General features: G+C 45.2%; 2 protein-coding genes across 2 annotated transcripts; both read left to right on the forward strand.

The window, feature by feature from the left end:
- The first annotated feature begins 2,071 nt into the window (after positions 1–2,071).
- Positions 2,072–3,723, forward strand: LOC142768303 (sodium/iodide cotransporter-like). Its single transcript, XM_075870266.1, has 2 exons — positions 2,072–2,407; positions 3,697–3,723. Exons 1-2 carry the CDS (start codon positions 2,072–2,074, stop codon positions 3,721–3,723), a joined length of 363 nt encoding a protein of 120 aa, XP_075726381.1.
- A 7,217-nt stretch (positions 3,724–10,940) lies between these two features.
- Positions 10,941–45,610, forward strand: LOC142768643 (sodium-coupled monocarboxylate transporter 2-like). The gene is made up of 14 exons (XM_075870649.1): positions 10,941–11,002; positions 12,884–12,935; positions 14,140–14,207; positions 17,446–17,603; positions 20,218–20,358; positions 24,448–24,577; positions 28,058–28,146; positions 29,550–29,659; positions 30,357–30,424; positions 33,868–33,954; positions 36,045–36,217; positions 40,394–40,497; positions 42,443–42,549; positions 45,226–45,610. Exons 3-14 carry the CDS (start codon positions 14,193–14,195, stop codon positions 45,310–45,312), a joined length of 1,269 nt encoding a protein of 422 aa, XP_075726764.1. The 5' UTR covers positions 10,941–11,002; positions 12,884–12,935; positions 14,140–14,192; the 3' UTR covers positions 45,313–45,610.
- Positions 45,611–72,089: the final 26,479 nt, after the last annotated feature.

Here is a 72,089-nt window from a genome sequence, read left to right on the forward strand (position 1 = left end):
ACATGAAGTTAGGGACAAAAGTTCAGCGCTATCAATAATAATAATAATAATATTAATAATAATAATGGTGATGATGAGGATGATGTGTGTGCTACGTGCAAAAATGACGATTATATTATACTGCACGTCGCATTGACATCGTCGTGCTGACACTGACATCGAAGAGTATACCGGGGCCTATAGCACTGCGATACTATCAAAATGCGGCCGCGATCAAACCCTCGAACTTCGGGTTGGCACCGTAACCTCCACAATACCGCCGCGGACAAAACGAATCAATCGTCTTTATAAGCTCTCCAGAAACGTAGTGCGCTCGCGACCACGACCTCTCCATCCGAATTCGCATTTGCTGCCCGAGCGATGCACCCCTCCCCTCTCCACCCGCGGCCGTTCATGATCCTTCGACCGACGGAGCCAGCCGGTACATTTCGTTGCTGCACTCTAAAAAATAAAGGAAGAAGGAGAGTAATCGAGGTTACTCGTTAAAGGGAGTAACCAACCTGTCACAGACATTGTTCCCGTTTTTTTTTTTTGGGGGGGGGGGTGTTACTGTGAAGAGATGAAGTGTTACTCACCACCTTGAGGTTACTCTTTTACACTTGCTAGTTCACAATACTCCTCAAAGGAGCATAGTTTTATGCGAACTAACTTACAAAAACAGTTCTCGGTTGACCTATCTCGCATTTCGAGGCTTGCACGGGCATTCGGTTCGATATAAATGCTCCCGATCACCACAACAATCGATATAAAAGCACCACAATCAGAATTGAATGAATGAATTGAACGCTTATTTCAAAGGATAGGACGGCTCTCGGCCGCTGTTAAGGGAATATGAAGAAGAGATTGTTAGGTGTATACTGTAAGCATAATAAACTAACATCAGTTAGTGTTAATCTGTTTTCATTGAGCTTCAATGGAGTCGCTCTCGGTCGAGATGGTCGACCTCTTCTATAAAATTAAGAAAACTTACAGCAAGCAGACGAGATTCGGGCTCAAAACCAAAGCGTCTGCTTGCGCATACACCAACCACTACAGCACGCTGCTCTAAGGCATCGTCTAAAAGGAAAAAATCGTTTTATAGGAACCGGTGGGTCGTCTGCACACAGCGCGTACGTTTCTGCAGTCACTCCGAAAACCAGAAATTACACCAAAGATGGGAAGTGAAATTCGCATCAAAATAGTTGTGCGCTAATGCATTCGGATAATCTAGCAACACAGGTGGTAGAGCGTAAATGTGCGCCACTCTTCGATAAAAGGCACTATCGTGTTACAGGTTCCTGAAGAAATGGAACGAGTTATAACCGAATCTTATATGATGACACAGGCACATGCCGAGAGTACAGCAGCGCACCATGTCTTCATCTTTCCTGAGAAGAAACTGATTTCATAGAAACAACATTTCATAAAAACGATTATATATGCGTCAGCGTTCATAAACTCTTATAAAATCTCCTCTCAAGTACACTCGTCAATGGTGACGAAAGAGTTAAAAAGCTGCACCCACTGCACTCGCTGTAAACTAAACCACGACATGCAACTGGAGCGGGACCAAGCACCAAGAATGAACGACGACCATTTATTCGAAACGTGGGAGGTCAAGCTCGTCCTCGAGGGCCTGGAAGACCAGCGACAACTCGTCGCCAGGGCCAAGAGAGCAGTCGAGGCCAGGGTGTCCCTGGACTAGGGAACCCTCCCACCTTTGAGTGATGAAACTGGGCATCGCTCGAAACACTGCTTCGAAATAAACGTTAATTGCTCTCTCTCTCTCTCTCTCTCTCTCTCGCTGTAAGCAACACGAATGGCTTGCTCAACATCTGCATTCTCAAGGGCGATAACACTCTGTAAAAGTGGAATCCATACAAACTGCGCCAGCTGCGGCATGCACTGACATCAATTAGTGTCTGAGCGCGAAATGGCGTGGCTGCGACAAAACGACTGTTGAACAGGAAGCACACCTTCACCAACAGGCATAGACGACAGTTGCAACAGCATAGACGACAGTTGCGACAGCTCTATGGTACAATCCTATCACGGCGAGAGTGCACATGTAGTGACTCCTCGTGACGCCTAAATGGAAGACATCGCTCTGGAGTACGCGGTTTTCGGCGCCCTCATGGCCCTCAATTTCGGGCTGGGCCTGTACTTCTCGCTACGTCGCAAGGCCCGCCTGGCCAAGACGACCGCCGAGGTGTTTCTGGGCAGCCGGGCACTGCGTGCCCTGCCCCTAGCGGCGTCCGCGGTGGCCACCATCGTCTCATCGGCGGGACTCGTCGGCTTCGCGGGACACTTCTACGCCTATGGGTTCCACCTCATGTGGGCCTCGTTGTCGGCCGTTGCCATGGCGCCGGTAGCAGTGTACATTTTCCTGCCGGTCATGTACGGACTACGCATCACTTCAGTGTTCGAGGTATATTTACGAATTTCTATTTATTGTCTCGGCGAGATATGATTATTACAAAAACTTTGCAAACAAAAACCACGATATGATTCATGTCGAACGAGAATTGTGAAAGACACACACACGAGAAGGAACAAAAACACCGGACAAGCTCTAGATAGGTACCGCTCATGCACCTGGTCTCATGTTTCTTCTTGTGTCTGTATTTGCACTGCTTGTTCAATATGGATTATTAGAAACTCGAGCACACTTGAATTTTTGTAATCTTGATGCATTTTACTTGTCATGTTCCTCTTTATGGCACTGTATTTTTTGCTACACTTGTTCAATATGACTACCTACAATTCCTCATGAGCTTGTTTACAGCGCAACACAGGACAAGGAAGGAGTAAAAGAGAAAGAAGAGATGGCGCTGACTCACAACTATTCTTTAAAGAACAATAAAGAAAAGGTGTGAGTAAGCGCCATCTTACCTGTTTTTTTATTGCTCCTTCCCTGTTTTGCGTTTTTGGTGTTGCGCTGAAAAAAGTTCATGATCCCAACCAACTGGCCCAACTTACCGTCTTAATGATTACTTACAAACTTGACCAAACTTTTCTTAAGACATGGTTATTAAGCATGCCTCATTGAAGAACTACCGAAGTTTCCACCAGCTAGGCATCATCGGCATGCTCTTAAAGGAGTACTGACACAATTTTGAAGTATTACAGCGGTAATTCTAAAACCTTGCTTATTACTTTTCTGTTTCCTTTTACAGCCGCATAACGACTCTCCTCTCACTGAAGTCAGACAGCACGTATATATAAAAAACTCGGCAGATCCCTCGTACCTGAGAATCGGCGTTATGTGAAGTATGTGGAGGGAAGGTGACCGTGTTGCAATTTTTCATTGAGCGACACGTCATGTAAAGACGCTAATTACATGTAAACATTTTGCACGCACAGACATATATTGAAAAGTTGTAGGTGTTCATATAACCAGTTCTTTGCACTGGCGCAACGATGCCAACTGGTAAATGCGTATTAGCAACACCAGAAGCTGATATGAAGCGCTGATGCTCGCGAGGATGCTGGTCCTGGACACTGCTACATAAATCAACCTCAGTGCATGGTAACTAACCACAATTTACGTTAGCCCGACGTGACGGCTGTATCAAAGGAGTACATATGTAATGTTTATAAAATTGGGTGGGCAGCACTGCAACCAATATTGACGTTTCACTGAGATTAGCATCAATTTGAAAAAAAAGTACCGAGACCTGGCGCAGCTCTGTGATAAAATGCTTCATTGCCACGCAGAATGCTACGGTTCAATTCCAGCTATGATCCTGACATGTATTTTTTGCGTTCGGCGGGTCGACGCTACCGATGTCACGTATTTCTTAACCTTCGCGCGTTAAGATTGCCCATGTTTGTTCTCGTCGTTCCTGGGTAGAATGAATGAATGAAACCATGTTTATTCCACTTTGTTCGCGCCGAAGGCGCTGCGGTGGACAGTCAGGGCACTATAGCAGGGGGGGGGGGGTAGAGCTGCCTCCGTTTTATTACCGGACGTCATGGAGGCAGCTAAGTGGGGGCCGCTTGAATGGCTTGAATCTTGTGGCTGTCGCGGAGCCGGTCGCCAACCGGTGGCGCGGCCGGGTCCTGGAGGAACATGATGAGTGCTCGCCAGAACTCGATGGCGCGGTCAGGGGGCGAAGGCTCCGGGCAGGCCCATGTCCGGAGAGAAGAAGGCCAGGGTCCCCGTTTTATGGTGGCCAGGGCACGGAGCCTAGGCGGGTTGTACACAGGGCACTCCCAGCACAAATGGTTGAGATCAGCCCGGCAGTTGCACGTGGAGCAGAGACCTGTCACGGGTGGTGGCGTGTCACCCCTGTGGAAACGGTTCAGCAAGAAAGGGGTAAGGAGTGTTCCTGCCTGAATTCTCCGAAGCAGGACAGACTCTCTCCGTGTGAATACCTTCGAAGGAAGCAATGGTATCGAGAGTGGATTACCCACTGCTGTGAGGTAGGCGGCGCGACGTTGTTTGGTAATGTGCTTATCTGCTATCGGATCTGCTAGCTCGGGTGGGGTAGCCAGAAAAGTGGAAGGAGTATCGGAAGCTCTGGCTAGCGCGGTGAGGAGATGAGCGCGCGCTAATCTGTGAGCCTTCTCGTTTCCGGGGATACCGCAATGCCCGGGGACCCAGTGGATGGTAACGTCATGACCACATTCGCGGAGCAGGCGCGTCTGGTGTCGGATCTTCTGGAGTACAGGATCTGTGTAAAGAACATTAGCGCATGCCCGATGGGCAGCCTGGGAATCAGTGTACACACGATGGTGAACAGGGTCAGTTTGAGGTGACATTTCGAGGGCCCACTCCAAATAATCTAAGATGCCCACTAGCTCTGCTCGAGTGCTATACATCGCATCTGCTGAAGCATGATAACGTCGGCTCTGCTTTCTGTTTGTCTGGTCGTACCACGCAGTGGCATAACAAGTGTTACTGGTACCGTCTGCAGGAAGTGCAGCGTCAGTGTATACGACGCGTTCAGTCATGGGGAGTGAACTCGTGGCCCTAGCATGTCTCTTGGCGTAGTTAAGGCGCCGTGCTCGCTGATTAGGGTCCATATTCAACGGAAGTGGCTTGCCGTCGGTGAGTACCGTGATTTCCCAAGGCGGCGTTTTGTTAGGCAGCATGGGCAGTGTGTTGATGTCATACCCGAGAAGCATAAGCGTGTATCGCCCGGCATTTGTTGCGCGAAGCCTCGTTTCCTGTGTGTGGATGTGCATGTCGATGAGCTCGGTCAGATTATTGAGCTTGCTGCAGCTCTTGAGCGCATCCAGGCGTGTGTACCTTGGTAGTCCGGTAACCATGCGTTTGGCCTCGTTAAGCAGCCGGTCGAGTTTGATTATCTGCGTACGGTTGACCGGATGATACGGCAGTCCATACATGATACGTGAGACGAGAAAAGCTTGAACAAACTGCCGCATTTCGCGTTCGTTTACTCCACGAGTGCGATTAGAGATTCTGCGTAAAGCATGAAGGATTTGTTTGCTAGTCTTCGTAACGCGTTGGAACCAAGTGCTCGCTGTGCAATTCTCGTCTAAGTGCATTCCTAATATTCGGATAGTGGATTTCCTCATTATAGGTTGATTGCCAATGTGAAGTTTAAAACACTTCTTTTCTTCCTGCTTGGCAAACGTGGTTCGGCCACCATGAATGACGACAAACTCTGTTTTGTCTGGAGCGGTGTGTAAACCTGCTTCCATTGCGTAGTCGTGAATAATGTTGAGGGCTCGTTGTAAGACATCCTCCTGCTCACCGACGGATCCTTGATGCGTCCACACGGTTACATCATCTGCATACACCGCGTGTTTCAGGCCCGGTACGTTCGCAAGGCGTCTTGGTAGCTGGTACATGGCTATGTTAAAGAGGGTGGGTGAAATCACCGAGCCCTGGGGAACACCTACGTGGTTGGTTCGTACGGTACTGGCGTCTTGGCCGATTTCGACTTGGTAGCTTCGCCCTTCGAGGAAGCCCGCTATGAAGTTATACATTTTCCCTTTAATCCCAAGGGCACGTGCTTTCGTCATGATGGTACTGTGTGGTACGCCATCGAATGCTTTGCGTATGTCCACTGCTACAACAGCCCGTGGGTGCACCGAGTTAGAGTCGAGGACGTCTTCTTTTAGGCGAAGGAGTACATCTTGAGTTGATAGGCCCGCGCGGAATCCGTACATTGTAGGGGCCAAAAGGTCGCGATCTTCAAGGTACCACATCAAGCGTGTGTTAACCATGCTCTCCATGACTTTGCAGACACACGAGGTTAAAGAGATCGGGCGGAGGTTGGATAAGGTATGGGGTGGTTTACCAGGCTTCGGTATGGGCTTGACTACCGAAAACTTCCATGTGGAGGGCAGTATTCCGGTATCCCAGACTGTATTAAACTCTTTGAGGAGAGCGTGTTTGTACTCGTTCCTGGGTAGACAATGCGTGTGAATCACCTGAGGCACACACCCGCAATCCCGCGGCACATCCGCCTGTGGGTATGTGCTGCTGTCTGACGGGAAGTGTTTGACAACGTGCGCGATGGGATTGCGACAATAATTATGTCTTGACCAGCGCGTCATATTCGTCAAACAGTCTTAGCCTCCCATGCTAATTTTGGTTCCCACCAGGTTAAAGGGGTGACCACGAGAGCACCCAAACCTAAGCGGCTAGATAGATAGATTGATAGATACGCTTAAGTTACCGAAGCTCGCTAAGAAATGCTTCCCATTCAGTATTTAACTGCGAGCCTAAAGTTTTTGCAGCCCAGCACATGCAGGTCAGACACAGCGCAGTAAGCATTATCACGACGAATCAACACTGTTCTTTAAGTTGGCGAAGTTTTCGTTCCCGCATCGTTGTTAAGATGCACCGCGCGCGACTTACAGAAGATGACAGAGCTGCTGCTAGTGCACCACTAGTTCCTGATGGTATCATTCAAGGTGGCACCTACAATTCACCGAGAAGTCTCTCAATATTGAGATTGAATGTGCTTTTCTTTAATGCATACAGCGGTATTAGGGAGCTGTCAAATAAATTCACAGGCACCACATTACTTCTTTTAGGGCTCTCAACATAACTTTTTTTATATTTAGAGCAAAGCTATGAAAGTATACCTTAAACTCGCGTCATTATTTCTTTCAATGAATGCAAGTGGACCTTTAGCATTTGCGCATTACCAAAATAGGACCGTCGCTGTCAGAATTGAATCCGCGTCCTTCGGTTCAGCAGCCTGCACTGTAACTGCCTCGCCATCGCAGTGGCTTCTGTGGTATAAAAACGCCGGTGCTGCTCGTCACTGACACTTTGCAACACTAAGGTTTATCAATTCACTTGTCGTCACCTCTTCTCGACAAATTATTCACCCCTCGTTTGCTGATGGTATATTTACGTTCCTATACGTTAAAAAAAACGAGAGCCGACAGCTGGATAAAATGGAAATAAAAAATGTAGGCACGTTTCACAGGATGTCATGAGCAATAAAACGCTCGCTTTCGTAGCGAAGGGAAAGTACCGCGCAGCATGATGCAAAGTTAACCTTACCGTTAATAAGATATAATATTCCATAAAAAAATGCAAGTGCAGGAGTTTAACATGAACCTACCACAGATAAAGTTTGTCAGAATATAGGAAAAAAACAAAAAAGTCACAGCACATCCACGGAACGAACGATGATGAGTGGGCGAAGCGTCCATCAATCTTTCCATGCTTCCGTACGTGCGTCCGTGTGTGCATCCGTACGTCAGTCCATCCTACGTGCGCCCGTTCGTGCGTTCATTCGTACGTCCGTCTGTGCGTGCGTCCATCCGTCCGTCCATCCGTCCGTCTACTTGTCTGTCTGTCCGCCCATGCGTCCGTCCTTTCATCTAGTGAACAGTTCAAGTACCGCCATCTTGCTTCCTTTTATCATATATTCATCGTTTACAAGTACCGCCATCCAGCGAACAATCCAAGGAGCAAACGAGAGTATGTACCAAAATTCTGCTGTCAGCGCTTTGTTAACACCAAGAGCGTGATAACGACGGCGTGCTACGTTTTTCGTATTATGCTGACATGCGAATATGTGCCCGAGGGCGGGTACGTGCCACAGGTTACACACAAAGACTACGGGGGACGCAGAAGCCATGACATAAGCAGCTTCGCCCCTAAAAACATAGTTGATGGCTCCGTCATGTAAATTGGTAAGGTACGCAAATAAACGTGTCTTCCCGGGCAGGAGTTTGCGCACTCTAAGTTCTGCCTGCCGCCTGAATCACATAAACTTCTGTCGCAGTCGCTGGGGACAACACACATATCGCTGTTTACGTGTGCCATGAGCAGATGGCAGATGTGTCGCTAATGCGTTGTGAACTACTGTGTCCCTGCGACGTCAAACTGTCATGACAAGTCACGGAAAAACAGCGGCCTCGGTGTCAAAACTGAAGGTGTCTCTTTAAGGTAGTGGTAATAAAAACATATACGATGTGTTTCCAGGCACCACAATATGGTTTTCAGTGCTCTCGAAAACCATGTTCTTATTTAGATAAAAGAAACCCAGAATCTTTAAAATTGTTAGTCAGTACTCCTTTCAAACTATCGTACTATCTCGTCTAGAGAGCTAGTATAGTGTGGTTTCTCTTCACCGCAGAAGTGCTGTGGTCACGTCATTTGGCACTGTGACCTCTTGTGTGAGTTTTGCCCTGTAGTTAAATATAATGATAAAAATGATTGGTGATCTCTCCGTAGGAAGAATGGGTAAAACGCGAAAGTAAAACATGTCCTTACAGAAGTAGTTTAATGTTTGCATTGATATGAGAGAGCTTGCGCAATGTCTGTTGGTGTTTGACAGTTCCAACACCACTTAAACATGTTGCATCCATGTTGACGGTTATTCATACTTCACCACGCCAAGAACTAACTTCCATCATCAATAATTAAACAAACCCTTGTGGTCATACATGCTTGTGGTAACTGAAGAAGTTAATGGTGAGAGCGGAACCAGAGAAAGCGATGCGACAGCCAGGAGAGCGTGATTAATTGATTGCCGAACGTGGGCTAAAGTCACCTGCTCTCGGCATGCCGGAGTACAAAGCGCCACTGCCCGACCAAATGCATCGTGTCTTCCCTTTTACCAGCCACGATTACTCGCGGGGCGAGCGCAAGTGAAAAGTCAGGCAAAGCCGGCGGGCGCCACACAGCTGTTTTTGTTATGGATGGATGCTGTGAACGATGGCGACGCTTAGGATAAGGTCACCACCTGTGGGTGGTTGCAAAATATCACCGCTTCTATTAGACACGTGCCGAATACAACGGGCGCTTAGAAACGATGCCTTGTAGGAACTAGTCGCGAATGCCATGGTCATGATGCATTACTGCACCTTATCAAGAACGCTGTGAGAGGACACTGGTAGATATAAAGGCGTAATGTTTAAAGCGTACAGATGTTGTAAACATGGCGCTGATGATAGTGTGCCAGGCATTTTTTATGTGCATCCACAGGTCTCAGGTACGACTCACGTTGACCAACTTTTTTCTTTTGTATTCTGATAATGCTAATTTTTTGACGTCATTTCTGTGATGGCGAAATCACGTCGCTGAAGTCTTGAAGGATCCCGACATAAAACTGTTGTTCAATTACATTCACGATGTAGAGCAAAACATGACAAGATTGACAAAAGGAACCACACACCACAGGGGTTGTTTAATCGACAGCCTTGAAGTTGTTTCGCATCCTGTAAGGTTAATTAGGAACAAAAACTCAAGTTTTCCAGTTTACTACCAGCTTTAGGTAGGAAACATATATTTACTCATACCAGATATATGACCACTAAAAGGTTATTTCAACTTGCTGAACGCTCTGCTTTGAACGTTCTTTCAACGTGTGAACAGCAACAATTACATGTTACTAGACAAAAACTAATTGGTCTTTACATGTATGTATCCTTTCCCAATTGTGTATCATAATTATCTCTGTGAAATGCATAAAGAAGTCACAGCTTTGCCACAAAGTCGAAGCAGAGAACGCGATAGCAACAAACTGGAAGGTCACGCGCAGAATAGCAAGCAGATAGAAACGTGCCCCCCATTTTTCACGCACAAATAACGCACAAAATGTACTCACGGGTACTGATGAACGCGAATAAGCGAGTCACTTGTTACTTCGCTGTGTCTGAAAAGCGCGCTCTTTTCCCAAAACGGAGACTGTGCAACGATTGCACTGACCTTTGTGCGCCTGGTGACTACAGCATTATTGTTCCGGTGAAAGCCTGATTCCAGCCGAGACGTACGATTATCTCCACAACGAGATAAGGGCGCGCGCGTGAGCATCCACCTCCTCCTCTCCGTAGGGCAAAGTACGCGTGGAAGATGAGAGTGCGCGCCACCGCGTCGTGACGATGTGGCGTCACGTGCTGGGCGCGCCATTTTACTGGTAATGCTGAAAACACGATAGCTCCTCCCCGAAGTGCCCGTCACCAACGGTAAGTGGTAGATGTAAATAGCTTGTTGTTTGAACGTTGATGGACGTGCTCCTCCATGGCTGAGTAGTTAATGCTTCGCCCTTTCATTTCAGAGGTCTGAAGTTCGATTCTGTGCACCGAAGCCTTTTTTCTTGATTTTTTTTCTTTCTCGCGTTTTCATATGTATAGATACTTATGCATATACGGTGAGTGACAGCGACGCCGACGCCACCGGCAGAACTCAGCCGAGGGTGTTCGTAGAATTGCTATCGCAATAAAACACTTTAGGATAATGCACAACACAGCGAAGAATTAAATATTTGTTCGTTCCCTGCCTTTGTTACATATTCCTAAAACTTCTTAGAAGCTTGCCGGAGCTTCTCACATCCACAACTGTAATCATGTCTTTTGGAAGCCATTTCTATCGTCATTGAAACCGGCTCGTTATCACTTGTCATCTGTTGGCTAACGTGAAGGGCTGAACCAAATTTGCGATTTGACTGTGCTTTATCGTCAATCACTTGCACCACTTTTTTAATGCTCTTAATGTTTTTGTGTTTTATTCATAAAGTACATACGGAAGCGCTTCAACCCGGCAATCGCGCTGACAGCCGGAACATGCTACCTCTTTCTCACGGTAAGAATACCTCAATTCAAACTATATATATATATATATATATATATATATATATATATATATATATATATATATATATATATATATATATATATATATAATATATATATATATATATATACATATATATATAAATATATATATATATATATATATATATATATATATATATATATATATATATATATATATATATTATTATTATTATAGGAGCGCGGTATAGTTACATTTACAGCGTAAAAGAGGGGGCTGGGGAAGGAGGTAGTTGCGTTTACTGGTTAAGACCGAGGAGAGAGTGAGATATAAAGGTTAATGAAGGGCAGGGAGTTTAACCAGAAGAACATTTATAGTCTGCAAACCTGCACTGGAAAGGGGAAAATGAGTAGAAATGTAACGAGGAAAAGGGAAGTGGGGAATGATTAGAAAGAAAAAAAAAAGTAAACTCGCACACGTTCAAGCACGCGAGCGTCATATTCGTCTCTGCGGTTCACTGGTGAAAACAGTTTAGAAGGTGACAGATTTCATTGAAACAAAAAAAAACACCATACAAGGTATTCTTTTTAATGGATTTCTTTAGTACAGTAATAAAATTGTTCTAGAGGATATAGATGAAAGCAAATATTGCCTCCATACGTGTAACTCATGCACCACAGACTGCTTTATCCATGGACAATGCTGACAGTGAGTTGGTTGTTGGCATAGTTGGTACTTGCTTAATGGTATACTTTGGCCAAAAATAACACAAACACAAAGTAGAGGAACACACAACGACAAACACAAGCAGCTGCTTGTGCTTGTCTTTGTGAGTTCCTTTACTTTTTGTTTGTGTTATATGTGGCCAAAGCTTGTCATTAAATCAGTAAGCTATCATCGCATCCAAGGCTGTGATGATAACTCATCACACCATTGGAGAAATAGTTTAATATCAGGCGCTGTTCTGCGAGGCAGAGAATGGCTGCCACCAGGTATCCACCGGTAAAAAGCAGAAGCGTCCTCCCGGCCAGGTGCTCGGCCGGAAGAAATGCATAGTCGCGTGGGAGGGCACTCCACACTATGGCAAGCAGAGCATGGGAACGTCGCACCTAAAAACGTCGGACTTTGTTAAAACTTCATTCATTGAAATGCACTTTCCATATGTTTTTCAAGGATTATTGCTTTTCTTGTGTGCTAATGGGGACTCTTGAGTAAAAGGAAAAACAAAGTTATCTGATTAGATTAACACACTGCACTGCGATAACTATGATATTAGTCATTTCTCCGTCATAGTTTTACTAACAAAAGAGAAAAGCAATTCAAATCTTAATTTTTAAATGTCGTGCCGAAATCTTCGTGCACGACGTTGTACTTTTTAATTTTTTTTACGTTGTTGGGCAGCGCTTTCTCGAGAAAAAAAGCTCATCAGACTCGGTTCACAGCTGTCTAACGAAAAAACCTACGTCAACTTTACTGATTACTTACTCCGTAGGCCGAAAAAGACGCCGTCGATATCCATCACATCACGGCGTTCGGTGCGAAAGTATCAAAGTGACGTGTCCCCCCGTGTTTTGTTTACGCGCGTTTTCTAGCAAACCCAGCATCTTGTCGCAAAAAGCACTATTTTCTTAGAATTGTACAGGAGTAAATTACTAGCATTAAAATTTTTCCTTTCTTATTGTGAATGGCACTTTGCGCAAAAAAAAACCACGAAGAAGGGAAGAAGACACGGATATTTGCAACGCTCAACGCTCGGTTCTTTTAAGCTTTTTTTTTATTTTCACTGTCCATTTAAATGTTCTGTACACGCCATTAAATTGCCATTTGTGCAGCAATAGCGGTACAAATAAATTTTCATTATGAAATATTCAACGCTTCAAAATCAAACGCTATCCTTCATTGTTTCAGCAAAGCCTTGGAGCGCTAGCGATCTTCGCAGCCGGCCTTACTATTGTTACAGGTGAGTACATAAAGATCCACAAAGTACTGCAACATCAGGTTGAAATATTCTTCTAAGGCATTCCATCAATTCTTCACGAAGAGGCTCAAGTTCATCACCGTCATTTTCACTGTGTATGTGTATATCGGTGAACATCGATTGCGTAATATGCCGATTAGAAAGGATGAGTGCGTTCAGTGCATTTAGTGCATTTTTTAAAATGAAAAAACACCAATGAATTGTCACCACATCTTTACGACAGGTATTCGTCGCCAATTGGTGAAAAGGAAAAAAAATATATGAAATTCTGCTCTGGGTATAATTTATTTCGGAAGTTTTGATTTAAAAAAAGGTCGGCGAATATCTTGCGCTGCCAACGACAAAGCACGGCCTCGTTTAATTTCTCTCAATAGTAACGAGAAAGGCCAGTGTTTTTAGAGAAGCATTGGAAGGTGTCGGACAATTTTCGAAGGACTGTAGATGACTGTGGGCCTAATTCACTTCTTTATTTAGTTCCTTGAACACACTTCACACCTCATCAACTATTACAGGACTAGGTGTAGAGGTGGAGTGAGATAAAGAGTGATTATTGCGACGCCGAAGCTTGAAAGTTGGCCTGAATCAATTTTTGACCCTGATACTTCGCGTAATAAATTGAGAAGGGTAGATAAGGAGGGGAGAGAAAGAAAGTGTTAATGATGATTAAGAGGAAGGTGGCCATGAAGTAAATCTTTGCAAAAAACGGAACTGGACAAGTGACTGTAAATAGTTGTAGGACATTACAGGTGCATTGACAAAACATATTGACAATATGATTTATAAACAAACGAATCAACTCTTTCGACTATAAAATAATCTGAAAAAGAAACTCAAGGGAATACACTGATGAAGACCTGACAATAAATGTCACTGTTTCCTTACAAAATTAAAAAAAATGTCTACTTATATATTTCTGTACAATATGATTTTTGAACAAATTAAACAAATTTTTCGACTATAAAATAATCTGAAAAAGAAACTGAAGGGAAGAGACTGGTGAGCACCAGACAATCAATGTCACTGTTTCCTTACAAAATTAAAAAGCATGTCTACTTATATGTTTCTGTAAAGGTAAAATAAGTCACGGTGTTTAGTTTCTAAATAATGCTGAATTTTATTTTGATTTTTTCTTTATGACAATATTGAACGTAACCTTTCTGTGCATTTTTTTTTCATGGCTTCGCAGTCTTCGGAGCTCCTTTGATTTTGTGCAATATAGCGATTGGGCTCTGCGGAACTATGTACACTGCACTGGTGAGCTATATTAGCATCATACATCTAAATTTGCGAATAACATACAGCGACTTTCGTGAGAGAGCGTCGATATCTTTTTTTGCATGAGTTTCTTTTAATCAGCTGTTGATGAAACCCTTTAAGAGAAGGCGCAGCGAAAAAGACACCTTACTGCTGTATGGTCTTGGGTCATATAAAAAGCGCACTGAATTCGTGTTGAAATATTGTTTGCTACTATTGTACTGCCATGAAAATGACATTTGGAGTTGCAAAATACACTTATCCGCTTGCGTATTTTGGGTTCTGAATCCTTCTTGCGCTAACCGAATTAGTTTATAGATGGTGTCGCTACTGGTCTCTGGCTGCACTGTGCGCTCAGAGAAAACGTGCCCGTCGGCACCTGCCTTCTTTACATCGGTTTTGCGTGGTTTTACCCTTTGTTGCTGGTCGCGGCTGCTTGTGTTTCGACGTTTCATGCGGATAGAATTATTAAGATGAAGCGCTCGCAACCAGGATGCAGCATTCAAGCCTGAACTAACTTTATATGCTAGTCAAAACGTTCTGTTTTGCGACCGGTGGAGATAGAAAGAGCGCCTGCATCGCAGAAATCACGGGGGAAAACTGCATTCCCACTAAGAGCACACAGGGTTGTTCTGCTCATTTCATTAAAGGCAATGTAAAGCTCAGTTTAAACCTATATGGTCCAGGCGTTAGATTAGTCGAAAGCTCCCAGTTAGAGCAAACACATCGGACGCCGTCGTCTTGCACCCATGACAGAAAAGTGCGCTTACAACCGATGTGGGTAGCAAAACATGAAAGCTAACGCTGAAAATATATCAATAAGGTGTCTTTCATGTAGACGGAGCCACATCAATTATGTGTACTGCTTGGAACAAGATGGCACACAAAGAATCAGCGCTCAACATCGATCACCGGACAGTGAACGTCGTGGTGTCCACGCTTTAATGCAGTTGCACATTTTTAAGCGACGCCAGCGAGTGGGTTCGCATCCGTGCGAACAAATGACTCAACGCCCGTCTTGCCGCCGCAAATGAACATGGCCGCATTCTGACTAGTTTATATTTCGGTATGAACTTGGACTGTAGGTTTAGGTGGGTTTAAAGTGAACGTTTCATTCATTATTGGTTTACTCGTGAGTTACCCATAATAGTTTGTGTGACTGAGGCACAGTTGACGTTATCGCACAATGAGTACATTATATAATTTTTCATCTGCAGATGACACTTCGAATCGCGACTGTTCGCGATTGCCGCTGGTCTCTATAAAATGTGCCCGGTTTGACAAAGGCGTAGAAATGACGCCGGGTCTTGCGAAACGGGTTGAGAATCGTCGAGGCAGAGTAAGCTTCACCACGGGACGTCACGTCACCGCACTTAAGCCCGGCTGTCCCCTCTTTATAAACCGCTGGGTGGTCGGCCGACACCAGGGATCGAATTCCGCACCACCCGAGGCTGAAGCGGACGCGTGCTCGAAATGCGGCAGCTACGATAAGGCGAAGAAAGGAGCGTGTTATCTTGAGGTTGTGTACTTAGACGAAAACACAACTATATTCGAGGCTTGATTGATTGATATGTGGCGTTTAACGTCCCAAAACCACCATTTGATTATGACAGACGCCGTAGTGGAGGGCTCTGGAAATTTCGACCACCTGGGGTTCTTTAACGTGCACCCAAATCTGAGCACACGGGCCTACAACATTTCCGCCTCTATCGGAAATGCAGCCGCCGCAGGGGAGGCGGGATTCAGCTCTACGTAGAAAAGCTGATTTGTACAGCTTCATCGTGAATCAGACAGCCCTTCTCCTGAGTGTCGACGACGTGGGTGCGCTATGAGGACGCAGACATGGAAAATGCAGGCGTGTACTGCAGGTAAGGCAGTGGTACAAAGTTGAGAACAGAAAAAAAGAACTGTGCCACACAGACAAAGCGCATCCAACAACTGAACTTATTGAAACAAAGAAAAAAATAACACAGTAGGAGTGGCATACTAAGCAGCGGGTACTGAAGGCAAACAGAGCACGATCCTCCAGGGGTGCTATTTGTGCATTAAAACACGTGCATCCATCAAACTCAATAGTAACAATTTTCCTGCTTCATACACCTGTGTCAAACATAGCACACGTGATCCAATAAATTTGTATTTGTTTCGCTAAACGTGTCACGTTTCTATATGAGAGTGCTATTGAAGGTAGGTGAGCTAACGAACGCGTCATACTTCCCTGACATTACACTGTAAGCTTCAACGATTCTTCTTGTGATTTCGTCTTTGCTGTTGGCCATTTCTCTTTATGTTTCATTCACATTTACTATTAAAGCAGTCTTGAGGAAGATTGCCCTTGATTACAAGCCTACTACACAAACTCTTGTGTACTTAAGTAAAACTTCTTTTGGGCCTAGTTGGTTCATAGCCATAGAATATACTTTTACAGCGCAAACATAAAACGATCCACAAAGAAAGCGACGACACACACCAGCGCTGACTAACAACTCGCTGAGTTGTTAGTCAGCGCTGGTGTGTGTCGTCGCTTTCTTTGTGGATCGTTTTATGTTTGCGCTGTAAAAGTATATTCTATGGTCTTGTGTACTTGAAGCCTTTATTTTGGCATGACCACTGTGGCCTTCATTGCCGACATCGAGGGTGCGTCCCTGAGTTTTGTTTGTTTGCGGTTGTGAAGGGTCATCGGGACCTTCAGTATTTCCTGGAGGCCCTGACAATAGCTAGGTTAGGTGACTTACGCCTGAACAGGCCTTCAGTTGCCTTGTCAGTAGTAAGGTTGTTTTTCTATCAGGATGACTGAACGTGCAATGAGCATGCTTCTTTAGTGATGATCCTCATATTACATTTATATTTGACTTGTAATTTTTGTGTCATCTTTTTTTTCTAACGGCGCATGAGTATATTGCGTGGTTCCACAAATAAACATTGCTTGTAAGACAGGCACTGTTGCAAGTGTCCTTCTTTGCCTGGTATTTCGCCTTTCGCGCTGTTTCCTTCCAATATGTCGTATCAACGTGTCCAAGCAACCTCTTTAGAATAATTTTTTTTTCGTCATTGACGTCTAGCTATCAATGATATACGCGAAATCAAAAGTAAAATAAGTTCACACACGTTTTCACTAAATTCAGTGTGCTTTGAACCAGTATGGCTGCAACTACTTTACTAAAAACTAAAAATAGTTTCAAAAGAAGCCTTAATTTTATCCGCTTTTTGGTACATGTCAGTTTTTATTTGTTTCTAGGGTGGTCTACGAGGCGTTGTATGGACAGACTGCGCTCAGTTAATATTCATGGTCTTGGCGCCGGTCACTGTCGTCGCCAATGTTTACATCGACATGAAAGCGTCTCGCTGGAATGTACAACCTCTCACGGACTTCGACGTTCGCACGTTCATGGGAAAGTAAGTAGGGTGCCATTCTGTAACTTTTATTAAACTATTGAGAACCTTGAACGTGTTGTTGCTGATAATCTTACTTAAACCACGAGGGTGCCATCACTTGTAACTAACGCTACTCTACTCGACTTTATTCTACTCTACTAAATATTCTAATCTACTTTAATAATGTTGAGCTTAGAATGTATATTGAGACGGGACCGAACAAAGTCGTAACACGTACTATGCGCCAAGCGAACCATTTTGAGGAGTTTGCGGCTACAGTAGCAGTGTTTGTTCAAAACAAGGATCTCTAACTCACCTCAGTGAGAGGCCCACAGTCAGACAATCGATTTTCGCAAGTGGCCGGGACAGTGCGTAAACATTGTCAGCAATCGTTGTCGTTTAGAGGCAACCATTTCCCACTTCTTACATGTCTGAAAATTTGGTGCAAGAATTCCGAAAACGAGTCAATATACCGATCTCCCAAACGACTAAAATCGGCAAGGCAGTTCGTGAATATAGGTGTCGTTTCTCGGCAACGTTTCAACGCATGGTCACATGGGGTGCCTCACGGCTCACGGAGCAATGCTTACGACCAGCGAGACCTGTGAAACGCAGCGACCCACTTATTAAGAAAATGAAACGATATAGTGGGATAAAGACAGAACAGGGCGGGCCACGGGCCATGTGTTTGTAACTGCCGATGCACATGTTGAACATACAAAGCGGCACAGCTGCAGCCCAATCTGCTGGCACATAAACACAGCAGTAAAGTTTTTGGTAACAGCTTTTTTTTTATCGCACACTGTGTACTGCTACTTATATTGAAATACACGACGTAGAAACAGGAGTGAGAATCAGGAAAAAATAGAAATCCGGCGTTTTGAGAAGTATTTGAACAGGGGATCTTGTTGGATCTAATGTTCACATAAGACATCAAAAGCATGCATATAAAAAGCGACAGCTGTGGTTAGTTGAAAGACCCACGCATTACAAAGCAAACGGATCATTGCCAGCAACCACACCAACGGCTTTGCGGGTGCACGCGTTCGTGTTGCCTTTGGGTACTGCGCCAATATTTTCAAAAGAAGGTTAAAGTCGTAGTGGGACCTCCATAAAACTGCACTTAAGGCCTTCTAGGGCAGTTTCAACCTCGACCCTTCACATTATGTAAGTCCTCTTTCCACAAGGGAAACAAGACACTATCGCCCTGACACACTAACACCCATTTATGCCAGAAAGAAACACCTACAAGTTTTCCTTCTTTCCACGGACCATTTCAGAATGAAATCCTCTGCTGGTGCCTCAAAACAATCTGCTTGACATGTACTTCTCTGCATATTTCTTATGAATGCTGTGTTTACTACGTTACATTCCTTTAAATATGTATATAAACATATGTATGTGTATACCATATTCGTTTGTTTGTTTTGTATCTGTGTATGTTTAGCCGAGTGTATAATTATGTATGCCCGCCCTGCAAGGACCACTGTCTGGTATGCAGTATGCACTAAAAATGGCCAAATTTAGGCGCACAGACTTATGTGGCACCGAGATGCGAATTCAGTCTAGCCATTGAAAAAGTGATGCCGATGGATGTCCTTTGAGCTCGAGAGTCCTCGAAGTTCATTATTGCTTACAACTAACAATACCTCCAAAGAAGCGTTGAATTACATTCATGGCTTTCTGATGTACTTCTGATAGTCATGTGTCATCAAGGATTGTTTTCCGCCATAACACAGTTTACGGATCTATTTCGTATACACAGAACAATTTTCAAAAAGTCAAATCGTGCAAGTTGCTTTCCTTATACAGTGCTTGGTGGCGATAAAGTCGAAATCATCGAGCGTTTTAGCCGGAGATGTATTGCCTATTTCCCTATTTTCAGTCAACCGCGCTGAAGACGGACCTCACAGAATGTTTCATCATCTTGCTATAATACTTATGTGGTGAAGGCAGGGCATTCTTTAAAAACAGTATATTTCTTTTTATGTTGTCCCACCCAACTAGACTCAACTGTAAAATCTCGTCATTAATATGACCAAACTTTTTCGCCTATATATGGGCGCCAACCAAAAAAAATGGGCCTAGAACGGTCACTTTACGGAGGGCAAAAAATCGATGGTCAGTTAAAGTGGCGTAGTGAACAACAAGTTAATGGAAAAGAATCCGTTGATGGCAGCGAGCTAAATAGAGTTACAAAACTTAAAAAATATTGAAGTTTGAAGGGAGACAAAGAACTCAGTTCACACGAGGCAAGAATAATTGCAGGTCATTTCGTGATGCTTCAGTTTTGCTGTAGACGTAAAACACAGGCTGAGTATTACAAAATATGGCATAATAATCTCCTTCGCAAAAATTAAATAAATAATTCACGTTTACCAACCTATCCTTAGCCAACGGCCCCGTCGTTTCCGCTGCCGGGACTTCGCACTTTATGCGTGATCCTGACTTGTGTGTCGCGTGGACTAAAGCGTTAATTTACCGTGCGGTATAAGGAACAATAGCGATTAAATAGTAGCAGAAGGAAAACAGTTTTTCTGTTTTCGCTTGTACCGTTTCGTGGTTGCCGCTAATCTGTTCAAAAGGGGCTCCCTGTATCAGGACTGAACATCCCTACTTGTTTCTTCGCGAACAGCTTTGCCCTGGACTTGGCGCACGACGAAGGCGTGTGGGCGACATTTCTCGGGAGCGCCGCTGTATCCCTATACAGGATCGGCCTCGACCAGGCTGTGGTACAACGTTGTATGGCATCCCGTACGCTGGCACAAGCTCAGAGGTAAGTTTTCATGTGCCGCCCCGCCACGGTGTTCTTGTGGCTAAGGAACTCGGCTGGTGACCCGTAGGTCGCGAGATTGAATTCCGGCTGCGCGCGGCTGCATTTCCGATGGAGGCGGAAATGTTGTAGGCCCGTGTGCTCAGATTTGGGTGCACGTTAAAGAACCCCGGGTGGTCGAAATTTCCGGAGTCCTTCACTACGGCGTCTCTCATAATCATATGGTGGTTTTGGGACGTTAAATCCCACATATCAATCAAGTTTCATATGCCACATGCTTGCGATGCTTTATGAGTGTGTAAATTAGTACTTGAGATCGACACGTGGTAGGTGAATTTTCGTGCGAGACTAAGCCTGCTGTGTGCGCTCGTAGGGTTGGCTTACACCGTGTTCAGACTTGTGCAATAAATTGCAGTCGTTAGATAGCGCTAGTTTCGTGTACTTCTTTTTCCTTCCTTTTTATGTAGTTTTCTGCAACTTGACATTTTCATTTTTTAGAGGTAGGTATACGGCGATTGTATTTTTTCCAGCCATTCCTGAACATATTCCGTAGGAAACCCAGAAGACAACAATAAAACTCATGGAGGAGCCACCTGGCACGGTTGAATGGACGGAAAAGGGACAGGTGTAATGCTAAAATATAGCGACGCAGTGCATGCGAATAAGTGAAAAATGGCAGGAGCGATGCATGCAGAAAAGGCTGTGTCCATAGAGTGTCTTAAAGTTAACTAGAGGCGACTCTGGCGCGGCGATCGTTCAGCGAGCATGGCAATGAAGGGTAGTAGACATAATTTCCTATACTTCGTACTTGCAGGTGCCGAATTATTTTTGCTGCTTCGATTATTGCTGGTTTTGGTTTCATTTTGAAGGAAAGGACAAACCCTTTTTAACGTCGTGACCCGATGCGAAATGGATTCGCAGCCTAATAAGACAGAATAAGGTGGTGAAGCGCAACCGCTGAACATTTGCTGATTTTTTTTTTCGTGAGAAAACAGCTCGAAGTCACAAGAACGCACACGGAGCCAGAAGCAGACCAGAAGTACGAAGATTAGACAAATATGTGTACTAGCCATCATTCTCATGCTCGCTGAAACGCCGTGCATGGCAGCTGCCATAGACACTAGCGCCAGAGCTCCCTCTAGTGTGTATATAGAAACTCTATCGCTGCTTCAGTTCCCCTGACCTGAAACCTGGGAAGGGGTGAAGAACGCAGTATTTTGATTTCGTTTCTGTGATGACGCATTGGTGGTTCCAATCCTGGCACCGGCCTTGAAGAAAAGGGTCTTTCACTTGCACTAATGTCTTCGGAGTTTTCTTGGGCTAAGTGTAGCCTTTATCATTTTATTGGCTAGGAATATTGGCTAGAAAGGAAAATTGTCTACAAAAAGACTCCGGCACGTGGAATCGAACGTCTGACCTCTGAAGTTTGTGCGAGGTGTTAGACACTGAGCCACGAAGGAGCACCTGCTGCAACGTCGAAATGACAAGCTATTCATATTTAACTTACCGCTGGCGATGGGCATCTCGGAGGGGGGAAGGGGGGGACTATTGTGTTTTCAGTATTACCAGCAAGGTGGCGCGATGAGGCGCGCGTCGCCCGATCGTCACGACGCGGCGGCGCGCGCTATCATCTCTCACACGCACTTTGCCCAACGGAGAAGAGAGGCTCACGCGTGCGCTCGTTTATCTTGCGGTGGGTACAGTCGTATGCCTTGGGCTTTCCCCAAATTGTACGCCTTGGGCTTTCACCGGAACGATTCTGTTGTATTCACCAGGCCCACAAAAGCCACTGCACTCGTTGAACAGTCTCCGTTTGCAAAAAGTGCGAGCTTTTCAGACGCAGCGAAGTAACAACTCACATGCTTATACGAAATCATCTGTACCTGCGACTACGTTTCGTGCGTTATTTGTGCATGAGAAACACGGGGCACGTTTTGATCTGCTTGCCATTCTGCGTGTGATGTTCGAATTTGTTTCTGTCGCGTTCATTGCTTCGCCATTGCGGCAAAGCTGTGGTGTTTTTCTTTATTTGCGCCAGCAATGTTTGTATATATATGGTTGTTATCATATTTTGTAAAATGTGCTTCCAAGCATTTTTATTTTCTCTCTTGTATGTGTATCGCTGCTGTTCATCTCTGTTTTATTTATTTGAAACCATCTCCGAGCGTCCCGTTGCAGTTTCATACTTTGGGACCCCCATCTGAATATTTTACATTCTGTAAGAATCATTTCTACAAAAACATAATCAGTATAAATTATTCATTGAATAAATAATTGATTGATCAAATGATTGCACAGCTTTTATGTCAAGTAGTGGGGCAGACGATGGGCAGGTTGTCATTGATTTATAATTACAAAATGGGCCACAAGATCGCGGATGAATCCACGACACACAAGCGCCAAACTATCAACTGAACTGCTATTCCCATGCACACAATTTAAATATATACCCACACGTGGCTACACACATAATACCAGCTCCCAACTAAAAAGCAACAACCATAAAGGTATCTCTCTACTTATTCGCTACTTATTCGGGCACAATAATTCTTTGTGCTAGGAAACTTAATCAGCACAGGGTTATTTTTATTTTTGTTGTTTTTATGTGTATGTAGCCACTTGCAGGTATATATTGATGTTCTGCGCCAGTAAACAAAACTTCAGTTTGGAGTTCAGACCTTGTGGGATGCGTGTTGCTACGTGTCCTTGTCATCGACAGTGGTAAGTTACCATCTGTTACTCGGTAATTTATCATACTGACTCTTTCATCGCACTATCAAAGGACGGAATTACCAGCATTTGCAATTTGGATTCATTCAACTATATAAACAGTTAACGCACCAATATCAGTTCTGTTACATTGTCTGACAGTGTTTATCACATTATTTTTGCTTCCAGAGGTCCATCACCGGCGGTATGTATGACTAAACATGTGAAAAAGAATTAAAAAAAGTAAGGATGAAATTCTGGTCTGACCGAATCCCGACTGGTCGGGAGGAAGCACTGCAAAAAGAAACTTACCATAACAAAAAAAAAACCTTTAAAAGACAACAAGATGCTTCGGCTTCTACACGGGAGCCTTTTTGACAATGAAGTTCAAAAGTATGATGAGCTAAGTACAGTTAGAAACGTGCTATGGTTATCATACTTTTTAACTTCATTGTGAACAAGGCTCCAGTGTGGGAGCTGAAGTGTTTTATTTTGTTTTGAAATGTCTTAGTGTGGTTGGTGTCTCTTCTTTTTTTTACTGAATAAAGATACATTATGAAGTCATCAGAGCTCTGAAGCGTGGAAACTTGGGCAAGTTGGTAGGACATAACTTCTTTCTATCTTTGCTTTTTTGCTTCCGTAGCGACACTGGAACTACGTCTAGGTTGCGCTGTTCGTATATTCAGTCATCAGAGCTCGTTTGGTCATTGAGCTGCATTTGCTATACGTCGAAGCACCGTGGCTTGATCTGTGGCAGTGATGACTAACCGAATAAACTTTTGACCCTTAAGGTGAGGACACGGAAAATGCACACAAAAAAAGTAGGAGAGGTACGCATGTTTGTGCGTTCATAGCCCTTTCTGTGTGCTTGTCTGGCGTACTGAAGGCTTCGCTCATGCTTGACCATCATCGTCATCGCCAACAATTGACAACATCATGATCTGCCTGAGTATGCCAACTTCTGGTCAATGACCACTTACAAGTTTGTCAAATTTAACCCCCTCTTCGGCTTTCTACGCCTCATCAAGTATCCCCAGATCATAAATGACAGTTGATCAATATTTGAGAAAAGAAAAGCTATGTAAGAGCTACATATTTGTTTGTTGGGACATTATTATTCATGGAAGGGGCGTTACGAGAAACCGACACTTAAAGGTACTTACCCAAGGGGCATAACACTGGAGACATACGAAAAGGATTCAACCTAGAGTTGGGACGAAGCAGCTGGCTATGGAAAGTGATAGGAGTAACCTCGAAGACCAAGTAAAGAGCACGTCTAACGTACACATTTTTTTGGCAATCGCCTCAGTGAGTAGTTTATATAACTTAAGAAAACTACTGAAAATATGAGCGACTAAGCTCCTTTTTTTTTTCTCCTTGCAGGACGGTTACAGTGGGAACACTTTTGTTGGTTACGTCATACGTAGTGCAGCTTTCCATGTCTCTGGCGTTGATCTTTTGGTTCAGGGGTTGCGATCCACTTCTGAGCGGCGCCATCGCTAGCTATGACCAGGTGAGTCAAATACAAGGCAGACGGCAAAGGCAAGTCTGCGCGAATGTCACAACGAATGACCTTCACCCCGCCCCCTCCCGGCTTTCCGCAGGGGTAACTATACGAAACGAATGTGCTATTAGGCACGCACTCCGCAGCAACGAGAGAGACAGAGAGAGAATAATTAACAATAAATAGTTAAACTGGCAGAGTAGTTAGCCTAGTCTGTTGCCTGGCTTGCTGTTCCAGGTGTCGGGTGATGACTATGATATATGCGACAATCACATATACACACAAAAATCACTATTACACAAACTGAAACGTGACTTCGCGAAAGTCATGCTCATTGTGAAATGATACCTGAGAGCGTGTACAATGTCTATTGGTGTGTGACAGCTAAGCACCGTTTGAAGTCGATACACTCATTTCGACAACTATAGTGCCACATCTCCATTGCACTACGAACGCTAATGATCGTGATTTAATCGCTGTGGTAGCTGAAGATAACGTATACCTCCACGCCACGTATCGTGAATACAGCGCAAAGGTGACACCAACAAACACTTAACAAACACGAACGCTCGAAATTTCCTTCTTCAATGCGTTGTCAATTAAGGAGGGAAAGGACAGTTTGCGCAGTAAACAAGTTCACGATGAATCCCAACCAACTGGCCCAACTTACCGTTTTACAGTAAAGATAGAAAGTACTCTGTGTGTGCTCAAAAGTAACCTACGAGTTTGTTACTTCATACACTACGAAACTCCATTTCGAAAACACGGGAGGCACCAGTTCGTAGCTTGAGTCGCGAACGCTCGCAAGTGTTCCACGTCCCGCTGGCCTCCGCCTCGTTCCAGCAAGGCACGACATTTGGCCGTCGACATTATTGCCTTTGTGCAGCGCCTATTGCGGTATTTTCATTAATTATTGCCATCGCACTTGAAGCAGTCGGTGGCGGAGAAAAGCCGTTCGTGCATGTGAGGACTGCACTACTCCGACAACGAGCCATCACACGCTTAGCACGAAGTGAAAGGCGAACAACGGAGACGCTCAGCGTATTTCGTGGCTGATGGTTGTCTATACCGCAATCTCCACCCTTTGACGACCACTCGCCGATCGGGGCCCCATCTACGGACGTCTATAACCATCTCACATTTTTTTTAGTTTTCTCTCTCAATCTTTACTTCTCTATATGTATATATCCTTTGATACCTCCTTATCTGTTTTCTTGGGTGCCGCTGCTGAGGTGTCTCATGCAGACAGTTGCGGGGCTCACTTTTCATATTTATTTACCAATCACTACCCACCCCCACTCCCACTGAGGCGAACGACGTAATTGCGTCTAGGGCAATTCCGTGATGCTAGCGGCCGCATTTTGCGCTGGTGTACTGACCTGTCGAGCAAGCAGAACATCAGCACGCACATGTTGGCGCCTCTTTGTGCCGCTGGGGGTCTTCTCGCTGCGGTTTTGGCGCTGCCACTTACCCTAACGACGATGCACCTCCGTAGTCGTCTGCTCGAGTCTAGTCGAGATGCTTGCGTCGGCATGCAGTCTGTAAAACGAAAGCAAAATTATGAAACATTGGCGTTTATTGAGTAAGATCTACAATACAAGCAAACTTTAGAGCTCCTATGGTCGTGTGTGCTTGACAAAATGATTAAGGTAGTTTTTCTAAAGGTGCTCCTTATTTAATTGTTTTTTTATCTTGCCCATTTAAGAACGTTGTCACACCAATATACATGTTGTGAAACTAATGGCATCAACTCGTATATTTAATTTGGCTCAGTAGCTTCAAGAGCTTGTTCACGGACAGGTAGGGTCGTTGCTCATTTCCGTAACGTAACAAAAGAAACAAGAAGGAAGGAACAGGAGGGAAAGAAAGGTCAGGAATGTAACCAGCCCAGAACGACTGGTATGCCACCCTACACTGGGAAGATGGATGAAGGAGTTTGGAAGATGGAAAAATGACGAGTCGAAACAAAAAAAAATAGGTGAATACCAATGGTCCAGTGTTTCACCAGGGGAGTGAAGTAAATTATTTTATATAGAGGTCGTGAAAACTTTGACCTAGATACCATGAATTTATTCTTGCTATCAAGAAAATTGGTGTAATTCACAAATCTTATGAAACTCATTAGATCTGCGGAGAAACAATCTAAAAAGAGCAGCCGTACAGCACGCGCTTTTCGGCACCCATGCATTCGCCAAAGCTCAGGTGGGGTAACTCGAGTGTCCCCTGAGCGGTATAATGTCTCAAACGAGAGCGCACGCAGGCAGCTACGTTGAATGTCGCTAGCGGGGCTGGTCAGGAGTACTTCAGCCCGTGCTCTCAATTTGGAGTGGTCAAGTTACGTGCATGCTTGTAAATCCAGGGCTAGCACGTCACTTGTGACGCTCCCCATCCATGGTGTTGCTGTGCGCAAGTCTGTAATTTTGACGCGTAGCTGGTGTACTCCAGCTAACTAAACGAACCCAGACACTTGCATGACTATCACCTAGTTGTTCGTTTTAGGCTACATTTCACGGTCTGACGCAGGGACTGGTATTATGCTAACTGTTATCAACTGATTCGGTTTGCGGCGCCAAGAAAATAACTGCTTCACGGTCGAACGTGTCTATCTATCTATCTATCTATCTATCTATCTATCTATCTATCTATCTATCTATCTATCTATCTATCTATCTATCTATCTGTCTGTCTGTCTGTCTGTCTGTCTGTCTGTCTGTCTGTCTGTCTGTCTGTCTGTCTGTCTGTCTGTCTGTCTGTCTATCTATCTATCTACCTATCTATCTATCTATCTATCTATCTATCTATCTATCTATCTATCTGTCTGTCTGTCTGTCTGTCTGTCTGTCTGTCTGTCTGTCTGTCTGTCTATCTGTCTGTCTGTCTGTCTGTCTGTCTGTCTGTCTGTCTGTCTGTCTGTCTGTCTGTCTGTCTGTCTGTCTGTCTATCTATCTATCTATCTATCTATCTATCTATCTATCTATCTATCTATCTATCTATCTATCTATCTATCGTGAGATGGAACAAATGTTGTCCTTATTTCCGTGCTAACACACTCGGCTGCTGACCCACAGGTCGCGAGATCGTCGAATGCCGGCCGCGGCGGCCCCGTTTTAAAGGGAGGTGAAAGTGCTTGAAGCTCGGTTGCTTAAATTTAGGTGCACGGTAAAGAACCACAGGTGGTCGAAATTTCCAGAGCCCTCTACTACGGCGGCTCTCATAATCATATTGCGTTTCGGGATGTTAAACCCCTACAATTATTATTATTATTATCTTCTAATTAAAATATTAGTATTTTTGTTCAAAAAGAAGAGCTGCACTCCTGGTAGAGCTTCTGTTCCGTTTCTCTACAATTTCTGCAACCAAAACCAAATTTTATTGGGGGGGGGGGGAATTATGTTGACTACATTTTGCTTGAACTCTGACTCCTCCACAAGCCAACCCAACGGCAACCTTGCGTTGAAGCATGACTGTGTCGCCATTTTACCTGAACAGATCCTACCATACTATGTGAAAACCTACTTGATAAAATTCAGAGGATTCACTGGAATCTTTCTTACTTCGATCGTCAGCGCCGCGTTAAGGTAAGTTTCAATCAAAGTGAATTGCTGATATTTAACCTTTTGAAAAAAATAAATCTCAGAGAGCTCCTAACGTTTATTTAGTAGTTTCAATGTTAACGCCGACCCTGGTCGATGCATTCCTCATAGGTCATAGTAGCGAAACAGGTTGCAACACAGCTCCGAAAGAATAGGGAGCCTCGGGACATTATTAGGAAACTCCAGTGTATAACAAGGCAGTTTTTTTACTAGATGACAAAAACAACTTTATTGAAACTGCGAGTTCCTGGTACAATATATTAAGAAGGTCGATTATTAGGAATTATAAAAGAATTTCTTTGTCTCTCAATTGCATTAGACGCAGGATAATAAAATGATTGGAATTATAAATGTTTGGACCTGAACCGTTGAAAAACCTAAATGGTTATTGTTATTTTTCGTGCTCATTTTGTAGCTGTTCTACCTGTAAGTGAATCACCAAGCGGGCTTGTACATCCTAATGCTTTCTCTATTAATTTGAAGTGTAGGCACTCGTACGGTGGCGTGATTCCGTACCTGTATGTTGCAAACGATTTCAAAGTGTAGTCGTTGGCAGCGTAGGGGAGTGGAGTTGTTTGTGAATTTACATATGTTGTAGTTCATTCCAGCTTACGTAACGCTTACTTACATTTTTAAAAATCTTGTTCTTATATGTGCACAGCCTAATTAAAATGTTCAGATTTTCATACCAGCTGTAGGCTGCAGAATAATATCGCGTTTATCTCATTGAACATTTAGTAACGCTCCTGACCTTTTGTTTTATGTTTACGAATATAACTCGGTGTGCTATGTTATAACTACATTGCTGTTTGTTTAATGTGTGAATTATTATTGATACACTTATTATGTGGTGGGTGATCGGGCTCTGAAAGGCTTTAATATTACTTCCGAACATGACCGTCTGCTTTAACTGCTCCAAATTATGGATATTTGTGGAAGTGTTATGTAAAGTATATCATTATAACGTTGATACTTGAATGATGTTCTGCAGTGAAAGCTGCTTTCTCTTCATAATAATGTGGGAGACAATTCATGACAATTGTTGCAAAACTATTCGCTTTTGGACGTACTAGACGTGAACATAAATGAGTATGTCGTTTGGTCTTTCGCACAATTGCCCCGAAAAGTGGATATATAGAGGATTTAGGCAATAATTTCATTTCCAAATATTCTCGAAGCCAAAAAAAAAAGTAGAAAGTGTTGGCTCAAGTCGACACGTGAGCTAGGACACGTATTCAGGTACTTGCAAAGTGATATTTATAGGAAGTGGTGTATAAATACCGATACGTAAATAAAAACACCATTCCAGCTTGTTTCGTGCAAACCACCTCCTTCTAATAGCGTCTTCAAATTTCTTGATATTTGTGCTTGTTTTGTGTTTTTTATAGCACAACATCGTCTATCATCAACTCGCAGGCTGCCGTCCTCTACGTAGACATACTCTCTCCACACTTCAAGACTCTCGAATCTAATGTCCGTTGGACAACCCGTGGCATCGGTATGGGCACAGACTAGAAACCGCATTGCAACCTTCATGAGAAAAAAAAAGAAATTTAATTTTTTTTTACAACGCTTGAATTTATTGTGCGTTTCGTCAAATCAAAGAGCGCATTTCAGAAGCGTTTCTAGTCTTCGCTACCGTATATAAATAATTTTCCATCAGTATTATGTGGAAAGATATTGACGCACTCTTTATCTCTTTAACGGATACAGCTCACGCTATGCATGTTTCTTAAAGAAACACAAACAGCACCAGAACTGGGTGGTTAAGAACGATCAGGCAGCATTGGAAGTTTAAAAACAACACACAAAAGCACATGTAAAAAATGACGTTACAACAGTAACATCAAAACAGAAACGGCACGTTGCACATACAATACCAAGTTTAAGTAGCACCGTCATAGAGTTAAAAAATGTTCGGAATGCTAATAATGATATCTCAAATCGTCATGGCCAGCGTGACAAACGATTTCGAAAGGAAAACTCTTTTTTTGTGTGTGCGCAAACTGTTTTAGGAAAAAACTGAGAACAATGCCGACCAGCTCAAACAACCACTCTGTTGCAGTTTATGGCGAACGAGACTTCATAACTGTACGTCCTATCATAATGTTGTACACCAGCACGAAAACAAGAAGTGCGAAGGTGTGACTGCGTAAAGTTGGTTTAAAACATATGTCTGAACCTTCTGTGCGCAGCATTTCTTCTGGGAGTCCTTATGACGACCTACAGCTGTGTCTGCGTCTACATGGGGTCCCTCACGAAAGTAAGCACCTCATTTGTATATTTTGATGCAACATCAGCCGCCACGCTTGCTTAAACTTCTTATTCAAAGCATGGAAAGTACAACAATGTGAATCGTTTTCATTTAGGCCCATTTGGGCCTCGTGTCCACCGCAGTGGTGTAGCAGTTAGGCTGCTTGGCTGCCAAAGTGAAGATCGCGGGTTCGATGCCGGCCCAGGCGGTCCCATTTTGATGGAAATAAAATTCTAGAGGCCCGTACACTGTGCCCGTAAAAACAACCACGAGATGATTAAAATTTCTGGAGTGGTCCAATACGGCGTCTCTCACAAGCATGGATATCGTGGTTTTGGGACGTTACACCGTAGATGTTATTATATTTTGACCTTAAGTTCTCATTTATTTATAAGTTCACAAAAAACCAGTATGTACTTAGCCAGACATACGCACACAGTTCGGAAAACACCCGCAGCGATCATCAAGTAGTTATTGCACTCAAGGAATGAAATGGCCGAATGCTTGCTCAATCAGTCGCATTTCGGCAGAAGCGAAGTGGTAAAGGTCCATGTGCTCAGACTTTGGGGCGCATTAAGGAACCACAGGATGTCCAAATATCAAGAGCCCTCCACTAAGGCCTCTGCCATAGTGAAATTTTAGTTTTGGGCGTTCCAAGAACTATTTTTAAATTTTGTTCGCATTACAAATCTGGAATTATGCCCCAAGGACTGAAACCGTAAACATTGTTGCTTACGATAATGCGGTTCGTTGTTTTGCCGCGGCTGTTGCAAATGAGTGTGTATATGAAGGGCAAAAAAATTATGTTCTCCACCTTGTTTATTGTTCCTCAACTTTTTTTTATTTCGTGCTCTGCATGGCACTAGTCCGAGCAGAGGAAAGTCTACATAAAAAAAAACACGAAAAGGAAACAAAACAAACATTAGCGCTTAGCAAGGGTGAGCTAGGTGGTTATGACTACTTCTCTGAGATTTTTCGAGGGGGGATGAATATATATATACATTTATTTATTTATTTATACTTAGGTACATCAATACTCGCACAAATATGTGTGATACAAAGGAAGGCAAATAAACGAAGCAAAATGGTAGAGCAAACATGATGACGAAGCAAAATATACATTGGCCAACAAAAGTAAGACGCAAAATAGAAATTCACGCTTTTCAGGATTACAACTGAACTTCTTCCATTCATTTATCCTGTCCATCTCCACGAAATGACTGATCACGAGTGGACGAATCTAGGCTCTAAAGCCCATGGTCTGCGCATTCTTCTTTATTCATCAAGAATATAGAATAAACGTGCTCCTCCGACTTTTCGATTCGATTGATTGTCGCACAGTGGCATGTGTGAGACCTGTCACGACAAAAGCTCGTTGAGCCTTGGTAACTAAATGGCGACTCCATAGAATATGATCGCTGGCCAGGTGATACAAATAACAGGTTAAACAGCCAGATTAAACAGACAGAAAGAAATGGCCAGTGCTGATTTTAAACAGCTCCGGCTTATTGTGGTAACGCTTTGATATACGTTGAAACGGGGCACACCGGGGAAGAGGAAAGTGTCAAAAACTTCAGTGGCGCATGCGTCGAATAACGAAACTCGTTTAGACGAAAATGCCTGGCTGAAGTAAAAAAACCGTGAAGTAACCGACCAAATACTGCAGTAGTTTGAATAGCCACTCTTCAAACTAGCCACTTTTCAAACAGCTGGCTACTAATTTCTCGAATGTTTCAGGCATATGCATGTAAAGAGCAGAATTGGCGTTATGTACGTGAAGGCTTCGTAATCATTTGCGCACAACCTGCAAGTACTAGCGTGAATACGATAAATCAAGCTGAGATGAAGCTCATCTACGTACCACTGGAACTAACATTTTAGATGCGAAGCAGGTTACGGCGAAGTTTAATCTTGTGTGTGGCGTGACCACCGTTAGTGCGCATGCTCCAACTCCTCCCCTTTTCTTGCGTGAGCGCGATGTGCTTGGAGGACCCTCTCCGAAAAGGAGGAGAGTTGGCGCATACGCAGTGGGTGAGCGGACAGTTGCCAAGGGCTCATCTCTCCGCCACAGCTGGGCGCTCGTATATAATGCTGCGCGTGGTCACACCGTTGTACTCTCCTAGCAGCACTAGGTGTTGACGTTTTTTTTAAATATAAATATATTCAATACAATAGTACAATGCTATACAATGAAAACAAATGCGTACAATACAGAAGAATGTTCAAAAATAAAAACTGTTAGAACAAGTACAAATAACGTTAGCAAAGATTGACGCACGGTAATACACACAAAACAGAGGGTGAGATAACGTAATTGGAACACAATATATGCACATCATTATAAGGTATTATTATAACAATATTTTACAGTATTTATATCATTATATGTGGACAACTTCACACACCTATCAACGTTGACACCGATGAAACATACACGGAAACATACAAATGGCAACAACAATTAGAAACAGAAGAGAACACCAGCGTTGTTTCGCATCCCCACATGATTGGTGTCAGTGGGAGATGTCAATTTTTATCTCAAAAGAAATTTTTTCCTTGGCGCATGCACCTCTTAGTAGTGTTGATAATTTCTCTCTCCCCCGTGTGCCCACTCTCAACATAGATTAGGTCGTTTACACAATTAACCATATCAGCCCGTGGGCAGCACAGCTACTGTATTTATACGCTCGTGTTTCATTTTGCGCTGTTGAGCTATGGCTAAACGGTGTCTGCGTATGAACAGCAGGCATGAACAACTTCTCGAAAAAAGAATGCGCCCCGCATTGCGTTTTCAGATAAGAATTATGTAGCACCCACTTCGCTTGCCATTCAATGAGCGATGCATTTTATATACGTGTAGGGAGTACTCAAAAATGACTCAATTGCTTTGGCGAGGTACCATATTTAACCAGTTGTTGGACGCAGTGCATTTCAGTAGGACTTTCAAAATATTTTCATACTTTTCCAGGACTGCTCACGCTCAGTAATCTCACGTGTAATATGCGTGGTTGACAAATTTTGTCGTGAAATAAATATAGAGTGACTTACTGCACAATAACTAAATAACAATGGACGTCGTGTTTGCAATTGTCTCGTGTAAAAAGCACTATATTTAATTATAACACTTGGAATTGCTTGAAGTTTGGCCTCCAGATTCTCGGCAGAAAGTTAGTCAATGTTGTTGTTTTCATACATGATCAATCATAACGCATGTCGCAAATAGTTATAATTACGCTATGACAGTTATCATGCCCATGTTTCAGCCAAACCGTACGTTAATTACGCCCAAGTGACACGAGCGGACTACCGACGCCCAGGAACGCTTGCCAGTTCACCGTAATCAGCTGCTCCGGTTCAACATACCTAGATATTCAGTACAAGATAAATTGTCATTGTTCTTGCACTGGGACCCTGTCAAGTGAGTAATTGGTGATATTTTCATATCCCTGCAGCTTCTCATGATAGCGTACGGAGCTGCCACTGGTCCCTTCGTAGGACTTTTTATTCTTGCCATCATGTTCCCGTTCGTGCATTCGAAGGTGAGAGGTATTCACAACTGACATTGTCGTGGGTATGACTTTAGGCATTTTATGCCCTACCAGAAGGGTTAAATGCTTCCAATGAACTGATCAAGATAATAACTACAGCGAAGTCATTTCGAATTCGCATGCTTCATTATGAGCAAGGAGCACCCGGAACGGGGGCAGGATCTGTTATCATACTTTACCAGTTCGGAATAGCGTAAAACTACAAATTTAAAATAATAGGAAATGAAAAAGTAATCACACAAAACATACAATGTAATGAACAAAAATATTGTATGCTCGTAAATCTATCAGGGTATTATGAATTGTTGGTAATTCGTTGAAATGGTATCTTCTGCTGCCGCTTTACAACAGAACCTGAATAATATAACCATATACGCCATGCGCGTTTCACGTGTACTCAGCTGCTGACCCGCAGGTCGCGGGATCAAATCCCGGCTGCGGCGGCTGCATTTCCGATGGAAGCGGAAATGTTGTAGGCCCGTGTGCTCAGATTTGGGTGCACGTTAAAGAACCCCAGGTGGTCAAAATTTCCGGAGCCCTCCACTACGGCGTCTCTCATAATCATATGGTGGTTTTGGGACGTTAAACCCCATAAATCAATCAATCAATCAATGCGCGTTTCACTTAGATTTGTCGCCGGTATTATCAGGGTAAACATATCTCCCTTAAGTATTGGCCACATTCAAGCAAGTGCGTTGAAATGTTTGACGTTTTTTTTTTATTTAGCTACTACGATTTAACCACACCTGCTCCACACAGAGCCTACTGCGCCGTCTATAAAGCCTGCAAAGCATCACCATTTGATCGCGCAGTCGACAGATGGCGTGAGATCGCTATTCTGCGTCGTGCTTACCATATGCAGCACAAATCTGGATGATAGAAAAATTGAGAACCTAAGTGTCACCCAGGGTGTAATGTATCAAAACTAACTCGCGATTTCCCAACAATGGCGACGTCAGAAATGCTATTACAACAAAATAAAAGTGTATACTAAGTAGTCAACCAGCTAACTTTTCATGATTCAATCTCGCATAACTCTACAAACATTGCAATAAATAAAACGGCCGCTCCGGAAAATGACCACATATTTTAAGATAAACTGCTGTACGCAAAAAAGACACAGGTGGGACATGGACAAGGATAAAGTTACAACTGAAACTAGTTATTTCTCACCCTTCAAATATATAGTCACGAAAAAACGTAGTCACGTGGTCACATGGTCAAAACCAAACGATGTGACTATGTTTTTTCGCCAGTATATATTTCAGGGGTGACGATTAATAAAATTCAGTTGTGAGTTCACCCTTGTCCATGTCCCATCTGTGTCCTTTTTGCGCACACCAGTTCACCTTGAAAAAAAAAAACACCAACTCGCTTAGCTGAAAGTTTCACAGAAGCACATTCTAGCAAATAGAGATGGTAGGAAACGGGAAGATCACGTCATTAGAAAGTCATGTAACTGATGGTTAAAATAAATGCAATCATGAGATGCGGAAACCGGCCGAGCGTGGCAAAGGGTTAGGTGGGATGACAAAATAATAAAATTTGGAAACGTAAAATGAAATAAACTAGCTCGCTCATGACGCGGTATGGTTTGAAGATAATTAGGGAAAACACTCACTCTGGACAGTACTGGTTGGAGATCGTTAGGGGAAAACCTTGGACTCTCTTGCCGGATTCCATGCTGAACGGGTCCAGCGTAGCTCCCGCCAATCGGCCCTCCATGCGCGATCTCCTGACGCCATGTAGCTCTCGCCGAGTGGTGCCCCGTCCTCGGAATTCTTCGACCATGTCCCCCATCTTTGCTCTCTTTTTCTGTTTTCTACCACTCCTGTACAGCGAGTGCTCTCTCCTATTTATCATTCTACCATTCTTTTTTTTTTTTTTGTCCTTCTTCCGTTCCCCTGCAAGGCACTACGCCATGTCACCCATTAGATAGGCGAAAATTGGGTGCATTTTTCCTTTCTCAAAAACCACTAATTCAAATCGTCATCCCGTAGAAAAAAAACAGGCTGATAATGACTTAATGATTCCAAGTGGCTTCACCATTCAACAACTCGCAATATTCGGTCTCTTCCCAGGGAGCTGGAGCATCTACACTGCTCATGATCGTCGGAGAACTTGTCGCCATGTGGTGGTACCTCAGCAGTGGTACGAAAGCGCCGCCCATGCCGGTATCGCTCGACTATTGCCCTGGCAACGCTTCCTCTACGTCTCTCGTCACAAACTTCACGGCGCCGTTTTCATCGAACAGGTATATGCGTCATTAGGTCATGTCACGCTATTAGTGAACGTCTAAGCAGCGCCATAGACGAGAAAAACCAGATCATCAACGAAGAAGTCGTGACTTTAAGCTATTGTTTATGGGGCGTTACTCACGTCCTGTAACGTAAGCAACAAAAAGATATGTACAGCTTACGCTAGTGTTGCACGGCTGGAATAACAGTGAATTTTGTGGCCAAGCTACATTATCAGGAGGGTCTCAATTAACAATGTCTTCGTTATCACTGTAAAAATAGCTTGGCGTTAACTATTAGGACTTTAGCATGGTTTTCGTAAGCCCAGTTTTCATTATCACCCTAAATGTCACGTATGGCCTTAATTATCGTGGTTAAAAATAGTCTTGTATCTGCCCCACGCTTCCAAATAGTGTAATAATAATTATTTTACTTAGCACGCTTTTGTTTCGCATATGCCTAACTGGTAAGATCTTAAGAAGCACGGTTTTATCTAGGTGGTCCTTATGAACAAAAATCGCGACGTCCTAATTATGAAGAATATGATTACCAATGTTTTCATTCAAATGATGTAATTAGCAAGAGCAATGAGTGCGCGCTCTTCAAGTTGCTCCGTTGAACGTGTTAGGCACAGCTGAGGCAGGTCCTAAGCAACGTGAAATGTGATGTGGGTTAGAGGCCGTTCTTAACGTTATTGTTTAATTTTGGGTGATGCAAAGCGGTTGATTGAAGAGCTTAAATGCACCCTTAAAAGCAAGAAAAACAAGGAATGGGCATCCCGGCAGCAAAATTGCACGTACCTAGGTACAATTATTAAAGTAAATGACTACTCTCGCGACATAAAATCGAAACTGCAACATTTTGTACACAAATATATCCTGCGTCAAATTTACTTAATGAAATTGCACCCGTGGCTCTCACATCTTGCACACCACACCTTTTTTTTTTTAATACAGGTTGCTGCATGCACAACAGAGCATAGAAATAAGTTTCAGGCAACATCCGCTCCTTACTACTATAAAATTTAGTTGTAATTGAGGAAAATCCTAGTGATCTGTTAGCTATTGGAGCTATCCTTGCGTCTAACAGCGTGTGTATTTGCTTTACCACTAGTACTATTTTCTATCTGTTATGTTTTGTTGTTTTATAGCATGATATAACGTCCTCATTCTTGCTCTAGACATTAATAGGGCTGTAGTATTTATATACATGTTGATAAAAAGTCACCGAGGCTTACGAATACTAAACGGAGGTTCACGTTGGGGCAATACCAACTGTTCTTGAAGTGTTGGCTTTCTGAAAGGTACCGAATAATAAATATGGTTCATGTGACGTGTTTCAGCAGCTACTGTGCCATTATCCGTCTTTCTGTTGATAAGCGAGGTACCCGCTACACACCACCTGCGATGCTACATGTGGCTGTTGGCGGTGAAGAATTATGACTGGGCAGTTTGCAGTGGGTGGGAAGCATTAAACCACACAATCGTTGCAGAAATTAGCATTGTGTGCCGGCAGGTTGTTACTTTCCTGTTCCACCATGCTATATTGTATACCTGTAGGAAGCTATGGCATTGTAACTCAGCAATTTGTTGTTTTCGGCGGAAACTAGAAGTAGAACTGTTATACCTATGCTGATACAAAAACGCGGGCCGTAAAAGAATATTTCAGCGCGAAACAGGCGCTTGAAGTCGCCGCTCGCAAAGCGTGCCTACCGCCTTCAGCCCCCATATTGCCATGGCACCTGTGACGTCACGGGCAGCAACGACCGGTGGCTGTCGTCTATTGCCGCACCGTCAACCGCTGTAAATTATTCAGTATATGTGCCAGGCACAAGAGACTTCAAATATCTTAATTGCATGCGCTGCTAACCCCGTAACAACATGATTGATTAATTTGTGGGGTTTAACGTCCCAAAACCACAATATGATTATGAGAGACGCCGTAGTGGAGGGCTCCGGAAATTTAGACCACCTGGGGTTCTTTAACGTGCACCCAAATCTGAGCACACGGGCCTAAAACATTTCCGCCTCCATCGGAAATGCAGCCGCCGCAGCCGGGATTCGAACCCGTGCCCTGCGGGTCAGCAGCCGAGTACCTTAGCCACTAGACCACCGCGGTAAGGCATAACAACATGATACACCGACATCCAAACGCTCGCACAGCTAGTTGCTTGTTACGTCACTGCTCGTAAGTTTACCAGTGTTGTCCGACACTCAGGCTGCTCGTGAGTTCAATTCAATCATAATGAAAGTGCGTCATCAAGTGTGATAAATTTCCGCCAGCTTATTAACAATTGGTCAAAGATTTACCCCTCTAATTCATATTATGATAGAAAATTTGGTTTCATGGCGTATTTGACGTCTTTTCTCGCCAGGCATGACGCCTGTATAGAACGATATTGTAAATGACTTTCGAGCCGCAGCGTGGCTCTGCTGTAGAATACTCGGCTACCACGCAGATGGCCCGGCTTGAACACTAGCCAGTTCTGGGCAAAAGAATAAATACCAATTCAATGTGCATTTGGTGCGCATTAAATTTATGGCCCACCAGAAGGCTCTCGCGTGTGCAGCCGAGGCAGGCCGGAAATCGCACACGCTGACGAAATGGGAAAAATTGCAGGCATTTCTCTTCGATCAAGACAGGATACAATAACTAAGTTTGGGAGACGCCTTCTTCAGGCAGTGGACATAAATACAGAATGTGCTCGAAGAAGATTTATTTTCGGTGCGTACTCTCGAACGTTTATGTTGTATATGATTTGGCTGCGTTATATTGAGTGATGACGACAGCATACCGTCAGAACCAGCTACTGCCCGGCATCTTAAAGTTCTCTAAATTTGGGACTTCTCGCCTTTTGTACACCATAGCACCTCTTCAACAAGAATTTTAAACTACTTCATGTGGAGTTATCAGTTGTACTCAGCACCCCCTTGTCGCTTTCCTGTAACGCCTCATTTCACTTGAGGAGTAGTCGACGGTTGCCTTCCGAAGCTCGACTCCAGACATTCAGGAAGTCATCCTGGTAATGGAGATGATATGCGGGGTTTAACGTCCCAAAACCACCATACGATTATGAGAGACGCCGTAATGAAAGGCTCCTGAGTTTTTGACCAGCTGGGGTTTTTAACGTGCGCCCAAATCTGAGCACACGGGCCTACAGTATTTTCGCCCTCAATCAAAAATGTATTCGCCGCAGCCGGAATTCGATCCCACGACCTACGGGTCAGCATTCGAGTACCTCCGCCACTAGACCATCGTGGCGGGGCCGGAAGTCATCCTGGTGTGGGCTGAGAAGGTAGAGAAGGATCAAGTATTTCCTCTCCACCCCCATCCGTCCTTCTGCCACTTTAAATAGGGTCAAATAAAGTTGTTCATTTATTCATTATTTAAAATATTTCAAAAATAATATGCTTTGGTCACTATGCCACCACTCAAGTAGAAGCGTATGAGCAATCCTAGTTTAATTTATGAGTTAATGTAAAACTTGAAAGGCAATTAGCTATTACAGACAGGAGGGATGTTGCCATCTCACAGGAAGTTATTATTACGACAGACAACACGCTTAATGCGACAAAAATATATGACATGCAACAAACAATCGATAAGGACCTCTGCGATAGTTCATCGAAGCATACTTCTAGCACAAACATATAGTACTAGTCACGCAGCAACATCTGCGATTGCGCATGCACAAAAATATCGTTAAATTATGATGCTCTTATATGGAAGTATCCTTGCTGTAGGCAATCTTAGCAATGTTGGTTGTTGTTGGAGAAGCAACGCATAAATAACTGAAAACTGCAGAAGAACAAAAAAAAAATAATTGAAGCCATGCTACAGACATCATTAAAGCAGAATAAACGCACTTTGATGGTCACTAAACTACAAAACCGTTGCACGCGCAAGTATCGCAAGCATGCCCTAATTACATTGACTTAAACTCTTGTATCTGGCATTTTGTTGGGCGACCATTTTTGTAGCAAAATAATAAGTGAAGTGCCGTAATGAGAGCGTCCTTGCTTTGTTGAATCTCTTAACAATTTCCGCTGCTTCATAAGTCTGTTACAACCAGCACTTATATGTACAGGGGATTATTTCGCCAAAATTAGCTATTGCGAATCCACTTGCCACCCTGGCGTAACATTAGACGTGATTGTGTTTCCAGTGGAGAATTAAATTGTGTTCATCTGCAGGTCACAAACAGGTGCATCGCCGTTTGTAATTTCATCGTTATGGAGTTCCCTCTTCGGAATGTTGGCTACAGTCATGCTCGGGATACTAATAAGTGTGATAACAGGTATGTCTATTAATGCTTTTTTTTACTTTAGGTGCTGTTAGCGAGTGAGCAACTGGCCGCTGCGTCAATGAGTTATTATTGCTTAAATACTTGTACGAGTACGCTCAACGGGGTTTTTGCCGTCCCCGTCCTGCTCCATATATATCGAGGCTGTGACCTCTCACACTGATGCAGCGCACCGCGTTAAAGAACTTGACCAGAGGCGTAGCCAGGAGATGGCACACCGTGCCCCCGCCCAAATTTTTTTTTTCCATGGTAGAGAGAGCGAAAAAGTACCATTTCAAGGTAGCGCCCTGCCTGAAATCAAGGAGGTAGAGCCCTGCCCAAAACAACAATCGGCAAAAGTTAGTTGCACTTAACCACCTCAATCTTTTAGGCGTACCACTTCAAATCAGGTTATGAAGTTCAAAAGAATTCGTTGTCTCCTTCGAAAGAAAACCGAAACACAGAAATGAATGAAGCCATAAGGTGCGATTCACCGCCCGCACGTATGAAGACTAGGGGAAACTGTGCACTACCAATCATTCCCACAGCTTCTGAAAGATCGCAGTGCCAGAGTCCCCTAGAGTTAATATTAGGAAACAGTGAGATAGATAGATAGATAGATAGATAGATAGATAGATAGATAGATAGATAGATAGATAGATAGATAGATAGATAGATAGATAGATAGATAGATAGATAGATAGATAGATAGATAGATAGATAGATAGATAGATAGATAGATAGATAGATAGACAGACAGATAGATAGATAGATAGATAGATAGATAGATAGATAGATAGATAGATAGATAGATAGATAGATAGATAGATAGATAGATAGATAGATAGATATACGACCGTTAGGTTATGCATGGCCAAAGCTCACACCACTCAAAACAAGCAACAAATATGAAAGTTATTCGCAATCGCCCTGCATATTCCTGTGCGTTCTTTTCAGGTGGCCTACTTAGTATATGAGGAGCGTGCTGCAAGTGCCCAACTGGATTAATGGCTCGTTCATGCCCGTGCTGTCTGTTCTTTTTTTTTGCGTGCTCTGTGTTTGAGTGGTGCGGTGCAAGTTTCGCGCTGCACGTTGTTCTTTGCGCTGTATTCCACTTTGTTGCAATCACACTCAATACTTTGCCCTTGCAGCAAAACCTACTTTTTCTAGGAGCTGCGTGAATTGGGTAGGTGTAATATTGTTATGAACCCAGCTGGAGCATTCTTTCTGCTTTCGTAAGTATTATATTTTCACGGTGTTGCACAAAAACCTGCGTCACAGTGAGAAAAAGAAAAGTACAGATGCGATGCAGCGCTTTGAACACTGTTTACTGATCAAGCCTCCTTATTCCCAGGAGTAGGAGTAACTGTATTGATACTGTCATTTTCTTGAACACCTGAAGTTGTTTATGCCACGCCATAGTATATTTTTAAGGTATAGATGCAGTTTTTCGATGCAAAGCAGCTCTTTGACTTACGTGCGTACGTACGAACGCACCTCAAAGCGTTCGCCTCACTGCAGGTGTTGGAGCGGCGCCAAGTAGGTCATGCTGCAGCTGCACGTTGACGTCATGCTCCTCTCGCACACTGCCCTCGCAGGCGCGCGCTGACGTCACCCTCTCCCTCACCTGCAATACGCTTGCCGCAGCTCCCGCAGCTCCCGGCTGTTCCGCCCGCTAGCAATTATTCTCTCTCACTTCACCCGCTTCACCGCCCGTAACGTTCGACCGCACGTCGAGTGGAAACGCTCTTTCGGCTCGTTTAACTGAACGCAACTTACATGAACCCCCCCCCCCCCCCACCCTGTTCTTGTGTTTCAAACAAGCGTTTCAAAGCGTTCTTCCAGCATACGCGTCGATGTCCCCTTCATCCTGGTCAACGAAGTGCGCACGGCTGCTGCTCCGCATCTAATCAGAGTTCCCTTCGGGGAGGTGGTCAACAATTTTTTATCTAATTTACAGGTGAGCATCGGCAACCTCATGCCGACGTCACACTATTGAACAAGCAATGTGTACAGCTCTGGCGCCGACTGGGCGTTATGCAAAGCGACGAAAGTTTCTCGATAAAGGTAAGTACTTTTACACACGCTGATAATATTGTCTGGCGTTTAACGTCCTGAAACCACGCTATGATTATGAGAGACGCCGCAGTTAAGGGCTCCGGAAATTTCGACCACCTGGGGTTCTTAAACGTGCACCTATATCTAAGTACATGGTCCTCGAACTTAATCGTGTCAATCGAAAATGCAGCCACCGCCGCCGGGTAACTCCCGGCCTCGGCGGCTGCATCTTGCACTTAAGAAACTAACACTAAGAAAAAACAAGACACCATTAAACCAAAACACTAAAGGAAAGCAATGGGATTCGAATCCAGGTCCCCTGCTTGTCAGCGGAGTATTCTACCGCTGCACCACATCGGTGCTTCGAAAACTTATGTAAACTGGCCTTCGGCAGGTTGATGTCAGGAAAGGAATCGCGTTAACAGGAGTAATAAAGCGTTTTATAACAGCAATAAAACATCCAGTTGCGACATAACGCAAATTACGCAACGAGTAGCTAGTCAAATGCTCCAACAAAAGCTTGAGCTTGTGGGTGTTGTGGGGATTACAAAATCTTCTGCCTAATCCTTCGTCGTCGTCACCCACAGCACATAAAAAATTGCCCAATGTTTCTTGAAAGTTTGCAGCGGGTACCACGCTTTTCCGGAGAATGACGAAGAATGACATAGTGAAAGACTGCCTACTACACAATGACTTATGGCGTAACGGGTACCCTGCATGTGTGCCTGCAGGAGCTACCCAAATTGTGGTAAAAAAGCTCTTAAGGCCACTCTTCTGGCTTTTGCTGTGACAGTGCTGCGCGTTCCGCGCAGGCTTGGCGGTTTTGCAGGGAGAGCTGTTATGAGATCATACCTTGGGTCATGCACAGCGCTGTAGTTGTCCACCACCGCCGCCACAGGTGTCCGTAACCATATCGGACGAAATTATAAAAAAAAACAGTGCCAATAACACAGTTGAGCTCGAGCTCGGATCCGCTGCTAGCCAACCCAGCATTCTACCACTGACCTGCACCGTTTTTTTTTCTTTATTTCAGGTTAAACTTCACGCATGGGTTGCTAAGATAATTATACTTCAATACACAATAAACATGACAAAAATAACAAACCACTGTCAAGCATCACTATAACACATAACGTTTTAAAATTACTTCATGGTCAGTAGGGCTTCTCCGCTTTCTAACCATGAAGGTAAACATGCCAAGGTTTCTCGAGGTAGTGAGAACAGATGACTTAGCCACGCCGGTGCATGGGACTTGTTGGGAAACGTGCCTTAGGCAGGCTTGATGTCGGAAAAGCAATCGCGTTAATACGACTTACAAAGTGTATTAAAACGGCGGGAAAAAAAACCAGCCGTCGCACATTGCGAATAGCGTAACGAGTGGGTCGTCCAATGCTCCAACCCATTACAAAAGCTTGTACTTGTTCGCCAAGCACCTGTGGGCTAGGTGAACAAGGGTATCGCCACAGGCTCATACCCAATTCAGGCATAATTCCTCATCGTCGTCAGCCACTGCATGAACAATTGTCACAAACTTCCTTGCAAGTGTTTAGCGGATAACACGCTTCTCAGAAGAATGACTAAAAATAGCATAGCGAATACTGGCCTACTGCCCAAATATTTTCAATATCAACGCTGTAGTGGGTACCCAGCTAGTGTGCCCTTGCAGCAGTCACTAAATGAGTTTTTATAAAATTGTCTGAAAGGCAGCTCTTCTAGCTTCCGCGGAGACATTGTTGCGCCTTCCGCGCAGGCCTGGCGTTTTTTTATTCTTGTCTATGTTGGTCTCCATTTTTTGTTTCACTCTATCCCCCTCTATTTTTTATTGTTCGTTTTCTCTCTCTCTATTTCTTTCTCTTTCTATCTATTTATCTATCTATCTTTCTTTCCATCTGTTATTCTTGCTCACCATTTTCCTGATTCTCTTTCTTTCTCTCTTCTTCTTCCTGCCTTTTTGCTCTCTTTTTTCCAATTTTTTCTATTCTATGCTGAACATCAAGGTCGAACTTTCATCTCTAAATTTCACGCCGAAACAACCATGTGTGATATTTCTGGTATTGAAATGTATTTTTCGTACTTTCGCGACATGGGGTCGACAATATTTTCTAAAACTTGGTATGTTAGGTAAAGGCACCCACTGACGACAATTTACTTCATTTTTTACCGATAAGAAACTACATAAGAGCCAGCAGACGTAGTAAATAGAAATGAATATCGTCATGATGTCAGGTGGAATCTCAACGTAACGTCTTCACCTGTATTTTTTTCATAATTCGTTTTTCGATAATGAAGCGTGGTCTCTCGATAAGAGTGGTGTTTACGGGACTGCGAAACCGTACTTTAAAAATACACTCAAAATCCTTTTTTCTATTTTGTGTTCCTCCGGCAATCATATTCGAAATATTCATAACAATAATTGTTTGGGTTTTACGTATGAAAACCACAATATTGTCGTGTGGGTGCCAGGAAACCTTGTCTGGCTAACAACGGGAGAGGAACACCCGATGGTCAAGATCAATATGTTAGCGTGGAGCATATTCTCATCGTTAACTATTCCTATTGACATATTATATTGTTGACAATTGCTTGTACTATACGAGTCACAGAAAGAAAGACGTGAGAGTCTACTATAGTTAAAGATTTGTTGTGTTCTCATGTAACAGTCTTCTTCCTTTCTTTTTTTTTCAGGTGACGGAAGGCAGCAAAGAAGAACAGCAAGCAACGAAAACACTTCTATCTTCTCAGTCTGAAGAAAAGCAGGAATCGAATGCCTGATCTTTCAGAACCGAACGTTCTATAGTTCGTACTATACTGACTCATAGTTCATCGATCAATCGACGTATGCGTCCTGCTGAACGAAAAATCGTCATAGATGGCCAATTTTCACTAAATTGATTTCTAGTGACAGCAGTCATGCAAGACTTCAGCAATCGTACGAGAAAACTGAAAAAAAAAGTACTGACTACTTTTTATAGAGAATTGAACTTTTTTTAGAGATAAGAGAACGAGAGCGATAGGTTTATTTACACAAAGGCAGAGAGTGCTAGTAGACACTAACCTGCTGCTGAACACCTTCGGAAGGAAAAGACAATAAAAAAGTAATGAATGACAATGAGAAAGCAAGTACGTGAGTGTGTACAGCCCCGTCAGGTTGGCGCAGTGCTTACACAAACGCGCGTGCAGTCCAGTGACTTTTAGAAAAGTTCTGACCGCTATCACGGCCCCCGTTGCACTGTTGGCGTGATGCTGACACGACTGCGCGTAGGGCTATTTCGATGGACGCTCTAGTGGGGGATGTCTTCTCCAATACGAAGCAGCCGTACTTTATGTTCTCCCACTGTACGTGCCCCACGTCGTGCACGTGCCTCACGCGAAAAATCTTCGTGAAAAACACTCCTGCGGATGTTCCCTCCTTTCCCCATAACATTCCTTAACGTGCATTTTGAAACGTCCTTGTTGTTACCAAGGAGGTTTGGTTCTTGTACATGGCCAGACTGTACCATTGAAAATAGCTTGCTCTCCCGTAATCGTGAGTCAATGCAAGAGCGAAATAACTACTGGCACAATAGATTTGTTGAAGATGATACCAGGCCCAATACTACACCGGCACAATAGATTTGTTAAATATGGTACTAGCCCCAATCTTAGGTAACATGTGCAGATGTGCGCTGCAGGAACCAGCTGGCCGTGGACGCCGCGAAACCTTTGCCTACGCCGTTTTCTATCTGCGCGCCACCACTGTCAGCAATAAGAGCACTGTCGTGGCGTTAGCGTTCGACATAGTGTATGTATGGGGCCCTACACCGGCCATTGGAATGTCGCTATTTGAAAATGAGAGTAAAATTTCAACGAGCGCGAAGAAACAACTTGTTCATTCATATACCCTCCATACTCTGAAGAGGCATTACAAAGGGGGATGGTTAGCGGGCGAAGTAACCACAGGGGACGTTACAGTGAAACTCATGTATACACCCATCAACGAGAGCATAACTGAAGCAGACAATGAATAACACTACCGCAGACAAAATATATTACAACAGTTGATGCATGCAGGTTGAAACCGAATTACTAGGCGAAATCAAGCGAACTATTCAGTATATGTACAAATACCTCGTTATTTATTATAAACACAACATCGCGTTGTCGATTATTCCAATGATGAATGGCACATAATAATAGCGACTTAGTTAATCGGTTAGTACAAGCATACAGAACGCAAAGTCTAAAAGGCTTACCTAGGTGCGTGAAAATGTGATGTGCCGCTAATATTTATTAGGTTACAAACGACGAATAATCATAATATTTTGTCAAAACTTGATACTGTAAACTGAAAGGACATATTTTTTTTTTGTAATTTATCTTGGACCAAAGCTAGCATATGTGGTGCTGTACTGCACAAAGTGGTTTCGGCCAGAGACAGCCTCTCTCTTTAGCTCTTTAGCTTCTGGCTGGGTGGCTGAATTTCTACGTTTTTATAATGCAACGGTGACTGAATGACTTGCTTTAGTGCCCGAATGATGGCGCTGGTTCTTGTCTTAAGACTACTTGAAAGCCCATAACAGCGGGAGCACAAAGCACTTGATGCCTAAATATTTTTGGCTTGGGTAGTCTTTATTCAACATGCGCTTAAGAGACTGTACTGCCATGAGCTTGCCTATAGAGAGTGGCAGCGCTAAGACCTACTGTGTGCGCGCTGATGCGGAGGTTGTTCAGGGCATTTTTTTACGCCACCCGGATTCTGCCTGTATGATGAGTCAGAATTGACAAATCGTACATTTAACCTTCCATTTGGGGTTCAACTGAGTAGTTGGGTGCCCCGCCGGTTTCCAGCACGCTGGATGCTTTGTGGGTTTGAAGAAACGTGAGTGTGAAAAGTGTCTTGCATTGAACTACCCAGTGCCATTGGTCACCGTAATGGGCAAGGAGTCACTGCACTTGCAGTGCATTGTCCACAGTGACTGCAACTAAGATGTTCGCTTGACGGCAAATATATTGACATATCGGCACTGTACAAACTTGCAGCGGAATTCACACTTATTTTCCGCTCGCGTGCCACAGTTGAGGTCGCAATATGCAAACATATAGGCTGCAAATGCAAACTCTATATGATGTAAAAAAAAATGCCAAGTCGACCTTCAGATAGGATTTGACAAGAGGAATAGATGGGCTCTCACGTTGTATTGGGGACCACATAATACCGCCTCGAAGACCGCAAGCGGCCCGCGGGCTGGAGATAGCCGACCCCTGAACCACAGTATCAACAAGCTGCCCCGCCGCGGTGGTCTAGTGGCTAAGGTACTCGGCTGCTAACCCACAGGTCGCGGGATCAAATCCCGGCTGTGGCGGCTGCATTTCCGATGGAGGCGGAAATGTTGTATGCTCGTGTGCTCAGATGTGGGTGCAGGTTAAAGAAGCCCAGGTGTTCGGAATTTCCTGAGTCCTCCACTACAGCGCTTCTCATAATCATATGGTGGTTTTAGGACGTTAAACCTAACAAATCAATCATCAAGTATCAACAAGCTGTTCAGCTACGTAGGGTGCACATGTTCTCTTAGAGAGAGACAGAAACGAGAAAAAAAGGAAGGCAGGGAGGTTAACCAGATGCTAGTGTCCGGTATGCTACCCTACACTGGGTTTGGAAAATAGGGGTTGAAAGAGAAAAGGAGAGTTAAAAAATAAATAAGAGAAAAACACCGACACACACGCCCACACAAAATCAGTCCACTCAGAGGCGTTCCGACAGGCCAGCAGTTCGTAAGAAGCCCAGTAGCGCTTGCACGGCTTTCTTCTGTGACAATGAGTCATGACGATGGCGCAGTATACTTTCTTCTGACAGCGGCTGGTCATCTAACCTGTTTAGTTTATTAGAAAGGTGTTGTCTTTCCAGGTTGTATTTCGGGCAGTCACACAGGATATGTCGAATTGTTTCTTCATCTCTGCAGTGCGCACAGTCGGCGGTGTCGGCCATACCTATGCGGAACGCGTACGCACGGGTATACGTGACTCCCAACCATAGTCTGCACAGAGCAGTAGCGTCGCCTCGTCGAATTTTTGTTGGAAGCTGCATGCTTAACGTTGGATCAAGGGATCGTAATCTTGCATGCGTAAAAAAGAGGCCCATTCCAAAGAGCCATGGAGCGTTGGCGAGCTAGAAGGCGGAGCCTCCTAGCAGCGTCCGTCCTTGAGAGAGGTATTGACTGGTCGTTGTCTTCTGTAGGGGCTGAACGGGCAGCTTGATCAGCTCGTTCGTTACCGATAATTTCACAGTGGCTTGGCAACCACTGAAATATAACGTGGTGCCCTTTCTCTGTTATATGGTGTAGCATTTCTGCTCTTTCAAATACCAACTGCTCGTGTGGACCACGGCGTAGATTTGACAGAAGTGACTGCAGTGCCGCCTTGCAGTCGCAGAAAGTCGTCCACCGTTGCGTGCTTTGGTCGTTAATGAAACGCAGCGCAGCGCGAAACGCTGCAAGCTCTGCTGCCACTGTTGTGGTGGCATGAGCTGTCCTGAATTTGATAGTTGTGGCGTGCGTTGGAATAACGACCGCCGATGTTGAGCTGTTTGGCAGGACGGAGTCATCGGTGTAGACGTGGGTGCAGACTTGGTACTTCTCGTACAGCAGAAGTAAGGCGAGCTGCTTGAGGGCTGGTATTGAGAAATCTCGTTTTTTCTGGATGCCTGGTATTATCAGGTTAATGACTGGCTGTTTGAGGCACCATGGAGGAATTGAAGGTTTCGCCGCGGGCGTAAAACCAGTTGGTAGGGAGTCACCATGTGTAGTTATTGCTCGACAAAAGGAAGTATGAGGTCTATCCACTGGTAGAGAGGCTAGGTGGTGATGGGGAGTCCGGCGCACATGCCTTATGTGTGTCCTCAAAGCTTCAATTTCACTATGGTCTTTGGCTATAGCTATAGTCGCCATTGTTGAGGCACCCTGAGCAGACCTAGACACATTCGAAGCGCCTGTGCCTCAACGCTTTGTATCATGCATTGACTTGTTTTGCTGGCGTTGGATAATACAGACAGATTGTATCGTAAAAAGCCAAGGAAAAGCACCCTTACAGTCGTAACATAGCATTAGGCTGCATTCCCTAAGTCTTTCCCGCGAGAAACTTGAAAAGATGGCATATGCCTGTCAATCGCTTTTTCAAATACGACCCATGAGGGCTCCATGATATGTCTCTGTTGACTATGACACCCAGAAATTTGTGAGATCGATGATATGGTATATTTTGACCATTAATTGACACTCTGTAATTCGACATGGGTTTGCGCGTAAATGCCAGAAGAGCGCAATTTCTGGAGGAAATTTCGAGGCCTCGATTGCGTAGATGCAAAGTAGTTGCAGTAGCAGCTCTCTGTATTCTCGCTCCAACTGCAGGCGAGTTACCACAGATGTCCAGATGCAGATGTCATCAGCGTATGTTTATAGATAAATATTGTTTGGTAGGTGCGTATTGAGAGCGATTAGTGTTATATTGAATAGTACGGGGCTCAGTACACCACCCTGAGGGACGCCACGACAACTGAAATGCGTAGACGTGTTCCCGGTCTCTGTACTCACAAAATAGGATCGCATTTGGAGATAACTGCGTTTTCACTTAAACATTCGGCCACCCACTCCAACCTGTTCTAGTGCGGTAAGGACGACTTCATGTGTAACGTTATCATAGGCTCCTTTGACGTCAAGGAACAGAGAGGCGCAAAGACGCTTATGGCCTTTCTCGTGTTCAACGTACGTGATTAGGTCGATGACGCTATCGATCGATGATCGACCACGTTGAAAGCCAGCCATGGCATTTGGGTAGATCTCATGATACTCCAAGTACCACTCGAGTCGGCCGAGAATTATTCTCTCCATCACTTTACCCACGCAACTAGCCAATGCGATCGGGCGATAGGAGGAGAGTTCCAATGGTGATTTGCCAGGTTTAATAATGGTACTAGACGAGTAGTTTTCCAACTTAAGGGAACAGTGCCCTCTAGCCAACAATCATTATATAGCTGAAGTAGAGCTATTCTCGCGCGCTCACCCAGATGACACAGGGCTCTGTAGGAGATTCCGTCAGATCCTGGTGCGGAGGTCCATTTGCATGAAGCGAGTGCTGCTTTGAGCTCCTGAATGGTAAACGGGCAGTACATACAGGAGTCACGTGGTGGCGGACAACTGCTCGAAAGTGGTGAGCTGCTGATGGCTGGAGTTTGGCCTGATAATCCGGCACAGAACTCTTCAGCAACGTCCACATCTGGTCGATTTTGGTGAAGGGTTAAGGCCTTGAATGGTGACTTCTGAATGGGCGATCACCGCAAACCTCTAACCGTCCTCCATATCTGCGATAAAGGCTTACGAGGGTCGAGTGACTCGCAGAAAGTAATCCAGCGTTGGAATTCTAGCTTGTCCAACCGACGTTTGATCTTCTTCTGTATACGTATGACGTTTGATCTTCGTCTGCATACGTCTAGCAGTCCGTAAATCTTCTATATCTTCTATGTCCTTCGTGCGCCGGTACCTTCTTTCAGCTCATCATCGCAAGGATCGAAGCAGCTCCAGCTCTTTGTCGATGTCCGTGATTCTTACAGGGACTGGGATTGGACACACAGTCTCTTTTACAGTAGTCTTGATGGCCTCTTGTAAATCGGATATGTGTTCTTGGCATTGGTCTTCCATGCGGGACTGAAATTTTTTCCAGTCCACTCTTTTAACCATGTCGCACACTTTAGGAGGCGACAATACTCTGATCTTGACGTATGTTGGAATGTGATCACTCCCGTGCGTTTCTATATCCGCGAACCATTCATTATGTTTCACTAGGCTTCGCGAAACAAAAGCCAAATCGAGACAGCTACTGTATGTGGAGCCATGTAAAAATGTAGGACTGCCATCGTTCAGTAACCAAAGTTGGTTGTCGGAGGCAAAAGACACCAAGCTTCTGCCCTTCATGTTGGTATTCTGACTTCCCCATAATGTATGATGAGCGTTAAAATCCCCATAGATAACACACGGGTCAGGAGTTAACGCTATGATGTCTCGTAGTCTTTTTTGATCGAAACGGCTTGATGGTGATAGGTATGCGCCAACCACAGTGATGTTGAGCCTCCTCTTTTTCACTCTTTATTAAGCATACGTATTGGTTTCCGTCATGAGGTGGTACAGATTGAAGGATGTAAGTGAGGTCTCGGCGAATGTACACCAGAACCTTGCTGCTTTAAGTAACAGTAGACGACATAAAAGGTTCGTATCCCGAGAGTCGTATTGCACTCGATAAGTTCGGCTCACAAATGACGATTACGGGAAACATATTGACGTACATGCTGTGTTGGGGGCTGGCTGGTTCCAACGAAGCAGAAGAAAAAGAAGAAGACGGCCGACGGAGACGTACGCGGCCGGCGGGGACACCGACCAGCCCGAACACGCGGGTTGGCGCGAAGCGCCAAAAGCAAGCACAACAACCGCACTCCACGGTTACCCAACACACACTGTTTATTTTACAGTCGTCTTGAAATCCTCGATGCCAGAGCGGCGCCCCCTGGCATCCTCACATGTCAATTCGAAACCGAAACCGAAAACCCAGAACACAACAATCATCCCCTTCTCGAAAAAAGCACACCTATACACTGTTTATATATATATACATGCTTGATACCAACATACTTTACAAGGTATGTACATTAAACACATGAAAATTCAGAGCACGGCACACCGAAATCACACACTACAAGTCCTGAAAATGCACTGACAAACAAAAAAGTGTACACAACTGTTCGGAACAAGAGTTCTACATCACATAGTCTTCGAACCGACGGGGCTTCTGCCGCTTCCGCTTAGGGCGGGCCCTTTTGGGTGTAGAATCAGGTGGCTCTGCACCTTGGTCACTTCTGCTCTGATGTGACACATCAAGAGCAGTGGAAGATTGTGAAGGCTCTGAACGAGCGTTAAAATTTGCGGTCTCATCAGAGCTGGCAGCATGAGCTTCGGAAGAATTTTGCGGACCGAAGTCCGGTTCAACGGTCTCAGCCGTATTTGAAGGTTCGAAGTGAACCGTATGACTTGGTGTACTTGAACCAGCGACACCGCCTGGTAACTCCTCCCCCCTTGAAGAAGAAATGCCTGTACATGGAGGCCACATGTAACAGTCTGATGCGTAGTTGAAAGGCATGGACGGAACGTGATGACGAAGACTTTTAGGTGTTGAAGGCGAATCCGTATGAAAAATAACAAGGCGTGAAGCATTCCAGATGTTACCATCACTCAAGCGAAAAGAAGTGGGGCTAACGTGGCCCATAACTTTGTAAGGACCCCGATACTTGAGGCGCTTGCCTGGCACAGGAACCTTGACTAGATCGCCAGTGCGAACTTTGGACTGCTTTGCACCTCGACGGGTGTTGACATACTTTTTCATTGCTCGTTGACGAGAAAAAACCCTGGTACGAATTTGATCAGGAGAAGACAGTGCTATGTTACGAGGCGAAGAGCCTATGTCGAGAGCAACTCGCGGTTGCCTACCGTGGAGAAGTTGAGCAGGCGACACTCCAGTGGTGCCTTATGGTGTGAACCTGTACGAAGCTAAACATTCAGTCAAGACTTGCTTGAGCGGACGGTGCTCTAATTGGGCGATCTGAATATGTTCCTTCAGAACGCGGTTAAAGCACTCGATTTGGCCATTTGATTGGGGGTAGAAAACTGACGACCTCAAGTGCTGAATTCCTCGTTGTGAAAGAAAAGCCTCGAAATGTTGGGACTGAAACTGTGGACCATTGTCCGTAACTATGGCATCAGGAAACCCTTCCTGCCTGAAGATTGAAGACAGAAACTCAATGATGACCTCAGAAGTAACCGTATGTGTGAAACAAAGCTCTGGCCATTTTGAATAGTAGTAAATGAGAGAAACAATGAACCGGGCATTTTGCGGAACATTATTCAAAGGACCGATGATGTCCATGCCGAGTTTCTGCCAAGGCTGATCCGGCCACTCGACTGACTGCAACGGAGAAAACGCAGATTTGGCAGACTTGTCAGCTGCCTGACACATATGGCAGTTGTAAACTGCATGCTCGACCTGCTTGTCTAAGGCTGGCCACCAGTACCTGTCTCTGAGATTCTGTTTGGTGTGGACAATGCCTGGATGGGTCTCATGGGCAAGCTTTGTTAGCTTGTTACGGAAAGAAGCAGGGGGAATCACGCGTTTATCGCGGAAAAGCAAGTCCTCGACACAAGACAGCTCCTGTCGGCCTGCGAAGTAAGGCAAGAATTCAGAAGCAAAAGCACCTTTGGAAGGCCATCCATCACGTAAATATTTGAGAACTTGAGACAAAGTGGAATCTGCAGCTGTAGCTGCCTGAAGCTCAGCTTTACTAATGCAGGAAGTAACTAATGAAACAACTTCCTCATCCCGCTCTTCAGTAACCGGTATCTGAAGAGGAAGGCGCAACAGTGCATCAGCAACCACGTTATTAGAACCTTTACAATACTGAACACTGAAATTATAATACATGAGTTTGGCACACCAACGGGAAATGCGAATGGGGCGGCGGCCTTCGGATCCTGCAGAAAGAAGAGCAACTAGTGCTTGGTGATCTGTACGTAATGTGAAGTGCCGGCCCCAAAAGTAAACATGCCATTTCTCACAGGCAAAAAGACAAGCGAGAGCTTCACGCTCGCCTACTGAATATCTGCGTTCAGCAGGGGTCAATGTACGAGATGCAAAAGCAATGTTGATCAGCTGATCATCTCTGAGTTGTTGCAACACTGCTCCCAGTCCAACATCGGACGCATCCGTCGTGATGACGATGGGAAGCTTCTCATTGAAAATACTAACAGCTGGCTTTGAGGTCAGTATTGACTTAACTTGAATGAAGCTCTGCTCAGCTTCAGCTGACCAGTTAAAAGGCTGTGCTTGACGAAGTAGAGTACGCAGTGGTTCAACAACATCAGCATAGTGAGGAACAAACTTGGCATAATCACCAACAAGACCTAAAAAAGATTGCAAGGTTTTAACATCAGTAGGCCTTGGCACATCGACAATGGCCTGAACATTAGATTCAACAGGTGTCAAGCTGCTGGAACTTACATTATGTCCTAGAAATTGTAACTCATTCACAGAAAAAATGCACTTGTTATTAAGTTTTATACCACATTCACTGATGCGGTTGAGAACAGTATGCAAGTTAGCATCGTGCTCTTCGCGAGTACGTCCCCACACCAAAATGTCATCCAAGTAACAAAGGGCGCCATTACAACCCTTAAGAATAATTGACATCATTTTCTGAAACACTCCAGGGGCAGATGCAAGCCCGAAACACACGCGGTGAAACCGAAACAAGGCTTCGTGCGATACAAATGTGGTCAAGTCTCTACTGCACTCAGAAAGTTCAACTTGGTGATAAGCGGATGCAAGGTCCAGCTTGGAAAAACATACCGCTACGGAGAGCTGATGAAGCAGTTCTTCAATGTGAGGAAGTGGAAAACCATCTACAACGATTGCCTTGTTTGGTTCTCGTAAGTCGACGCATACTCGAAGGGATCCATCTTTTTTCTTGACGACGACCAGTGGAGAAACCCAGTCGGAAGCAGAGACAGGCTCGATGATTCCGCTGGCTTGAAGGCGAGACAGTTCCGCAGAAACTAGCTCATGGAGAAGAAGAGGAATGCGGCGCAGCTTCGCACGCACAGGGCACACACCTGGTCGACGCATCACCTTATGCACAAAACCGCGCACACAACCCAGTTCACGGGTGAACAGGTGTTGGAATTCAGAAGGCGCGTTGGCCGGAAGATAATCTTGGACGTCGACTTGAGCACACGTCATAGACGCACCGTCGATATTGATGGACAAAGCCCTGATGGCATCACGTCCCAAAAGCGAGCTGCCATTGGCAGTTACATAAAAAGTAATGGAAGCAGTGCGACTGCAATAGGAGATCTGAGCTGTAAATTGACCTAAATTATCAATCGTTCCCTTAGAATATGTTTGTAGAACGACGTGTGAAGGCAAAAGCCGAATGTTGGGAAAATGACTGTGAAAGTCAGCGGCACTGATTAAAGAGACTGAGGCACCAGTGTCCACGAGAAATGACAAGGGCACATGGCCCACTGAAACTACGATGCTGGGCTCAGACGTAGTGTGGAGGCCATCCACATTTAAAACAGTGACCGTATTGGTTTGTGCAGTGCTCGAAGGAGCGGACGAAGAAACTGGTTCTGGAAGATTTGCTGGACGGGAATTGCATACGGACTGAAAATGTCCGATTTTTCCGCACGCAAGACAAGTGCGGTTTCTCGCGGGACACTGCGCAAAATTGGCTAAATGTCGAGCCGATCCACAACGAAAGCAATGCGCGGTTGCGCTTGGAGAAGAAAATTGCGAACGCGAATTAGGAGCTCGGTGCTGTTCCTGAAAACCAGAATTTGGCGGAATGGGGTCGCCATATTGTCGGCTTCCTCGCCCCCGTGACGCAGAGGGGCCGCCATGTTAGCCGCCGCGCCGAGACGAAGATGAAGGGCCGCCATGTTGACGCGTCCCGTGAAACGAAGAGCCGTGGCCTTGGCCCCTCGCAGCAGAAAGTTGCTGCACTGAATGCGGAGCGAATTGCTCCAACTGGGAGCGAATAAGCTCGTCCTCTCGCGCAATCGAGAAGGCTTCGGATAATGAAATCGAGGAGCCCTTTTGAAGCATGCGGCAGCGGACGTTTTGCGAGGTTACCCCGGTGAAAAGCTGATGGCGAATCATATCGTCCTCGAGCGCGCCGAAGCCGCACGACGCGGCGAGCGTTCGAAGAGAAGTAATGAACTCGGCGACTGGCTTACCAGGCAATTGTGCCTTTCTTGGAATTTCAAGCATGCGAGATAATCACACGAAACATCTTTAAAATGCTCATCGAAAAGAGCGACAGCATTCTTGAAGGCATCGCCCGACGCTGGCGTCGGCGACGCGTTGGTGGCTTCCAAAGTATAGAAGAGCTTTAACCCGGCAGGGCCCAACGCGTTGAGCAGCAGGGCCTTGCGACGCTCGGGCTTGCTGGAGTCCTCCCCGACCGCGTCTGCGTAGGTCTGAAACACCAATTTCCAGTCCGCCAACGGAAGTGGCGGGTCTCCGGGCGAATGAAGAAACAGGAGAGGTGGAATAGGAGACGCCATTTCAAGTAAGAAGAATGGAGAGGTGCAGTCGAGAAGAAAATGACGCCAGTGCACTGTTTGAAGACGAAGGCAGAGGCGGCGTAGCTGAATGAAGAAATGAAGCGACGCAGCACGCAGTAGCCACCTTGCTGAGAACAAAGAGCGTCTAGGGTTAGCACGAACACGGAGAACGAAATGGCTTCTTACAGGTCCTCGTCACCATTGCTGAATTGGGGCTGGCTGATCCCAACGAAGCAGAAGAAGAAGAAGACGGCCGACGGAGACGTACGCGGCCGGCGGGGACACTGACCAGCCCGAACACGCGGGTTGGCGCGAAGCGCCGAAAGCAAGCACAACAACCGCACTCCACGGTTACCCAACACACACTGTTTATTTTACAGTTGTCTTGAAATCCTCGATGCCAAAGCGGCGCCCTCTGGCATTCTCACATGTCAATCCGAAACCGAAAACCCAGAACACAACAGTACAGAAATCGACAAAAGTCATCAATGCGCGATCTCAGTCCCCTGGCATTCCACTGCAGTATTGCTGCATGCTTTACGAACCTCATCCCTGAAAGAACGGGGGGGGGGGTTAGCCCTGGTCTACTCTAGGGCTGCTAGTACTGGACTAAGCGCGTCCAGTACTTGAAGGGCTCTTTTGGCTGACGGTGTATTCATGTCGCTTAACAACATGCGAATGGTGTCCACTAATTATCTTAGCATCACCATCACGCGATGATCTGGCTTCCCGGCCGTTGCAGCATTTTGTGCTTGTTCTTGAGGCGGCTTCTGTTGAGGCTCAACAGGTCAAGTAGGCGGCTTCTGTTGAGGCTCAACAGATCGCCTAGGCTGAAGAGGTGGCCATTTCTTAGGAGAGAGAGAGAGAAATCTTCCAGCATCTTCTCTTTCAGCGCAGATGTTTGCCGTGCTAGGAGCCGCGCTTGTCAATTTCACTTCAGTTTCTGACTTTCTTGTCAGATTTTGCACTGTCCTTCGTGAGGACCTTCGACGATGACGGCGCCTTCACCTTACTTTTTGTGCAGCTTCTCTGTGAGTCGAGTTGTCTCGCACCATTTGCCTCAGAATATAAATCTCTTTCTTAATCTGAGGACAGTCCTTGGAGGAAGCACTGTGAGCTCCTTGGCAGTTGGAGCATTTCAACGTAGTTGCATTACAGTCGTCTTCTGAGTGGTGTTCAGCGCATCGGGGGCACACTTCGGAATTTATGCAAACGCCCTTCACGTGGCCAATCTTCTGGCACTTGAAACACTGCATAGGCTTCGGAATAAATGGGCGAACCTGGTGACGGAAATGACCAACCTTCACGTAAGAGGGAAGACAGTCACCCTTGAATGTTAGTCGCACACAATGAGAGTTGCCTAGGTGACCAGCATGCACAATGACGTTGTTTTCACTCACTGGTTTTATCAGTACAGGAACATCTTCATTGGCGATTTCAGTGTCTATGTCATAGGTAACTCCTGTTACGTGTCACCATTCGCTGGTATAATGGATCGGACTTTGATGTTTCCCAGCTCTGACACATGCTGTAGCGTGTTCACTGCACTCGGGTTCCTCACGTCGATTGCCAAAATATTCTTCCTCGTGTTTATTCTGATGTCCTTAATCTCGTTAGGCACAATGTTTTCAAGGTGCAAGAACAGTGCTTGCCTGTTGAGGAAGCGTAGATTGGCAGTAGTAGTCCGCGGCACAAACAGAATGGAGTGAGGCCATCGCTGAGGCGCTGTCCTCACAGTGGCTGCAGGTGATGCCGATGATGCGTTCATGATTCTTCGTTTGGCCTTGCGGTAGAGCACAGGTTCGAAGTCGTCTTCTGAGGACTCGTAGTCTGATGCAGAGTACAGCTCGGTGTCCTCGCTCTCACTAGATGGATTACCACGCTTTCTTGAAGCAATGCCCGTGGATGAACTGGTACTGGGTGGGATCTCCGGGGATTGTACATCCATGACCGCGATGTAGGGGGCTGGAGACCCCGCTGTTGCGCTGTGGAACGCCGAAAAAACAGTGCAGACCGCAAGATGTGTTCCACAAGAGAATCACTTCGTCTTCCTCCATGCTTTCTTAAACACACATAGTGGGCAGTAGGCGACTTCTAAATATGACAAAATATATCTCGGACGACAGTTCGCAACTCTGTTGGCAGCATGTTCTCTAATTAGCGCAGCTTTGGCTCTGTGTGCAGGCTAGAAGACGAAACCGTTTGGGAGGTGAAACAGTCCGCGAGATGGGAACGTGGCGGTAGACGAAGAAAGTGCTTAACAGCGCAAACGACAGGAGGAGACGAAAACAGAGCGCTGAACTAACAACCAAAGTTTATTGCAATGCAACTTCAATATATAGGAAAAGAGAATCTGCGCATAACCACACAACATCAGCAAAATCGGACATACATGTGCCAAACGGCCTACTTTATCAAGAGCAAGTCATATCAGCGGACCGTCGATAACGAAATTCACAGCCATGAAGAAAAATCGAAGGTACGCTAACACAGGAAGCTTCAACCTGTTGAATGTAGAAGGCTTCGCTAATCTCGCGGTCGCGCCCATTTTTATATCACCCCGTAATCACATACTTGTCAAAAATTAGCTGGCACGCACACTCTTTACAATGATCAGCCAAGTGGCTAAGAACGGAGACATTTAGAGAGTAAGCATGCTCCCTCGGCCGATCATTAATGCGCCAGCCTGTTTAACCAATGTAACAGAGCCCGCATGCAAACAATATCATGTATACGATCGCTAAAACACATTTAACATAGCACGTAGCGTGTTTCTTAGTACATGCTTCTTTCTTACGTCCTTCACTATTAACTCTGCGACATAGCCCAGCGAGCTTATCGCATGCGCAGAATACAACTCGTAGACCAATTTTCCCAGCGACCTTCTTTAGTCTATGGGAAACCTCGTGTACGTAGAGAATAACAGCAGGCATAAAATGTGGTTTGTTGAGTAGGCTGTTGCTTTGTCGCTTATCAAGCACTCTTAGTGTGGTGACAAGAGCAAGTAAAGCAAAGCTTTTTCTTGCCTAAAGGAAGCTATATATATATATATATATATATATATATATATATATATATATATATATATATATATATAAGTACATCCTCTGTGAGCATGCTATAGCAATAAAGCGTTTATTTCGACAGTTTCGGCCCAGTGTCTGGCGATCGTCAAGATTGAGGGTACATTTTGTTCGCGCTCCTATTCATAATATTTTCAGCAAAATATCAGAGAGAAAAAATGGCTAAGACACAAAAAGAAAAAAGTAAGAAAATCGTTAGGCACAATGTCTTTTTTTTTTATTCGAAGCAAAGGCCATTACGCCGGAGACGGGTTATGACCAAGCCACAAAGTGCGTGGAGGCACTGGGCAGTGTCGGCTCCCACGTTCGGGAGGGGTGGCTTTCCTGTAGAGTGTGGACGCCTCGGTAGGTAGATGATGGGTCTTTGCGCAACTCCGCTACCTAAAGCTATAATTACACCTAGCTATATATACCTGGGTGCTATAAATACCTTAAATTTGTGGTGTAATGAACACATAGAAGACACACGAAAAAAGAAAAAAAACACTCGAGTAATTAAGAAGAACCATTGGCAAGACCACTAAGAAAATTAAAATGTTTGCGTACAAAACTTACGTGCGACCCACTCTGAAATACGCGTCTGCTGTATGGGACCCTCACACATAAGCAAATATTAAAAAAATGGAATCCGCACAAGGAAAATTCGTAACGTTTATTTACAACGCTTACAGTAGAGGCACGTCCCCTTCAGCCCTCCTGGAAAGTTCCAAATTGGAAACCTTAGAGCGCAGTCGCGCCTGCGAAAGGCTAAAAATATTTTGGCAGATCTATCACAATAGCCTAAAAATCGATGGAGGGAGATATACTCAACCATCCAAATCGCGAGCAACACGGTCGCAACACAGCAAGAAAGTTCAAGAATTTTCATGTAAAGCAACTACTTTCCGAAAATAATTCTTTCTTCGAACAGTACGTAGCTGGAACGCCACGTCTGATGAAACGGCATCATCCCCAAGTGTTCCTTCATTCATGAATGCGATAGCGAATTCCTTTCATCTTTTGATTCACGTGTTTTCGTTAATAATAATGTAGCGAAGCCTCCGAACTACGAAATGGGTCGAACTCTTGAGTACCTTCTCGTGGGAATAGTCAACAAGGATGCCGCTCGCGTTGTAAGTCCGTGCTTGGCCGTGACTGTCGCCACAGCGTATGATCGCTGGTTGCCGGCTAATAAACGCCTTAACGAATTGGTGGAGAGTGCTGCGTTCCCTTTCGATGCCCTTGGAGCTTCGATCACGTACCCTGCCATCTACTATGCCCCACAACACATCTCAAGAAACGCCTCCTACCATGGCAACCCCTAGTCCCGGTGTCTACTCATCTTCACTGACGCCGATGGCACTGGCGTGGAGGACTGGCTCACCATTTACGAGCGCGTGAACGTTCCCAACAAATGGGACAAGGATGGCATTTTGGTTAACTTGGTGTTCTACCTTGCGGGCACAGCGAGTGTGTAGTGTAACAACCACGCGTCTGATTTTGCAACCTGGTCCTATTTTAAGACAGCTGTAATCAACGTTTTCGGCCGCCCTGACGTTCATAAGCGGCAAGCCGAGCAGCGCTTATGTGAACGCTCTAAGCAGGCTGGTGAGTCATACACCAGCTATATTGAAGATGTCCTGGACTTATGCAAGAAATCCAGTCACACTATGTCCGAGTCTGACAAGATCCGAAACATCATGAAATGCATTCATGATGATGCCTTTACGATGCTGCTCACCGAAAACCCCAGCACAATGGTTCAGGTCATCACATCGTGCCAGAACTACGAGGAGCTCCGCCGGCAGCGTTCGATGACCTGTAGCTCCCCACCACGAGCTGCCACGCTTGCTGAGTTGGAGGTCAGTTGTGGTCAAGTTGCATTGATGGCAGACCTCAAGTCCTTCACCCGTGAGGAAATCACGCGCCAGTTCTCTCTCCTGCACTGTGCCAACCCACCGGCTGTTCAACAATCGCTCACTCACCTTCTCCCTCCCATCCGCCGAACGAATGAGCAGGAGATAGTAGAGGTCATGCGTGCGTACCACCCCCAACAACCTCCGGCTCCTGCGCCTCTGAGTTACGCCCAAGTGGTCACCAGGCCGCCTCAAGTCGTTCCAGCAACCACCCCTCTGACTTACGCCGAAGCTGCCACTCGACCTCCATCCTTTGCAGCGGATATGCCCGCTACGTATGTTGACGCAACCCCTCAGCCTCAGCTTCAGCCCACCATGCAGCCTTTCCAGCCACCATTCTGTCCATCGGCTCTTGTGACATGGGTGAGACGTAACCCGGTGAACCGATGACAGAAACCCGAAAAACCAGCCCATCTGCTTTGCCTACGGTTACGCCGGTCACGTTTCACGTTATTGCCCTCACGTACAGCCGGCTCCCTATTGTTCGTATGTTGCTGACCAGCTCAGCCCTCCTTATCACGACGAACTGCCGTCTATGCCACCGCCGTCTCACCCAGGTCCATCTCCTCGAAGGTCGCCGTCTCCACGACGTCGTTCCCTGTCCCCCATGCGACCAAGTTCAGCTGCTCATGAGCGGGAAAACTAGTCGTCGCTGTCACAGAAGCAAGTACTGCGATGCTATCGCAATGTGAAAGCCCTCAGAGCAGCCCCTCGAATGTCAATGACGTGCTTGTGGACGGTGTTCTTTCATCGGCTCTTATTGACATTGGAGCTGCCGTATCAGTTATGGACGAAAAAATTAGCCGCTTACTTTGAAAAGTGACGACCCCACTTTCTAGGTTGTCCCTCTGTACTGCTAGTTCGCATCGTATTCATGCTACAGCAGGGTGCACAGCTCGCGTTGTCATTGAGGACGTTCTGTATGTCCCCAAGTTCATCATCCTTCCGGCATGCTCCCATGACGTCATCCTGGGATGGGACTTTTTCTCCCGCTACGACGCCGTCATCCATTATGCCTCCGCCGAAATTGAACTCTCACCCTTCTCGCGTTTGACGCCAGAAGACAGTCCCTCGACACTGAGCAAGATTCCTATGAAAGACAATACTACAGTGCCTTTAAACTCGACCACGGCTGTGTAGGTCTACTGCACTTATCTCTCTGACACAATTGCACTCGTTTCGCCATCCGACCGCGCTTGTAGCAAGAAAGGGTTGCTAGTACCTTGCGTGACCGTGCAAGTCTCCCAGGGCAACGCTGATATTTTTGTAACCAACCCATCCCCGTAAACTGTTACATTGCTTCGAGGGGAATGTTTCGGCAGAGTGGAACCAGTCGACGACACACAATTCCTGGACGTACCCGATGACTCGCGTTGTCTCAGTTCGCATACCATCAATGCTGTTTCCACTCCTGATCCGTCATCTGCTGATGTATTTTGCCTCTCCATTGCTGACAACCTTACGGTGGTACAACGTTCCCAGCTTCTGAACCTGTTGCAAGAATATCCTTCTTCTTTTGATGACAGGCGAAGTTCTCTCGATAGCACGCCTGATGTTACGCATCACATCGACAATGGTGCCCATCTACTTTTACGGTAACGTCCATATCGCGTGTCGCCTGCTGAACATCGGGTAATTAACGAGCAGGTCAACAATATGCTCCCACGCGATGTTATTCGGCCCTCGAAGACTCCATGAGCTTCTCTTGTTGTTCTTGTTGCGCACAAAGACGGTTCTGTACGGTTCTGTGTGGACTACAGACAGCTCAATAAGATCACTCGCAAGAATGTTTATCCACTGCTGCGCATCGATGACGCGATTGACAGCCTTCACGGAGCCAAAGTTTTTTTCTGCTCTCGATATGCACTCGTGGTACCAGCAAGTACCCATGGCTGATGACGCTCGACCCAAGACTGCCTTCGTCACACCCAACTACTTTTGCGAGTTCAACGTCATGCCGTTTAGTGTATGTAATGCACCTGCGACCTTTGAGCGCATGATGGACACCGTTCTGCGCAACTTGAAATGATACACGTGCTTGTTTTAATTCGACGACGTCGTTGTCTTCCCTCCGGATTTCTCCACACATCTCCAACGTCTGAAAGAAGTCCCACGTGTGAGCAGTGCCGGCTTGCAACTAAATCTGAAGACGTGCCGCTTTGCAGCACGGCAACTCACCATCCTAGCGTACGTCATGTCCAAGGATGGCATTCTTCGTGATCAGGACAAGCTTCGACCATTGCCGAATTCCCCAAACCTGCGTCCGTCAAGAACTGCGTAGTTTCGTGGGCCCATGCTCATACTTACGACGCTTCTTACAAAACTTTTCCATGGTCATACTGTGGGCATTCGTTATGCACTATCGTCCCAGCGATTAGCAACGAACACGTGGCTTTACTCATCGATCCAGTCCTCCACGTCTTCCCCGCAAATACCGGTGAAGAGAGGGTGATGACGCTGGTGGCTGTGTACGTAAACAAGAGTCGCTGCTGAAGACGGCGGGGGAGAGATGACAGCAGCGCCGGCAGGCTCGTTCTGCGACATCCTGCTAGGCAGTGGGCGCAAACGGTGGCCTGAACGAAGCTCCAGGGAGTCGAGCGAGGGGGGGGGGGAAGACTAAGGACCGAAAATTAACCTCCACCAAGTACGACGTCTGGGTCGATACATCGGCTGTATCGACCCAGACGTCGATACATCGACGTCTGGGTCGATACAGCCCAAGGGCTCAGCAGCAAACGGGCAGTCTGAGACAAAGCACGCACACACACGAAGATGATTGTGGTGGCACCCAATAAAGATGAGGATAGAGACCCAGACGGATGATGATGAATATGATGATGCATATATGAGAAGAAGCGCATAACGAACGCCCACAATACCACCGCTGACGAAGCTCCTTGGAAGTAATGGGCCCCTCAATTCGTGGTCATCCGAGTGCGACGACGCGTTCGCAAAGCTGCGGCATTTATTGACGTCTTCTCCTATTCTACGCCACTACGACCCTACGGCCCCAACAGAAGTGCACGCGGACGCCAGTGGTGTAGGCTTCGGCGCTGTCCTGGCACAGCGCAAACCCAGATTCCCTGAATATGCCGTAACATATGCAAGCCGTACACTCACGAGAGCCGAGACAAACTACATCGTCACGAAGAAAGAGTGCCTGGCGATAGTGTCGGCCCTTACAAAGTTTCGACCTTATTTGTATGGTCGCCCATGCGATATCGTCACCAACCATCATTCACTATGCTGGCTGTCATCAATTGAAGAATTCCTCAGGTCGCCTTGCCCGTTGGGCTCTTCGCTTACAAGACTACGACATGCGCGTGCTGTACCACAACGGACGCCAGCGCGCTGACGCCGATGCCCTCTCGCGCTCCCCTCTGCCTGAAGACGACGTGCCCTGCTCAGTAACCTCACTTGCTGTTTCTGCCATCGATGTTGATATTATCGCTACCGAGCAGCATAGGATAATTGGATCGCCCCACTGATTGACTTGGTCTCTGATCTGTCCGCAACACCATCCACGCGTGTCTTGCGTCGTCGAGCTCACCATTTCACCATCCGTGACGGCCTCCTACACCGACGCAATTACGACGCCGATGGCTGGCAGTGGTTATTCGCGATACCTCGCAGTCTACGGTCGGACATATGTAAATTTTTCTATTCTGATCCGCAATACGCGCACTCTGGTGTATCCAAAACTTACCACCGCACCCGATAACGCTACTTCTGGCGCGGCATGTACCACTATATGCAGCAGTTCGTCTACTCTTGCCTAGCTTGCCAACGCCGCAAACCGTCAGCACACATGCCACACGCCGGTCTGCAACCGTAACCTTGCCCTGACTGTCCGTTTGGGCGCGTATGTATCAATTTGTATGGACCACTTCCTCTGACGTCGACTGGTAACCGCTGGGCCACCGTTGCCGTACACCATTTAACACGATACGCCGAAACCGCCACTGTCCCAGCGGTTACTGCACGCGATATTGCGTTCTTCCTGCTGCATCAATTCATACTGCGCCACGGACTACCCCAAGAGCTTTTCAGCAATCGAGGTCGTGTCTTCTTGTCGTAAGTCGTCGAAGCCATTCTGACGGAGTGCCACTTTGGGCACCGCGAAGCTACTGCTTACCACCCGAAGACGTAAGGCCCCACCGAACGCTTTAACCGCACCCTCGGCGACATGCTTTCGATGTACGTCGCCGCCAACCACACGAATTGGGATACTATACTGCCCTTCGTCACCTACGCCTACAACACCACTCCTCAGAGCACGACCGGTTTTTTACCTTTCTTCTTGCTGTACGGAAGGCACCCGTCGCACACCATGAGCACGATACTCCTATACAGGCTACATCCACCTGAGTGTGCACCCATTTCCGAGACCGCCAGGCTTGCTGAAGAGTGCCGTGAGCGTGCCAAGACTTTTATGTCGCATGAGCAAAAGCGGCAGAAGAGTATTCATGATGGATTCGCCACTTCTGAGCCGACGTTTCTTCCTGGTCCGCTTGTACATCTGTAGCTGGCCTCTCTTCCACACTACATCCCAAATACGAAGGCCCCTACCGTGTCAACGAGCGCACATCTCCGGTTAACTATCTGATCGAACCCGTCGAACAATCTTCGGACATGCACCGCCACATGCGCGACATCGTCAACTTGGAGCGCCTGAAGGCTTATTATGACCCGCTGATAGTAACAAGCTGTTAGGTCGCCAGGTGGCTCTCTCTTCGACCCCGGGGTAATTGTAGCGAAGCCTCCGAATTCTGAAATGGGTTGAACTCTTGAGTATCTTCTGTGGGGCAACCCAACAAGGACGCCGCTCGCGTTGGGATTTTGTACTTGGCCATTACTGTCGCCATAGCGTATGCTCGCTGGTTGCCGGCTTATAAATGCCTTAACAATAATAATATTACTACTCTTGGCACTACATCCGAATTCTTGTGTGTGTATGATTTGTATGGCTTTGCTATATTAGGCGCTAGCTCATTTGTGTGTTGCTTTGTGCGCACTTGTTACGTTTTGCTCATTGTGTCAGTTAGTCATTTTGTTAGTTTTCGCTGATTGTTTTGCTGTATCCGTCGTTCGTGCTTCTTTTAAGGCAAAACTCGATCATTCTGTCCAAAAGGGGCGAAAATTGTTACAATGATTCATGTTTTCAATGTTTCTAAGTTAGAACTCTACTAGATTCTTTGCCCCTTGACACATTGTTTTTGTTATAAGTCAATTCTGCTGGTTTCTTTCATTATAAAGTGTAATGTCAAATTTGTATTTATGCACCCACTCCTGCCTGCGACTTCGAATAGAAGTCGGCAGTTTTTATTTAAAAAAATAAAAATAAATAAAGAAATATACAGTGACTATAACTTTGCCCACCCTGAATGCGCCAATGATTATCTGTGAGACCATCGAAAGAAAAGGCGTCATTGAGGCCATCGCAATTGGCTATGAAGTCGCCAAGAAGGAAAGTGGGTATCTGCTAGTGGTCGTGAAAAATAAGTCCCAGTAACAAAGATTTGCCAGACTTGTGACGCTTGGGGATGAACCCATCACTGACGCCACCTAAAGAGCAACGAACGCGGTGAAGGGTGACCTATCGGATGATAAGCCCGTGAAAATAAAGTTGAAAATAATATTTCCTAACGTTCAAACCTTACAGAAGACGAACGCCTGGTGGGCAGGAAGGAAGGGGACGTTATACAAGTGCGACGGATAAAAATCAGACGAGACAACAGGCGAAACCACACTGAGTAAAATCATAAATGAGTAAAATCATAGCGGCTATTTTTCGAACAGACTGATATTTCTTCCTAAATGTCCACAGGCTACATGATGAAGATAGCTGCTGTGCGATTTCGCACATTTTCTAGCGCTACATAAAACTAATTTTCGGCAATCTCCCTGGGTAAAATTACGCGGACTTTGCCTGAACGTTGGTTATGTCTTTAAGTACTTGTACCATTCAAAAACAAATATAAAACAAATAAGCAAGTACACCCCGTTTTCCTGGCTTCATTGCACCGTCCGGCGTCAAATGTCATCACAGTTGTTGAGTTGTGCCTAATATTTATTATGAACTTAGGCTCTACCTAGATATCCTGTTTGCACAGGATGCGAAAAAATGGCCAGGTGGTTTCGATGCTTCGCTCATTTGTTATGCTGAAGAAAAGGGATGTTCGACCTGTTTACGCAAGTGAACGAACTCGCTGGTCTTTTTAACCGTTCCGCAGTCACCGAACGTTCCAGCAACTCAGGCGCACCCATTTTGACCATTTCATTTTGCCAGAAAAGGTAAGCCAGCGCGCATATTGAGCGTTTCCCATTTCAAGTATGTGTTGTTTCGGAAGTACGATATTGCACACAATTAAAAGTTCTCGCGGCGCAAATCAAATGCCAAAGTGGGCTACACGTGAAGATATTGGTGCGTGAATGACAGAAGAGCCACTCCTCTATTGCACTATTTATAATATTGGAACATTTATTCATTTGAATGTTGTGCCATTTGAATAGCCCTTTGAACACCGTTACGTGATACGAAAGAGCCGTTTACTCGTTACTATTTCTTATTTTTTTTTGTCAATCCTGAACCGCCAACTATACGACTCTCTTCAAAAGAGATACGTAGACCCTTTGTAAGCATAATTACACTCTCGTTAAAGAGTCCTCAGGCACAAAAAAATTCATCAGATCCCACTTACCTGGGAATCGACGTTATGCGAATCTTACGGAGCGAAGGTAACTATGTTGCAATTTTGTTATTGAGCGACGTGTCATGAAATGGTGCTATATATAGGTACAGATATCTCACGCACAGACATATGTTGAAGAGTTGCAGATGTTTATATAACCAGTTGTTTGCACTTGCGCAACGATGCCAACTGAAACATGTGTATTCGCATCACCAGAAGCTGATATGAAGCGCTGATGCTCGCGAGGATGCTTGTTACAATTGATGTTAACCCGAGAAGACGGCTGTATCAAAGCAGTCTATATGTAATGTTTATAAAATTGGGTAGGAAGCACTGCAACCACTATTGACGTTGCACGAAAAATAGCGTCTATTTAAAAAGTAGTTCCGAAAACTGGCGTAGCTCTGTCGTAATATGTTTTTCATTGCCACGCAGAATGCTTGGGTTCAATTCCAGCTTGGTCCCTGACATTTATTCTTTGCATTCGTCGGGTCGACGCTACCGATGTAGGGTATTTTTCGATGACGTTAAAATTGCCCATGTGTGCTCCCGTCATTCCTGTGTAGATAGTAAGTGTCAATCACCTGTGGCACATACACGTATACCAGCGGCACATACTCGCCCTTGAGTCTGGGACATTATTCATGTCTTGACCACCCCGATATATTCGTCAAATGATCTTAACCTCTCATGCTAATTTTCGTTCAAGCCACGTTAAGGCGGTGACCATGAGAGCACCCAAACGTAAGCGGCTAGATAGACAGCTAGCTAGCTAGATAGATAGATAGATAGATAGATAGATAGATAGATAGATAGATAGATAGATAGATAGATAGATAGATAGATAGATAGATAGATAGATAGATAGATAGATAGATAGATAGATAGATAGATAGATAGATAGATAGATAGATAGATAGATAGATAGATAGATAGATAGATAGATAGATAGATAGATAGATAGATAGATAGATAGATAGATAGATAGATAGATAGATAGATAGATAGATAGATAGATAGATAGATAGATAGATAGATAGATAGATAGATAGAAGACTTTTGATAACGTTTGGCCCACCGACCGACCAATCAACCCAAATCAGAACGAGTACACCGAAGAAGCGAGCGGAGGAAGCAGGTCTTGACGCTACACGAACCTCTTCTCATCGCAAAGACGCCGAAAGGAGAAGGGTATGGCTTGGCGGTTCGGATACGTCCAGTGTGTCTGAGAAGGTCGCCAGCCAGAATACTGCACAGGAATTACGCGCTCTGCATATTAATGCAGCTCAGCGGTGAAGCGAAATACCAGGAAATCGTGCTGAAAGTCCAGCTTATGGAAGCCTTTGCGGGGGCGGTCCGCAGAGTGTTGTAAACAAGGAAGGAAGGAACATGAGGGAAAGGAAAGGCAGAAATGTTGACCAGTCTTCAACGACCAGTATTCTACCCTCACTGGGGCAGAGATTAGAGAGTTAAAGAAAGAGAGCGAGAGAGAGAGAGTTAGAGAGAGAGAGAGAGTTAGAGAGAGGAGATCACGGGCACACAATGTCGCACTTCACGGTCATCGTAGCAATTTTAGTCTATAAACACCGGTGCGAATCTGTTGCCTTCAAAAAGCTGTGGACTGCTTTCACCGCCTTCACCCGCAATGAACTCTCTTAACGTCTTCCCAGATTAGTTTGCGCCGTCATAGTTGTGCGATCCATGTGACCTAGCGTTACTGCAGATGCTTTTCTTTGCGCATTCAAGGGAAAAAGTCGTAGAAGATGTGCTGTAGTGTATCCTCGCTACCACAGTTGTCACAGAAGGGGCTGTCAGCCATTTCTATATGAAAGAAAAATCACTCCGTCAAAGCCGCTTTTAGCCATAGGCGGCAAAGTATATTCGCATCATTTCGGCGTAGTCCAGCAGGCATCTGTAGACGTAACGTGTTCACGCTGTAGTAGAGTTGATTGCGTAGCCTACTTGTATTTCAACTGGAGAGAGTGACTTCCCATGCGACCAATCGAAGTTCGCCAGCAGCATCGGTCCTTGATAGCGGTATTATATGAAGCGTCTTACCTGAAAGCGCTGATTGAGCAGCATTGTCGCAGCGTTTATTGCTGATGATGCCGCAGCAGCTTGGCAGGCACTGTGGCGTGGCGTGGTGTCCTTTCTCAAATGTGGTATGAATGAGATACCGAACATCAGAGACCAGCTGTTCGTATGGCCTGAGCCATGGGGCTGACTGTAGAGATTGCAGAACTGCCATTAAATCACTGAAGTGTGACCAATGTTGAGTCTGTTCGTGGTTGACTGTACGTGAAATGCAGCGCAAAGAGCAGTAAACTCTGCAGTCGTTGATGACGTTGGACGGTGTGTCTCGAAACTGAAGGTAATATATTTTTGGCGGGGACGACCACTGCTCCGTCAGTATAAACACGTGCGCGATTGGCGTATTACTCGTTCAAGAGCATCGGGAATAGGTATTTCAGCAATTGATCTTCATTGTTCATACGTTTACTTTATGATGCGCCAAATGACGGTGGGTATAGATGATTTCAGGTGAGAAGATAAAGCGATGTGTCATGCGTTCAGTGTTGGTTCTTTCGTCAGCTCATTCACGGAGCAGTTCCCGCATCATGATAGGCATTATCACGAACCCGTGCTCACCACAACAAATGCGTTTTTTAACCTTGCAAACAAGCCCCATATAGGCTCCTTGTTGCTTGTCTACCAAATGTTTTTTGAGCAGCATTGCCAAGCAGGAAGATCCTTTGATTATACATGTCAATAGCCACATCCATTCAACCGGCGCGGACGTGAAATGCTGGGGTAATTTCCCGCATCCGGATTTGCCTTTGCTAAAGCAAAATGTGTTCCCGCTCTAGTCATTTGCCAGTTTACCAATAAGTGATGTCAATGCTCGATCCCAACCATATTACAATAAGGCTGCTCACCTTCACTTTTATCGCGCTCTGTCCTAATAGAGGAAACAAAAAAGATCAGCGATCGAAGAGGCAGCTGTGTCCTTTGTTTAGTATCACGCATGCAAACGTACCGCAGAACATTCGTTTCCGTAACGAAGCCCGATACAGTCAAAGGAATTCCTTCACTTATGATAGAGCCGCACAACGGGCTATGTTCTCCACATACATTTCCAGAAATAAATACAGCGTCATTGTATCGATAACAACGTCAAGAAAATGAATAGGTTACCATAACAAATAGGCTGGTGGCGCAAACTCACATGTCATGAGTGCATAGCGTTGAACCGTTTCAACTAAGTGGTTTAGGATATGAAGGTGAGGATGGCGACTGACTGACATGAACTTTCATGATGAGCTGAATAAAATAGTGTGCGCTTGGAGCCTCCTTTATGCCAATTAAAAGCACGTAAAAATCATTGCAGCAGTCAGAGTTGCTTCACTGATTTGCCAGACATGTGTTCAATACGAATAGATATTTCGCATAAGACTGAAAGAAAGTACATAGCATTGTAAAAGAATCGCCAAACTCAAACAACGAATCTGCCGGCTTACGACAAAACCTCAACTTTCCAATCTGCGGAACGTTATGCTAGCGTTGAAGTACAATAGCAGCAAAGTTTTGGTTTTGCAATTTCACATGTATACCACTTTCTTGAAATTGTGAATTTAACGCACGCCACATGACTGACGAATCTGACAAAGTTTGGGCCATCCGATCACGCCACCAAAAATCAGCAAAATTGCTTTTTTGGAGCCTTATGGCGTTACCCGTTCGCTC

This window comes from Rhipicephalus microplus, chromosome 8 (genome assembly GCF_043290135.1).
Source record: "Rhipicephalus microplus isolate Deutch F79 chromosome 8, USDA_Rmic, whole genome shotgun sequence".
Taxonomy (NCBI): domain Eukaryota; kingdom Metazoa; phylum Arthropoda; class Arachnida; order Ixodida; family Ixodidae; genus Rhipicephalus; species Rhipicephalus microplus.

Bases quoted from the DNA above. Each gene is read 5' to 3' on its own strand.
- LOC142768303 (XM_075870266.1), top strand. From the start codon at position 2,072: ATGGAAGACATCGCTCTGGAGTACGCGGTTTTCGGCGCCCTCATGGCC. The intron at 2,408-3,696 runs GTATATTTACGA...ATTGCCACGCAG, and splicing joins GCATCACTTCAGTGTTCGAG to AATGCTACGGTTCAATTCCA.
- LOC142768643 (XM_075870649.1), top strand. The intron at 24,578-28,057 runs GTGAGTCAAATA...TTACCTGAACAG, and splicing joins CCATCGCTAGCTATGACCAG to ATCCTACCATACTATGTGAA. The intron at 30,425-33,867 runs GTAAGCACCTCA...ATATCCCTGCAG, and splicing joins ACATGGGGTCCCTCACGAAA to CTTCTCATGATAGCGTACGG.